Genomic DNA, 72089 nt, shown 5'->3' on the forward strand with positions numbered 1-72089 from the left:
ATGATGTGGGATTTAAGGTCACTTATTAAGTGGCGGGTCTGAGATACATACCCAAGTCTGCTTAACTCTCAGCTCAACTCAGTTAAACTCTATTCTTTAAAGGCTTCCATATTTAGGCCCAAAGGCTTATCACAAATAGCATAATAATTTAATTTATACATTGAAATATTTACTGATAATAAAAAAAAACTTTAGATTTCTATTTGAAATAAACCAAAATTAGAATATCTGTCTTTTTTAAAAATCATTTTTGTGTTTTTAGTTTTTTTAGGCATTCCTGCTTTCAGATGCACCTACCACTATTTTCATTGATCATGTACATGTATTTTTCAAGGGTGAAATCTAGTTTACACGTTGTGCAGTTGTTCTCACTGAGAAAGAAGTATATGGCTTTTTCACATGATCATATCTCCCAATTTGAGGAAACTAGAGTCAGTCAATGTGTTGAACATTAAAAAGTACATTTCAATACTCAATACTGTCTATAAATCATTTCATTCCTTCTATGCCCCTCAATATTTGACAAAACATTTTACTGTAAACAAATTTGGGGACCACTGTGTGATTATTCTCACTTGGAAAATATTCTGTTTCCCCTCCATGAAACTAGAACAGAAGGTCTGAGAGAAAGGAAATTATTAAGCATTCTACTGAGTTTTTACCCCCAACAAAAACTAAGATAGAGGTCAATGAATAAGTATGTGCAAACTGGAACTTGAATCCTCTAGGGTGACTGTAGGCTAATTAATAATTAATGCCAGAGCCATGGTGTTTGAAATGCAGATGTGATAACTGGAGGCCTGGCAGTACTGTTCAGAGGAAGCAGATTTAGATGCTATAGGGAATAGGCACTCCCTTGCCGGCTGGCTGAGAGAGCCAGCCTGGGTGCAAAGCAGGGCCTATGGTTTAGATTATATTCCCCTCAGCTGTTAATTACCTGAACCTACTTTGAAGTTGTTCTCTTTTTATCCTCTGCATGAAAAGAGATTGGTTCAGCCAAGGGACTTAGAGAAATGATCAAATACATGGGGTGGAGGGAAGGGGGTGGGAATAGAACTTCAGATATAAGAAGATAACGAAGAAAAACACACAGTAGAACATACAAGAACATACATTATTAGGAAATGTTGAATTGTGGTTCATTGTTTCAAACAAATTGTATTTCTCTCAGTTATAATAAAGTTGATTTTAAGTGAATATGTAAACTTTTTCTGAATAGGTATAACAAAGAATTTCCATCTCTATTACTATATAAAGTAGTGATTTGACAAGAGACACGTGCTTTGTAATGCCATATTTAATTTAATAAACTCACTTATACCTCTTCATATTTGAAGGTACTTACTGATAAGGGCAAAATTAATAGAATCAGCCACAAACTGCTTCTATATAACCTGTTTGTGTTCAAACCACTCATTCTCACAACACAGAAGGTGCCATTGCTCAATGAAGAAAACTATAGGATATTGGAAAACTGTGGAAATAGGCTTCAGTTGAAAGGATTCTGAAAATAAAGATGGTAGGTTTAACTGCATTAAAAAACACCCTGGTTTTCAATTATGTGCATGTATGCATGCAACTTAAAGAAGCATGGCCACTAACTATCTAGCAAGTGGATTACAGCATGCCTGGATGAAATGTAAATGCCGAGGTTTGGGGCTTTTTCCCATTTTTAAATGTTATTTTTAGTGCAACTACTCCAGGCAAAGCACCTGAGATACATGCTACTCACACATGAACAAGTTTCTCTCTTTTGGTGAAAGAGCATGCAGTCATGAAATAGCTAATTTCAACTGTGAGAAGTATCTCTGTATCTTTTTGACAGGAAAATAGCACTGAAAGCACCATCAAAGGAAAACGTGTATCTACACTGAAACTGACACCTGTGGATGCAGTATCTTCTAACTAAGGTGACATTAAATACATACAACCATATGTGTGAGTGATGAACATTCAGCTCAGACACAACATATAGACCATGCAGTGATCTAGATTTGGAGTTCTATATTATTTACTGTCCATTTCTATTTAAAGGAGCACTTCTGTGAACAAGGTCCTTAAAGTCAGGAGAAAAAACCAGGAATTTTCTCCTTAGAATCTATTGCTCAAAGTGCAAATTCCAAAATAATGTAAGACTTGCATCATTGTACATTTTAAATTTCCTTAAGCAAGTAAATAGTCATGTAACTAAGGGTCTCCTATCAAAGGCAAATCACATTGGGAATTTTTACAATTTGTCTGTGACAGAGATTTCCCAGTTGTAGGTTTCATTCTAAGAACATGTGTACAGCACTAAGATTATGTAAAAATAACAACAAAAAACAAAGCCATTTTCATGAAATTTCAATTTTGTTATACTGACAAAAGGCAGCAGGGCCAATTCACAGAAAGTAGAGTCTACTTTCATACTGATTTTTATCACCAATCAGCTGTCTCTGCAGTATTATATTGTTAGAGTCCAAGGTGTTAATGAATATGTAGCAAATTTTCCAGGCTTTAAACATAAACTTTGTATGTTGAGTTCCCTGCTACTAAGAAAAAGGAAAAAAAACAAAAAAACAAAAAAACAAGAAGTGCTTGAAAAGTGTAAGCTGAAAACCAGAGGAAAATTTTAAAAAATCAACCACTTAGATCAGCACCTAAGGTTTTCATGCCCATAGCTCTTTTCCACTATGGGCATTCATGATTATTCACCTGTGGTGGATAACACTCAATTTTACAACATAAACACAGAACAAAACACATTTCCTACCCTATAACTGCAGTCATCTTCCAAATTTGAATTCCAAACTTCTGAATCATTGTTCCTCAATAGCAAATGAAACTACATTTGAGACTGGTGACATTCAGGCTTCATTTATGCATTTTTTTGTTATATTAAAAATATGCTAACAAATCAATTGATGTATATATACTTTCTATTTTATTTTTTAACACTTCCATCAATTGGACAATTCAATTTAAGGAGAAGATATTCGAAAACATTATCTACAACTTAATTTCAGTGTGAACAAGTTTTAGTTTAGAGATATATGAACAGAGATATATAGAGCAAAATGGCATCACCACAAGCATTAAGTTCAGCTTTCCACTTCATTTCAACCTGTATGTTTACATCCTCACTGCTCTTAACCCCACATGACTATCTCGTAACACTAACAATTACCTGTTTTGTAAAGATTTACTCAATTTCTTAAAGCACATTTTTAAAAGTTTCAAAGAAAAAGTTTCAATGTAATCTATTGGCATAATCTTGCATTAATCTCAAGGTCTTAATATATTTTAGAAAGCAGTGTAAAAAATAACTGCATAACAACCAATATTTAAGTCATAGAACTTTGAAGCCATAATTTATATGCTTTTTATATTAATTTGGAACAACTAAAGCATTCTTCTGTGTCAACTCTATTTTAAATATTTTTTTTCTTCTTGATAATATGCTTTCCACAGTTCATTTTTGATCATATGTTCATATTGTAAAACTGCTTGTGACTAGAGCCTCCTAAACACGTGCACAATATTCTCTCTCCACTGCAATCTAAAATGTGGTTAGATTATCTAGCTTGTTTTGTGTCCTTTTTACCCGCAGCTACAGAGAGACTGAAATGAAGTTCTCAGCTCTTTATTAGTAAAAAGCATTGGAAAAGTGAAAAGATCTTAACAAAAATATCTTTCTGCCTCCAGTATGAGTGATGTATGTTGCATGAGCTATGCACTGCAAAGCAGAGGAAGACTTCTTTACCCTGCAAAAGGAAAAGTAAAACATTGAAAAAGGATCTTAATGAAATCATAACATTAAAATAATTTTATATTAAATCCTGCTTATTTTCTAGGTGAAGGCTGTGAAGTAAATGTGAGGAAACATTAAAAGGGAATTGAATTTGCATTCCTTATGCTACAGGCACATGTTTACATGACCTTTAAAACAGAATTAAAGCTGTATCATCAGCAGCTGTAGGCAATTCACATTACTAAGGCAATCAAATCAGAATGCTAAACTAACTATAAAACATATATTAAACTGATAGAGAATGATCTCAATTCACTAGGTTTACTTGCAATCTACTTACACACTACTAGTCATTTCAAAGCAGTTTGCAGATCCACCAAACCAGAAATACTCCAACGTGTTTGAAAGCAGAGGGTCCAGCTGTAAGTATGTAAGCTAAGAACACTTTAATATATCTTTCTCAGCAAACCTTCATCATTCATCAGAGCTAGCATATTTATGATCATTATTTACTTCCAATAATCACCTCCAAAAGTATTATGCCATGAAGACACAGTGCTCTCTGATATGTTGTACATGGCAGAGAAAATTTTTATTTCCAAACAAGTATTTGGAAGAGTTTATAAAAAATGCTTAAAGGCTACTGAAACGTTAACGACACTTCTTTCTACTCTAAACTTCATTGTATTGTTCTACAACATCCCCCACAATTTCCAGTAACTGTATTCTGATTTCCTTCCATAGCAGGTACAGATATCACACCTTTTAAAATATGGTAGGATGGATAATTAAATAGAGTTTTAAATACAGTTGTCTGGGATGAGACTTGCTCTAAAGACATGAAAAGAGAAGAGTAAATATGTTTATAATGCAAGTCATCATCTCACTAGAAGTGTTTTTAGAAAGCTTGGTCTCTTTCCATTTTTAGTAGTAAAATTTCAGGAAAAAAGCATATTATATCTTTCCCGAAGTGTTTCTATTTGTGTGTTGTGACTTATTTTCCTCCTCTTTAGAAAACTTTTCAGACTCCTCAAGAATACTGAAAACATACAGAATGTGTTTGAAAATGCAGTTCTTCTACTTTGAGGGGCAAAGAAAGGGGGGAGGACTCAAATGCTTCTTTCTGTCACCAGTGTGGGTGTTTGTATAGGACAAATTTCAGTTCTTTACAAAGCTGTCAACTAGCAGTTAAAGGAAAACCAAACTTCCACAGTTCTAAGACTCAGCTTCTGCAGAGCCGAGATCCATACACAGAGACACAGAGCTCAGATCATTTTTGAATGCAATATACACTCAAATAATGTTGTACTTCAATATGCAAAGTTCAGCCTTGTAAACTCTCTCTCTCTCTCTCTCTCTCTCTCTCTCTCTCTCTCTCACACACACACACACACACACACACACACACACACACACACACACACACACACACACACACACAGGTGTATGTGATCTATTTAAGGGGGAGTGCATCTCTAATGTTTACATCAAGCACCTGGGGAAATATTGCATTTAAAGGTAAAGATGAGAACAGATGTTATTGAATTATAGTTTAACTGCAAACAGGAACCCCAATCTCTCTCTGAAAGTGTAAGTAGTAAGAAGAGGGTAGGTGGGGGAAATGAGAGAGCCTCATTCTCACTATTATTTGAGTAAGTTAAAAGGAATATTTAGGATGTAAAAGAAAAATTTGAGTGTTGATATTTAGATTGCCCTGTGTGTTTCCTTAGAAGCCTAAGGTTTCTCTTGCCCCTGTCAATTGTTATAAACAGGAAATTTGTTCTTTTTAAAGAGGATTAGGGAGGTTTAAATCCTGCTGCCTTCAGTGTGATCTGAGTTAACATCTTAGTGCCTGGATAAAATATTTTAGGGTGACTATCACCCCCAACACATATGCACACAAGAAGAATCATGGGGTCACTGCTCTCCTAAGCACATCTCCAAGGGAGAGTGTCACTGAGGCAGAATTGTGATAATATAAAGTGTTTGGCAGTAAAGGGGCTGGGTCTTGCCTCCCAGGAAAGGGTTACCTTAATCATCTTACCTTTGTGCAGGCCTAGAGAGGGAGACATTGAACTTAGAAATGTTTAAGGGGCGCACAGGGCAAGGAACTGTGGCTATTAAGGGACAAGGGTGCTCAGCCTGGGTCTAGGGGATCCCGAAAAACTAACTGCTGGCTGGCCCCCAGGCTCACACAGCTCACACAGTTGCCTTGGCGCCGGCTCTTCTAGATCCTGGCCACCTCCCTCTACTTCCAACCTGGGAAATTCAGCCGTCTCCATCCTACCGAACCTGTTCCAAATAGAGGACGAGAGCTTGGGGAAAGCAGGACAGTGAATGCCAGGAGGCTGGCAAAATAAGTCCCTCTCACTGGCTGCTCAGTTGTCCGAACAGGACCCATTCAGCCCAAGGAATTATCCACTGAGTTATCTTAACACAGAATCTCTCATTTGAACGCCCCCACCCCTGTCCTGGCCCAATCGCCTCTTTTCAGGATGCATCTCAGAGGCTATCTCAGGTCAAGCTGCTTGGCTTCATCCAAGCATCTCAGCCAGGCTACCCCGGAGGGAGGTTAAGGATAATGTTGCTGCCCAGATCACGCTCCCTCCCACCAAGATCGTGTACAGGACTTTGGGACAGCTCTTTGATTCTCTCTGGCTCTGACTTTCTGCAGGTTGTAGCTAAGGGACTTGGGTTTGTAGCAACACCAGAAATGAGAGCGGGCTAGCTGCAGACTCGTGGTTAGGGGAGCGGACCCACCAAGAGGAAAGACCTGGTGGGGGGCTGGGTTTTTGGCTGACCGCCTGAGCACTTGTGCATTGAAAAGAGACTCCAAAAAATTTCTTGGATATAAAATGTACACACACACACACTATGGCATGTATCCACAGGCAGCTGGAAACTGAAATACCAGATCAAATAGATCTCTTCCCCAAGCAGGCAAGCCAAATTGATTCCCCCAATCGAGAATGGGGCAAAGTGCAAAAGAAGTGGCCCAAAGTTACAGAATATGTAGATTTTTAAGAGCACTCAGGAAACAAACACCCCTCCCCCCAGAACTAGCACAACAATCACAACAGAGGAAGGGCTTATATTCTTGTAAAAAATGGGTTTCCCAAATGTCCTTGCAAAGTGGACTATTCCCCAAATACTTCTCTCTCTCACATATATCAATTATATATTTATATTTGATTTATAAAACTTGATTTTAAAATACTTTTTAGTACATTTTTCTCACAATCATCAACCTGCTTACCTACTGTATCCCTCTGGGAAAAAAAATAATAGAAATTTCTGAATAATGATAGCAGGTTAAATCTGGTCGCTTGTTTATTTTCAAATATGACATAGATTCTTGCCCACCATAGGACCCACAAATAGTAACATGAGCCCCGAATACTCAGCTGATTACTTACTAAAAGTCTTTTCCTAGAAAGAGCGCATATTTTGATCTGTAATCAAGTTTCCCGTAGTCCCATTACCGCACAGGGACGCAGAATGCTAGCCATTTCAGATAAGTACTATTCACTAAGGAAGGGAGACGGAGAACAAGAGTGCAGGGAAAACACGATCTCAGTTATGAATGAAGCCAGAGCATTCTTACAATTTTGCATGTTAAAACCTTAATCCGTCCATGAAGAAGGAAGTGAATTGCAATTTGGGGCGGATCTATTAATCAAGGCAGTGATTTATAAACAGCGTCTAATGGTAAACTAGATGGACTTATTGATGCCCCGAACATAGATCTGCAGAGTTTAAAGTAATAGATCATCTCTACAAGCCGTCTGATCAATTATGCGGCTGGAAATATTTTTTCTTGTTTTTAAATGCTCCCACCACTTCTGATTTTAAGAAAAAAAGTCAAAGTAAAACTAAAAACCACCACTGCAATTTAAATTTATAAACATTCTGCTACTCCATTATAAAGAGAGACAGAGAGAGACAGAGAGGGAGACAGACACACACAGAGGTAATTCCACACGGGGTCTCTATTTTGTAGAACTGTTAACTGGATTCCTAGAAACTAGTCTCTATCTGCAGTGCAAAAAATGTGACTGGCAAATGCCCACAATGATTTCTAAACACCCTAAATCCTAGAACCGGGAAAAATGATAGCCACGTAGAATACTGCACAATAGCTCTGTCCCGGTAGAGTTCTTTCCCTGGACACTGTAAGATAGAGCAATGGCAAGGGAAGAAGTAAACTCTAAACTCGGAAGAGAAACTGAGCCGGGATCAACTCGACCTTGTCTACGCAGTGGCAGGGTGGGAGCCAGCATCCTTTCCCTCCGCAGTGAAGGTCTCTATTGTCCTTATCCTCTAACCCTCCTGTTGAGGCCCCAGCCACACAATGCCTCAGCACTTCCCCACTGACAGTGGATTTTGCTAACAAATGACTAGTGTTCTCAAAGATTGTGGTATTTGTATTAAATTTTTCATGATGAATATTTTACTTTATAAATAACCCTGTTTATGCTGCGGCATTTGCTATATGCTGTCACTCCTCCCTCTCCCCTTTTCTCTAAATATCCTTTTCTTCACGTTCAAGGAAAGCCAACAGAGATCTTTTTAAAATGAACTAATTGAGCTTGAATCGGTATTGGCTAATGTCTGCTAATGCCATCTAATTTTTTTTAATTCTCCCTCAGAATATTGAGCCCTTAACCTTCCCCCATGCAGTTTGCCAAGAAGAAGAAGAAGAAGAAGAACAACAACAACAACAACTATAAGAGCAGCTACAGTAGACTGGCGCTTTGTAGGGCAGCTGTGTCTCACGCTGAGAATGTCTCATGAGCTCAGTGTACAGACATCAGGGAAAAGGTTTCTTTCTCATTTCCTTTCAGAGGCTGTTCAATTGTTTCCCTTCCCTCATGAGCTCCCTGGTTATAAAAAGAAAATGTGTACTTGTCCCCACCAAGCCCAACGTAACTCATCCTGCTTCCAAAGTGAACTTGTGTTGAAGGTGAAGTTTCCAATTTTGAGGTCACGCCTGTGTGCCATGTCCTACCGTCTGGAGTTTCATGCTGCATTATACACATTCAAATCTGGCCGTTTGGACTTCTTTCCTTAATCCCCTCCTCAACCCCAGCCATCCCCAGCCACAGACGGTCTCCCCCTCTTCCAATTTGTGCCGCGAGAACACTTCGTAATCTACACTCAAATATAAAATCTACAAGCAGCATAATCCCCATGGCTGGGGCACTTTCTGAACCAGCCTGGGCACAGGCTGCCCAACTGCGACCACGCTTGGGGGCTTCCACAGGAACGGGCGACATGAACTACATTAATCTGCTTAATTTCTTTTGTGAGTCCTTTCTTGTTTCGAAAGGGAAGGGAGGGGGGCGTAAGGTCTGAGAAGACTCTCAGGAGTTGTTTTATATCCTTAAATATTGTGAGGGAGGAAAGCCACTGTGAACCCCCAGGTTACAAATAAATGAGTACAAGTAAATCAAGCTGATCTGACTTGCTTTTGGAAATTAACTGAATTGTCCTCTTAGAAATCAAGCAAAGTGATGAGTAGGGAGGGGTAGCGAGTTGGGGTTTGGAGGCAACCCTAGGAGGAATGAAGTTGGTGCTGTGTGCTGGCCAGGCATGGTAATCGAAACCTGTGTTGCCTTGCTGGAGATAGGTGTGCAGACTTGCTAAAATTAGTTTCTCCAATTCTAAGTCTGGATCCCCTCCAGGGCAACTTTTAGCTGCCCCAGCCTGGCAGGGTTCGACAGCTATTATTATATTCAAACCATAGCTCTGAAGGGGGTGGGGTAAATCAGATCTGAGGATCTGGTAGTGGACTTCAAGACCTCAGTGAGGAGAACACGAAGCTGTGTATTTAGCCCAGCTACCCAAGATAGCAGGTTTACCAGTGGTAACTTTTGAGTTTAAGGCAAAATGCAGTCTATGAAAAATAAGTTACAAGCTCTTTGCAACAGTAGCTTCTCATGGACTTATTTTTCTCCCATGTCCAGACAGGGTCGTATATTGAATGAGGCTCTTTTATTTTGCATGGGGCAGGGGATTTGTGACCATGGTCCCCCCTTTTATTCCTCTCTCTATGGAAACCCAGATCATGGGGAGAAATATGCAAGGCTGAATAAAGAGAAGCCACAGAAAGGAGCGCTTGAGAGCGGCATCTGTTACACTTGGGAAGTTAGACTGACAGGAGAAGGCGAAGGAAACCTCTCCAGCAGATTAGTTAGAACAGCAAGAAGATTTGACTATATGCAGATATTTTCTTCAAAAACAAAGCACCTAATGTGCAAGAGATTCTATCTCAGCTGCTAAAGGACATGATTCCACCTGAATTCAATAGGCAGTATCTATATTCATGGGAACTAATTATTAAAACGAAAGAAAGAAAGAAAGAAAAAGAAAGAAAGAAAGAAAAAAGAAAGAAAGAAAGAAAAGGAAAGGAGGAAGGAAGAAAGAAAAAGGAAAGGAAATAATGGAAAGGAAAAAGGCAACTAACATCGGTTTTTCTTCCTGACAGAAGCTATTCTTATATTAAAAGACTGCAAAGCAACGGTGTGGAAAAGCCTGTCGCTGGGTGCAGATGCCCCGTCCTCAACACCACCGCCCCCCCCAACCAGCCTCGGGGCAAAAGGTCTGAACCACTTTTCCGCGTCTGGCCTTACCTCTTCGCTCAGAGCCAGATCCGAAGCCACAGGCAAGAGGAAGGTTTTTTTTTAAGAACTCAGGCAAGTCAGAATTGGAAGAGGACCCACTTCTTCATGCAAAAGTCTTATCAATTGATAATTGCCTTAACTCCCTGAATGGCCAGGCTAAGATTAACAACTCTTTCAACCAAACGCAGCTGCAATGGTGGGGGTGGGGAACCCACCGACAACAACAACATGGCAATGATCATGATCTTTTTGCTCCTATAGTTTCTTCAATGTGTTTCCCTCTGACCTCTAAACTGACCCAACCCAGACTGGCAAATGGATCCTTGAACAGACAGTCCAACAGAGCGCCGGAAAACTTTTATTTTTGTTTAATTTTAACAAGTTATTTTTTTCTTCATGAAGCAAAAGTTCGGGCACAAATGAGATTGCATTCTTGCAAAGGAAGATACACACAGTTGGCAGTAAAGAAAGGACGTTCCTGGGCAGAAGGAGAAGAGGAGAGGAGAGGACAGGAGAGGAGAGGAGAGGAGGAGAAAGGAGAGGGGAAGGGAGGGAAGGGAAGGGAAGGGAGGGAAGGCAAGGGAAGGGGAGGGGAGGGGAGGAAAGGGAAGGGAGAGAGGAAAAAAATCAATTTCTAGGTTAAAAGCAGATGAACCTTTCCAATAGGACACCAGCAAATGAAAGCAGTTTCAATGAGGGAGAAGGGGGAGGGCAGAAGATGGCAAATGATCCTCTCTACCAATAATTACTAAGTGTTTATCCTTTTTTTAAGAGGGAGAGAAAGAAATAGATCTCAACCAGATGCCAGACTTTCCTGCATAATAGACACAGTTTATATTTACCAACATAAGCTCTTACTGCACTGTGCTCTCATAAGAAATTACTCATTTCACAGGAAATATAGGCTCTTTAGTTATATAAAGGAATGTCAGAATAAGCTCACCTTGTTTTTATTTTTTTCTCATTTTCTTGCATTTTCTTCAGATCTGTCTTCTTAGAGAAACTAATGCCTTAATGACTTTCTGGTAGCTGCAAGCCTTCTTTTATTTCTGCTAAATATATGAAAATGTATGCAAATTTAAATCAAGCTTAACCTAGGAGCTCTTGCAATATATTTAATGGAATTTTAAACCAATAAGGGAACTCTGATGCCGTCTTCTGTAAGTGCAAATATAATTATGCAACTAGGTTATCTTCAAAATTATGCAATGAAAGGTCATTTTTTAACTTCAGAGATCGTGCTAGGTATCCGATGTTGCCTTTTCCCAGCTAGAGCAAATCTAAAATCTTTGCATTTCACCCACTCTGCTTACAAGCAACGCATTTGCACGGGGCTGTGGAGCACATAGACTTGTCCTTCCCGAACTTATAAAAGCTTAGGCGGAATACAAGTCTTTGCTCTATTTTCCTTTAACCAAAATGTAAAAACAGTCCCGTCTTCCCAAACTGAAAGTAAATTCAAGCTTGATGGGAATGGGGCGGGGGTGGGGGGGGTGGGGGTTGGAGTTGGGGGAGGCGGTACTTAATGCCAAACAGCCCTCCAGTCATCTCTCTCTCTCTCTGAATTTCCAGGGCACACTAAATGCTTCCCATTTTCTTCAACATATGTGGGATTGGTGGTGGGTTGAAGAAGTGTGTGTTAAAAACAATTTTCCTAGGGGACAACACTGGGCGCAGGTAGTCATGAATATTCTCCTGTGTACCTATTGGGACTAGGTTCGCTGAGTGTCTGGGGTGAGTGCGTAGGAGGGTTACCCACTTCAGCAAGACTTGCCCCTGACAAAATTTGTGGGACCTCTGATGGGAGTTGACACGGAGCAGTAAAAAAAAAAAAAAAAAAAAAAAAACCGCAAGTCTACCAATTAACCAACTGAATTGGGAGACAAACTTCAAAATAACTGGATTTTGCCAGTATCACATTAGATTTTACAATACTTTCTCAGAATTTTCCAGTGCTTCATGCCCTAAATCAATCTTTTCAGAAGGATCTGGGCATCTCTTTCTTAGATGCTTTCTGACCTTGGTATCGAGTTTCTTATAAGTGATAAAATGAAATTAAACACATTGAAATAGCTCTTATTGGAATCATGGGCTTCAGTCTCACAGATTTAGGGTCCTATCGAAGACGTTCCTTTGCTCAAAGTTTGTAGTGGCATTTTATTTTTCACTCCCCCGCACACAACTAACCGAGAACGCCAAATTAACCTGAGGAAAATCCCTATCCGCTAAAATCTACAAGACATTTAAACTGGTTATATTGTTTTCTTAATATTCTTCTTTATTTAGGTTAATCTAAATAACCGAAAAAGAGTTCTAAAACCAGTTTGCCGCCTCACCCCTATCCCCCACCAAACACACACACACACACACACACGAACGCACATCCCTCTCATCCTTCCCCCTCCTCTACTAACATCCGCGATGTCCGAGAGCCGTAGGAGGTGGGGGGAAGGGTTAACCAAATGAGCTCCTGTCACTCAGCACTAGGCAGCCAATGGAGCCGAAAGATTGATTCACTTCCTGCTTCGGTCTCACAGAAACTCTCGAGCTTCGCCAGCCTAATTTGGAAAGCTAGCCCGGCCTCCCGTGCCGCCATTGGCCGAGTCCGTGGAAGGCCAGGCCGAGACGCGCTGCAATTGGCCTCGGCGGGTGCCGGTAACTCGCTTTCGCGGCTTTGGCTCCCCTGTACCATAGATGTCAAAGGCTGAAGCTGCTCCCTTTGCCACATTATAACTAGTAGGGGATCCTCACCGACCATGGCCACAGCTGCCTCGAATCCCTACAGCATTCTCAGTTCCAGCTCTATGGTCCATGCGGACTCTGCGGGCATGCAGCAGGGGAGTCCTTTCCGAAACCCTCAGAAACTTCTCCAAAGTGATTACTTGCAGGGAGTTCCTAGCAATGGGCATCCCCTCGGGCATCACTGGGTGACCAGTCTGAGCGATGGAGGCCCATGGTCTTCCACACTGGCCACCAGCCCCCTGGAACAGCAAGACGTGAAGCCTGGGCGCGAAGACCTACAGTTGGGCGCAATCATCCATCACCGCTCTCCGCACGTCGCCCACCACTCTCCGCACACTAACCACCCGAATGCTTGGGGGGCGAGCCCGGCTCCGAATCCGTCCATCACGTCGAGCAGCCAACCCCTTAACGTGTACTCGCAGCCGGGCTTCACGGTGAGCGGCATGCTGGAGCACGGGGGACTCACTCCACCGCCGGCCTCTGCCTCCACGCAGAGCTTACACCCAGTGCTCCGGGAACCCCCAGACCACGGCGACCTAGGTTCACACCACTGCCAGGACCACTCGGACGAGGAGACACCAACCTCGGATGAGTTGGAACAGTTCGCCAAACAGTTCAAACAAAGAAGAATCAAGTTGGGCTTCACGCAGGCTGACGTGGGGCTGGCGCTGGGCACACTGTATGGCAACGTGTTCTCTCAGACCACCATCTGCAGGTTCGAGGCCTTACAACTGAGCTTCAAGAACATGTGCAAGCTGAAGCCGCTGCTGAACAAGTGGCTGGAGGAGGCTGATTCGTCCACAGGGAGTCCGACCAGCATTGACAAGATCGCGGCGCAGGGCCGCAAGCGCAAGAAGCGAACCTCTATCGAGGTGAGTGTCAAGGGCGTACTGGAGACGCATTTCCTCAAGTGTCCCAAGCCTGCCGCGCAGGAGATTTCCTCGCTGGCAGACAGCCTCCAGTTGGAGAAAGAAGTGGTGCGTGTCTGGTTCTGTAATCGAAGACAGAAAGAGAAAAGAATGACTCCACCAGGGGATCAGCAGCCACATGAGGTTTATTCGCACACGCACACGGTGAAAACAGACACGTCCTGCCACGATCTCTGACTGCAGGAAGCGAGGAAGCAACCGGCCGCACTGGGAGCAGCGCGGATTTCTCTTTCTCTTCCACTCTCTTCCTTTTACTCCAGCTTTTTAATTGCTATTTCTCTAGCTCTCTGTCTCTCTTTCTCTCTCTTTTTTGTTGTTCGTTCTTTCTTTTCCCCCTCCCTCCACTTTTTTTTTTTTTTTAAACAGGGGATTCTAACATATTAAGAAAGAAAACACACACACGCATTCAGGCTTCTCAACGCGGATACACAGTTGCCTTAAGCGGTCCAGGCGGGGACCTCATATCCCCTGCGCCAGGCAACAGCTCCCTCCAACCTTTTCTGCTGATCAATATATATTGTTTACTTTGAGTAAGGTTTTTTGTTGTTCTTGTTTTTGTTTTGTTTTGTTTTTGGTCGCTCCTCTCTAGGAAGAGAAAGGAGTGGGGTAACTTGGGGGCGGGGTAGGGATGGGGGAGGGGGGTGGGAAGACAGATGTGTGCCTCTGAATAACCTTTCAGCGCCTTGGTTATAGCAGCTGTATTTCAGGTGAAATCTGTTTTACAATAGACTAGTTTTGCATTTTTTAAAACTTCTATAGCGTTTCTAAATGTCTGCGGTGTTTTACTATAAGCTGTACACAATATTTGTGAGACAATTTGTATCTAATCGACCACTCCATATTATTATTGCTACTATTATTCCTTCATTGAGCTGATGGTTTTTTAATTGCTTAGAAAAGGAAGAGGGGGAGAGATGCCTACTCATCCACTGATCCCCTATCCCAAATCTGTATGGAGAAGAGAGGGTACAGTGGAGAGAGTTTGTTGATGATATTGGAGATACATACATATATATGTGTATGTGTGTATATATATATATATATATATATATATATATATATATATACACATATATATAAAATTTTTTTTCTGGGGGGTAGCCGAGTGCCTAGGGTAGGCAGAATAGGCAGCCGATTCTGTTTGCAAACTAGTACGAAGGAGGAGAGGCGATTTCGAAGCTTTCTGCCCTCCTTCCCGCAACTGTGGAGCCCCCACAGGCTTCCACAGCGCATCTGGGTGCCCTGGAAGGATTCCGCAGCTGCACCGGGCGAAAGAAGTCTTCCTGAGGAGCGGAGAGTGCTCCTCGCCTCCCGAAGTCCTTAATGCCTGCACTCGGAGCTCTCCACCCGCCCCGCGCCTTGCCAGGCCGACTGCCAGCTCGATCCCACCTTGGGCTTTCTAGGCGAAGGACTTTGCCTTCACACCCGATTGCTTTAGCTGGAGACGACGACCCGACCCGGAGACGCTGGCGACAGACTGGGTCAACGCTTTCCAGTTCGTTTCACCTCCAGTTCACTGCCTGTTCCGTGAGTGAGAAACCCTCCGGGAAGGGTGGCGAGGGGGTGGTGGACCGGCGTTCTCTGCTCTGTGCAGAAGGACAATGAAATGAGTGGCAAAGGTCGCAGGGATTCTGGTCTAGCCGCGTACCACCTCCTCTCCCGTATATACGGCTGTCTCTGAGTGGGCTCATGGGGAGCCATCTCCGCGCCTCCAACAAACACAGCTGGTAGAAGCCCATGGAGAAGACTGAGCTAGCTAGCGAGCGCCCGGGTGGCTGGGTTTTTTTCCTCTTCTTCTTCTTTTTATATCTCTCTGTGTGTATGTGTCTCTGTGCGTGTGTGCGTGCGCGTGCAAACGTGTGTGTGTAGATAGCTGTGTGTATCGTCTTACTATTTACAAAAAAAAAAAAAACTACAAAAAAATCTCGCTAGTCTGTGTAGAGAACCAAAATTTATGCAGTTGCTGTGGCTTTATTGCTAGCTCTCATGTCCACATGCCAGGTCCGGAGGCTCACCTCATTCCCAAGGAGCACACATTGCTGGGCCGGACATGCACCCAAACACTCAGTCGCTGCTCGCCAGACCTGGCTGGGGGCTCCGTAAGCCCGGGCCGGCCGCCTGTCCCGACCTCCAGACGCAGCTGCGGTAGACAAAGCTTCAAACTACCTATAAGGACCTGAAAGCCTATGGCCGCTTTTTGAGGATGCGCTAGTAAGGGCTGCCAGGGCCCCGGTCCACCACACTGTGTCTCCCCCAGCTGTCGGTCGAAGAGCATGTGTTAATTCAAATCCCAGATCCTTTTTCTTTTTTTGCCAAGCTTCTTCATTCTGTTGGTAGTTGGGTTTCAGTTCTGGGATTTTTTCCCCCCACAAGGAGTTCATGTTTTACAACTGTTAGGGTTTTCTTTGTTTGTTTCAATTTTTTTTTCTTTGCAGTTAAGCGCTATGATTCAAACCTGAGTTAACCCAAATATTTCTGCCGACTTTATAATTGTACAGTTTTGTATAAAACGTTTTTGAAGTTATTAATTTAAAGAAAGATCATTTAGTTTATTCATTTAGTAACCGATGTATAATAAACGCTATTTTCATTAAGAGTTGCTTTTTCAACTATTTTATTCAAATTGCCTATTGCAGTTGCCAGCAATTATTTATTTTCAATAAATTCTGCATTGTGTTTAAAAGGAAACTCTTTCAAAGATGAGTTGGGTGTCAAAAGTAAAACAATTCGCTGTAATATTTGATGTGAACAGTTTTAGTCAAGGGGTTTATATTGACGCAATATTTTATTGTTGTAAAAGATTAAAAAGGTTTAAATAAAACATTTTTCCAAAAAAAAAAAAAATCTGTCTTCTTCTCCTGGCTTTATTGTGTGGTGTGTGAAGTGAAGCGTTTAAACAGAGGCAGGTTCCGGGTGAGCATTGCATGTGCTTTGCTTCAGGTTAGAAATCATTAGTCATTGTATTAATTTTTGATTTTCTCTCACTGACTTTTGGCCTTTCATACACTCACACAGCGTGGCTTGTTATCACACCCACGATCATGCAAAACACACCCGGAATGTTGGGGAAGGCTGATGGGGCAGGGTGTTCATTTCAGGAGGTGAAGTCATATTAACGTTCTCCAAAAGGAGTGTGTCTCACTCTAGTCCAGCAGTTAGACCCTTCTCTGGAACTGCTCCTCTTGAAACTGGGCCCAGATCTTCGCTGAGGCTTTCATCTCAACTAGCTGCAACCACCCCCCTTCCTCTTCTTCCCCATTCCCAGCTGATGCCCTTCTGGTAGGTGAGTCCCCATTCCCCTGCCCCATTCCCCTGATGAGGAATGGAAAGATGACTATATGCAACGAGAAGTGCTCTACTTCTTAAGGCTCTTCCAAGGCCCATAAACTTGGGTAAACTCTTGTCCACTTAGTGTTGCCCAATAAGGCTGAATTCTGTCCATTCCTATCTGAGTTTTGGGGGAAGAAAAATAGATTACATGGAGACATTTGGAGTAAAAGTTTGATGTATTACTCTTCTTCCCACTCCTACATACAATTTCACCTCTATTATTTTATCAAAGACCCTAAATAAAATAAGGGACAGTTACCTGTAGTGATGGCTGAGGAGTAATTTACTAAAACAGAAGCAGTTATATTTTAAAGCTTTGTATGTACACACATGCCTTAACCAACTTTTTTTGTAGATGTATTTTTAGTAACAGAAAATAAATTTAAGTATAATTTTCCAATAGTAAAACTCTCTTCAATTTATACTCTGAAGTGTTTTTTGTTAGACAGAGCAAAATTATTTAATTATTTTAAAAGGTAATGATTATCATTTTTTCAGATTGTCTAATAATTTACAGTTGCACAGTGCACCGTACACATGTGAGTGTTGTGTATGAAATATGCTACATGTTGTGTGCATAGTCATGGGCCTATCTCTCTTTATAAGTAATACTGATTTTATAGAGATGTATCTACAAGCACAAAAGCCATAGTCTTAAACCCACTGTTTCTGTTTCCATTCATATCACCTAATCTCTTTCTCTTTCAGTATCCTATGAAAAAATTTGAATTGATTAAAAAGTTATACCTTTTCTTACTAAAGCACACAGAAACCAACTAACAGTGTATTCTCCATTCTTTAATGGAACCATAAGTGGATATTTTAGGAGATACTACGTGTATAAATATATACATATAGACACCTCTCTATCAGTATTTTACTATGTATTACTGACTACATATATTTTATACATATTTATGAGACTCGTTTCCTTTACCGTCTCTTTTCTTTGTCTTAATATATAACCAAGGCCTAGTTGGCTTTTATGATGACCTCCTTATCAACCTTGTTATATCATTACCATGACATTTTCATTAAAATTCAGGGGATGTTGGTGCCTCTGCCTGGGACATTCTTTGTATGGAGGTTGTCACCACCCAATTCTCAACCAACTCCTTTGTAGGAGAAGCAGCTTTGGCCTCAGTTTCTCTCAGTCCTTCACAGCAGTATCTCTCTCTCCCATAAAAAGATTCCGTGGGCTCAAAAGGAAAAATAATACTTAACCATATTTAATGGTGTGAAAGCAAAAATAATTTTCTGTTTTTATTCAAAATATCTTTTTTAGTAAGGAGGGAGGAGAAGAAGGGGGAGAATGGAGAAGTAAAAAATGATTAGAGGTTAAAACATAGTTTTCCAAAGAAAAGAATGTATTTTTTCCACCTGTCAGATATTTTTAAAGATGTATATGGCACCTCAGAATTGTGAAAGTTATTTCTATGATTTGGTATTTAAAAATCCAAACATGTGACCCTTTCAAAAAAGTCTTGAAAGAAAGAAAAAGTAACAATGCAAAACAATACCCTGTGAATTGATACCACTCAATACTCATCCATTCTGTAAAATAAAAGGATAAAACATTTTTATACATACCCCCAGATAGTAGTTTTAAAAATAGCAATCCTCCAACTTACTCATTTGTAGATGTTAATTTTTTAAGCATTAAGAAAAATGAATATAAAATATATTTGAAATCAATTTTTTTAAGATGAAATAAAAGTATCTCCTCTTAAGAGCCCTGCTAGTGGAACATTTCAAAAATTAGAGGATTATTTAAAGAAATGCAGTCTCCAAAACAAAATCCAGTTAATTTCTGTTACCTCTAAAAAGGTGGAGACAGAAGGATCACATACAATGACCCTAGACTATTTTTCTAGTAAACAGAATCCACAAAATTAATCCCTTGTGCCTTCCAGTGAAAAATACATTAGATCACTATGCTTTCTTTCATAAATATGATTGTAGAACTTATACCTATGCACATATTATCTTACTCACTAGCTGGGACACTGGGTTCCCTTATCAAGGAAGATTTAGTATAAGATGGGTTCATCTTGGATGCTTTCCAAGGGAGCTTGTTAACTATCAAAAAGGCCTTATTATGAGGTGGCTTCACTCTCTAAGGGAATCATGGGACAACTTGCTTTTGGGTGAAACTCTACATTATTTAATATATGTGCATAGACACACTCACAACTGTAAACATGCCCCCTCTCCCCACACCCTCCCTCTATCCCTGCACTTGCACACAGACTAGATGATTTAACAGAAAGCAGACTGTGCTCAAAGACAGGAAAGAAATCAACTCATTGACCAATTCATTAAGTATGTCTTTTCATCTTTCCAGCTACACAGACTGTGCCCATACTATTCTGGTATAGCCAGTTGTAAAGAAAAAAAAATCACTATTATCAAACTTTTGTTTTTTTTCTATGTAATGTAAAAAAAAAAAAACTACTTTGAGAGATCCTCCCCCAAACTCTGACACACACACACACACACACACACACACACACACACACACACACACACGGAACTGACTGCTTGCATGCATTGTCATCTTGTAAACAATGTCTATCAGCATAGATTTTTGGCAGGAATGGGGGTCATAAATGTTTTTAATATTGATTGCTTCTTATCTTCCCAGTTATTTTTCACATACAGGAGAATCTCATTATAATGTGGCTGATTATCTCCCAGATTTGACTAGATCTGACATCAATCTTTGCTCTGCCCCCCTTTCATAGACATGGAAAAGCCTCCTATAAAAGTGAGCATGGAAAGTAATGTTAGTATCTCCCCACCAGACCAATATTAAAAAGAGATTTGTTGCACAGAATGTATATCTGGTAAAAGATTATTTCTTCCATAATACTTGCATTTTGAGCACAGAAAACCACATAGATACCCATTCTACCTGCTAAAATCACTGCTTGATGTCATATTTTTAAAGCACAGAAAATAGAGGATTATGGACCAGGGGCAGTAGCTTATTCGGCTTCAAATGGCACATGATTCAAAACTGCAGAAAAAAGTTATCTAGGTGGACATGTTGCACAGAGGTATATATTGTTTTAATGTTTTACTATTCACAGTCTACCTGTGGTGGTGTTGGTAATATTCATGTTTAATTAACATCAGTTTTTTTTTCTTTGTTCCCACAGAATTGCATGTATATACACATGTAGAAAATATAAGAATCAAAGACAGAGGTCTGTCTTGAACCTGTGGTGGCCTAGAAAAATAACAAAAAAATCCGATTTGTGATATCTATTGTCATAATCAGGGACTGTGTTCAAAATAGTGTATAATAGCCACTGTTAAGGGATAGGGGTTGACTTGCTCAACAGTAAACAGCAATTTTCTACAGATGAATTTCTTTCATCATAGGAAGAAGAGCCAAGTATGTTTAACCCAAAATTCTGAATGCTGAGCCTTGAGGGTGAGAGTAATTGAAATTCTAGATAAACATATTTTCCTTAATAACTTTCATTTTTCATGTTTTATCCTGGGAGAGAAAAGCCTAACTTCTCCAGATTTTACATTAAAAGTGAAACTAAAGTAACATTTCAAAGTAGCTCTTTCATCCACCCTGAGTCCTCCCTCCATCACTGTCCATGGATTCGTTGATGATATTGGCTCTTTAGGTGCTCCTCACTGACCTCCTTAGAGCAGAACTAAGGAGTAGTTATAGAAGGGATTGCACCCATAGTGGAAGTTCAAATCCTATACTCCCTTCTACCCCTTAGTGCTATGCTTCTGAAAGTCCTGGTTTGATGTCGTCTGTCAAATTAGAAAATGAACTAGCTTTGTTTTCAATGGATTAAAAATACTTCTACAAGTGGATAATTTCAAAATTGCTGGTTTAAAAAAATTTTATTTTTGGAGTTTTCTCTGCACATCTGATTTGCACTTTGTACTGTATTTATGCATGATTTAGAGAACTCACAAACAGAAGAATTTAAAATAAAGGCAATAATAATCTTTTCAATTTATGCACCACCTTTCCTCTGTAAAGATCCCTAGGCACTTTAGAAATGATATATACACTATACCCTGCAGCGACCAATATGCAAATCACAACAAAATGACCACTTCAGGCCACATAAAATGACCACAATCAGTTTGAGCAAAAACTCATTAATATCAATAGGAGTTCTGTGGACAATTGAAGGGCAGTATATGCCATGGGTCTCATTCATTACCGTAGGAGAGTATGAAAGTATCTGGGCTCACATTGTAAAGGAATAAAGTCTTACATTTTAAACTCGTGTCTTATAAGAGGAAAAAAAGAAATAAAATGAATTCTCATACATTTGATAATTGTTGCTTAAATTTGTCTTCAAGACTTTTGTAGAAAAATAAGCTATTCAGTAAGTGACAGACCAGTGATACTCAAAAGTAATTGTGCATTTAAATTATGTAATATTTAAAATTAAAATTGTTACACATATCTGTTAAAAATGCTTAAATAGAAGAATAGCCAATTTTAAAATCACAGTCTCTTGGCTGCTTTTAATTATACACACGTGCAAGTGCACACACACACACGCACAACATACACTCTGGAGTAACTATTTTAAAAGTAACCATTGAATGGTTTTTAAGCTAATAATCACCATGCCAGTAACTCCTCCCATACCTCCACTAACACCACCCACATATAAGTCTGTATTTTGTAAAAATGACCAAGCTGTTCAGATGAAGAGAAGTAGATTTGATAGGTCTTAAATATTGGGTTGGCCAAAATGTTCGTTCAGGTTTTTCCATAAGATGTTACGGAAAAACCCAAATGAACTTTTTGGCCAACCAAATATATTAAGGTGAAGGGGACTTTCAGGAGAGAGACCATTAATACTTAAATAGAAAGTAATTTATTTTCTGGCTCACTTTTAACCCTTTTGACAAGGAGATATATGATGTAAATGGCAACCCCTTTTTTAGTAAAAGCAGCACAAACTATATTATCATTACCTCCTGATAGTATGAAAGCATTTTTGTTTTAAATTTTCTGGAAAACACACTAAAATAATCAACCTACCTGCAAAGAAGCTGTGTATTTCCTGGAAAATATGTGTTATTTTAAACTCTTTGTGCCTGCCCTGACCCTATTCCATGCCTCTGGCTGTCAGAATTGTGCAGTGCCTGCTCAAAGCTCAATGTCAAATTAAAAAAATGACAAGAATGAGGCAGCATAATAATAGCTTAAAGCTATTCTCCACCTTTCCACATACAAACATATGAATTTCAAAACCCAGTAATTTTTTAACTGAATAAATATGTTCAGATTTTATATGTAACTGGTAGAACAGAAATAGTAACAACATCCAATTTAACAAACATATTTATTGAGTGCATACAATTTTCAAGACATTGAAAATTGGGGAGACATTGGGGAGTGAAAGGTGTGGAGTATGTACCTTGCTTTGAGGAGCTAATAATCCCTAGGGAAAATAGGAATAAGATAGAAATATACACAACTAACTGTTAATTAAATGAGAACTGGGAGTGCTGGAGATATGTATTATTTGCCAAATTGGGTGTCACTACTCTATATTTTTATTGTTCCTTCTTTGTAGTACACTTTCATACTCAAACACAGCAGTTGTTTGTGCTATTTTGATAATATTGCATATCTTCGTTGAACCCCAGTAGATGCAATTGTTAGTTGACTTATGTGTATAGACACTGAGTGTCATAGCAGTATTTGCAAATTCCTAAAATTAAATTCAGCTCTGATGAGCTTGAATTATTTTTGTAAGGAAAATTTTATACAGGGATAAAGTGCAGAAGGAAAAACACATTGCAAGCTTCTAAAACCCTCTTCCTGTCCCTCCTCTCCACACTTAAAAACCTGGGATAAATGGCAGGTAACATGAGTAATGCAAAATGCTTCCCTCCTCTTATTTTCACCTCTTCCACTATTAGAGGATTAGTCTATCCACAGTTCTGCAACTAGTAATTGTGCTTGAGTTAAGGAGTGAAAGTCTCACCAGCAGGTGCTGAGAATCATACTCCAAAATGAGTTTCTGTGTATTTGTTCTGCTCCCACTATGGATTTCATTGTATGAGATTAATGACATGGTAAAAACGATAGGCAAAGAAGAACATGGAAAATACATTTCCAGACCGGAAATTTCTGTTGGTAAGCTTAAGGGTATGGCGATTTAAACAGGGAAGGAAAAAACCCCACGAGTGTGGCAAGCACTTTTTGTAACCAAATTGTTCCCAGCTAAAAGCCAGCCTCATTGAGATTTCCTGCAGTGCCTTTTTGTTGACAAGCAATGGATGAAATAATTTCTATGAATTCAGAAACCTGTGGGAAAATGGCATTGATGTTTAAAGTGTGACTGTTTAGTTGACTTGTTAGGATAATTTTCAGAGTTGAAGGAATCTGAATCTTTAACAAAAACTCATTAAGTGTGGAATGTACACTGTCTTCTTTTTTCTTTAATGCAGTTTTCCCTCTTCCAAATGCATTCAACAAAGTGAGGCTTGTAGCACTACTTCAAAATTTCCAATTTTCTGGGGGGAAATATGGTCTGTGTAAAATACATTCCCTAGCACTGATAAAATAATCAGAGGACTAAGAAAAATTTTCCCAGTGGTCCTGCATTTGCATTCATAAGCACAGAGTAATGGGAGGCAGGAGCATGATTATCTTAGGGGAAGGGGTTAGAAACACAGTGGACAATCATATGACCATGTTCTTTTCCTACCTAAGTCTTCTAGGGCACACTGCCACTGCTGTCACTCATGCTCTTCAGGGAACAGAGATACACCTTAGGTAGAGTCATATAAGTGCAATAACAAGCAATGCTCCAAAGGGACCTTAATTGACTGATCAAATGCATTTTGAGTTTGTCAAAAACCAACCCAGATGTATTTATGTCATATTGGTGGATGAAACCGGGTTAAGGGTACACCAGTTTTTCTATATTATTCCTTACAACTTTATATACATCTACAATTATCTCCATTAAAATTTTAATTTCAAAAACCAAGGCACAATTTTAATAATTAAAAAAGCTGGTACAAATTCTATTCCTGTCATTCAGTAATTTTCATGAATCTAAAGTTTGACTTTCTGTTTTTTTTCTTTTTTTTTTTTTTTTTTTTCGGCATTGGGAGTAGCAGTGTCTGAATAAACCCAGCCTGTTCTGAGTTTTTCTTTAACTAGAATTAATCTCCTGTCTCTGGTGCTTATAGCGCCCCTAAACCCACACTGTGACTATGGAAACTCTGGTTATCCACCTGGGTTGCTTTCTGGTTTGTTTTATAGTCTTCTCCTGTAAGATGCTTGTTTACAAAGCCAGCCCCAGATCCACCCAGGGAAAGACAATGCAATTAAGTGAGTACCCAAGGGATAATCCCCTAAAAACTAGGTATGGACTTCCTGGGGAGATATGGTTTTAATGATTCAAGAGCTATTCACTAGTTGAACAAACATTTATTGAGTACCTGCCACATCCAAGAATTTTAAAATCACTACAGCTTTTAGAGATTTTTTTTTTGTACTCTGGATTTTGACCCGGTTTTGAATTCCAGGTCTGCAGCTTAACTACCTGTGGGACATTGAGCAAGTCCTTTAACTTCTGTGTTTAATTTTCTCATTTGTAAAATGGGAATGATAATAATTGCACATATCTAATAAGGCTGTAAAAATTAAAAATACAACCCATGCTAAATGCTTACCTTAGTGCCTGATACATAGGAAGTACTCATTTGATATTAGCTCTTATTGTTTGGTTCATCTCTCTTCCTTTTCCATATTCTATACTACAAGGAACATTTTAATATGGTTGGAATGTATCTAAACAGAGTGAAAAGAAAATTCCCTTTTTAGTATATACTATTGCAGTGCTTCACAGCACCTTTTCTCTCTACTGCAATGTACATGACAGTTGACACCTAAATGAGCAACAAACTCAATGGTTTTTGCCAGGATTATGTACAATTCCCTGGACATTAACTATAATGCAGGAACTTGAGAGTGATATCATCAAGACAACCTGGAATCTATTCTGATTTATTTTTTATTTATTTTTTAAAGAGGCAATAATGTTACCGTTAGTAACATTCTTTGTGACACATTTCACAATACATAAAAACACAATAACATGTTGTCACAACGACTTTGAAAATTGCTGGCACACAAAGATGTGCCAGGATTTCCTAACCTAAAGCGTAGGCAAATCGTACTACTATTCTCTTGGCTTAAGCATTTTAACCATTAATATGTCTTATCCTCATTAAGAGAATCCAAAAGTAACTCCACTATAATAATGCAGGAATTCCTAGAAAAGAGGGTTAAATATCTCCTTTGTACTCACCACCACTTAAAAAACATATTATCCTATGTCTATACCCATCACCAATTAAATCCAAGAAAGTTTCCTTGAAATTATGAAACCTTATATATTCCAGGTGAAAGAATAACTTTGACCTTTTCAGGGTTTGTGCAGTATGATTCACCATCCATTCCTATTCTTCCTGTTTACAGTCTCAGTAACCTGTAAGGATAAAGCAGTATGAGCAGCCAATCAAAATGCAGAATATTGAAAAGGTTAAAGTCTGTGTTTATGAGTCTATTAAATGTTTATAGCCTTTCACAGACTGAACTGGGCATTAAAACTAGTGTATCTCATTCTGGCAATTAATATTGCAACAAGAAAGAAGTGGGCAAAATGATTCCATTCTTAAGGCAAAATTTGTAATAAGACAATAAAATGGTATAATATGTATTACTTTGTTCCCATGACAACAACTATAAGAAAAATGTAAAATAGTACAAACCTAAACACTGATTATGGTGGAGACAGAAATTATTAAGGAATTGTAAGAAACTCATAGAGTCTAGTTTAGTCACTAGTGACAACTTACCTTTGATGCTTTGGAGAAAAGTTAGATACTTCTGCACTTCCATAAATGCATAACCATGAACCAACTGACCCCTTTATAGCCAGACTGATAATTGATCTGATTTTCTTTTGTCATGTAAGTGATATAGTTACATGTGCTATTATTTACATGTCTCTTTTATATTTGAAAAATATTATTATTTGCTTGGATAATATCTTGAAGCATCTAGAGTTTTATAACATAATTATATGTTATGTAAAAGCATGTTGTTTTTGTCTGATCATTAGGTCAGATATTAGTCCTTATTATATGTTATCCTTATCTAAATTAACTATATTTAGAATTTCTCCTTCAAGAAAAGCTAAAACATCTTATAAATCAAACAGACTACTAGATGTCAGCTGTCATCATACTGGCCTTGGTTAAAAGATATTAATCCATCTCTTTTGTTTTGAAAGTGAATTTGGTAAGATTTTTCAGTATTACTACAAACCCCAGCAAAAACAGCAATAGAACACTACTGTTACAAATGAGGTTTCTTCTGCCAGAGAGAAAGAGAAATGAAGGGACATTTTAGGTTCTCTGGAACTATGATTTCTATTATATAAAGCTAGTGAAAAATATCTATTAGCAGTTTGACCAACACCCACATTTAAAATTATATCATTTTGAGAATCATCTTTGCTATCCTCTTTCATTTTGGAAAAAAATGAGTACTGAGTATTTAACACAATTTAATCTAATGATTAATACATAATTTCAAAATATAGTATTCTAAGCTGCTTTTAAATTATGTCAATTTTTTTTTCTGTTTCCAGCAGTTTTGGAGAAAGCAACCACTCAAGTCAGAATAGAAGTTGGAAAGAAAATGAAAATTAATCTATGACTATCATAATGACTTAATTTTAACTCATAGCTGTTTTCTAGAACACCTCCAAGTTTAGAAACTTCACTCTAATAGAAAAATATTTAGTATATTGAATGAATGAATAACAAAATTTTCATACTAAAAGCCAATAGATTCCCCTGATAGTGATTACCAGTGGGGAGAGGGAAGGGGGAGGGGCAATATAGGGATATGGGATTAAGAGATACACAATACTATGTATAAAATAGATAAGCCACAAGGATATATTGTACAGCACAGGGAATTATAGCCATTATTTTATAATAGCTTTTAATGGAGCATAATCTGTAAAAATACTGAACCACTATGTGTACACCTGGAACTAACATATTGTAACTCAACAATACTTCGATTTTAAAAAAATGAAAAACATTTTTAAGAGGGTAAAATTCATGTTAGGTACTTATCTCTGGGCTTGTTTCATAATTACTCTTGGCTGCCCAAGCCCTATAGCAACCTACCAAGGCTTATCACCTAAATGTTTCTTCCCCTCTCCTCACCGCTCCATTGGAAGACCATTCCCTCACTGGATCTACTCACCATCTATGAATCAGATATCCTCTTAGTAGTGTGCCCATTTACAAGAAAGATTTCCTATATCTTTCAGCTCCTGCCTCACAAGCCCACCTGCTCTCCAATTAGAAATAGTCAGAAAAGATTCCAATTTTTCCACTTATATTTATCAGAGGGTTGTGGATTTAATTAAGTCATACTTACCTTATGTTTCTTATATAACCAACAATAATAGCTGGTGCTTATATAACACATTATGTACCATTATTTTAAGTACTTTACATATACTAACTCATTTAATCATCATAATAATCCTAAAATGTAGGAATTATTAGTTCCATTCTCATTTCACAGATACAGAAAATTATGTCAGAGAGGCTGTTGAAAATGCCTAAGGTCATATAGCTAATAAATGCTAGAGTGAGCTTCAGACTTGGACATCTGGCTCTAGAGTGAGTACTCTTAAACACTGTACTATTCTGCCTCCCTACAGTAAGTGTACCCCCACAAACTAGATGAGTTTGGTTTGAGTCTTCACCTGTCCTTGTTGATTTTTTCTTTGAGTGGTAGTATTTCCCTCATACATGCACATTATGTGAGTATGTGTGTTTCTTATAATAGGGTATCCTAAGTTTCCAGGATCAAGAAATGACATAATGAATTAAAAATTAGAAAGTTCCAGTGCTTGAGACCCATGATGACAGCCAAAGCCTAGAAGTTGGGGGTTTCCCAAAGTCTATATGTGTTATATCTATAATTTAACAAATGTAAAGCTTTCATTTGAATTTTTAGATTTGGAAGATACAAACATTACAACATTTAATAAATCATTTTTGATCCTTATAATAACTAAGTAAATACAATCTAATTTTATTTTGTTACAGAATTATTTTTATCTTGTGATGCAATGTTAAAACAATAGTTTCAGTTATCTGTCTTAGATTAAATAGTCAATACTAGACCCTGAAGTACCTTATTTCCCCAGAATCTAGAGGCATGGATGAGAAACAAAAGATATACATAATGGATGCTCAATAAGTACACTGAATGAGTGAATAACAAAAACTACCAGTAATGATTACCTACCGAGTATTAGGCAGTGTGCAACATGCCTTAGGTATATTATATCGAATCCTTTGATAACCCAAATATAAGATAAGTATCATTATCCTCATTTTACAAATTGAAAAATTGAGGTTCAGAGAGTTTAATTTATATATACAATTTATAAATTGACAGAATCATCATTCGAACTTACATTATATTCCAAAGTCTATGTGCTTTTCATGACATTATTTTGCAAAGATGGGTGAATGTCTAGATGATCAATTTTCCTCCAATCTGGATGAGCAGAAATTTTGACTAAGCTTCTTGTCTTAGTTCTGAGTTTAAAATACTTCTTAGCTCTAAATAGATATGAAAGATGAAAAGAGAAAGGGATAAAGAGGAAAATACGACAGATAAAGGGAATGAGTAGCTATATAATCCTATGTCATGCTATCCATAATTCTATCAATGCTGTATTATAATAGGTTATTTACTTATCCTTCTCTCCAACTATACTGTGAGCTGTCCCAGTTAAGGAATGTGTCTTTTATTCATCATAGTATTGCCTATCACAGGGTCTGGTACATAGTAAATTGTCGAAAAAATGTTTGTGGAATAAATGACTGCGTAAATTGGGAGAGACAAGAAGAGAAGGCAAGATAGATAAGAACAATTCTGGAGCAAGTACTTAACAGTTCACAAACTCAAATGCCTTCAGGCCAATGCAAGTTATTTAAGAGAACTATGAATGCTGGGCATTATACAGTAGTAATGGCTGAGGTGAACTTGTGAATGTATGCTCCTTCTTAGGGCATTTAATAAAAGAAAAAATTAAAACTACATATTGACTAAACAAATTGTGTTTATGGGCTGGATTTGCCTAAGGATGTACAGGGCAGTATAAGACTCTGGCCCCCAATGACTTAAATATGAATAGATATTGATGCAAAAATAACAGGTACCCATCATTTGAAGAGACTCTGAAATCATTTCCATTAAAAAATGTTTCTTGAGTGTCTATTCTGTGCAGATATTGGGCTAGGCCCTGGAAATAAAATGGTAATCTGCCCTCACAATCTACTAAAGGAGATATGCAAGCGGAACAAACAGATCTTTCCCCACAGTTTATAGTCTAGGAGACATGGAAGCCTTGCTAAAATAGTATTCAAAAGTCTATCTTTAGCATTTTCCTTTCTCTCTTTCTCCAGCTCCCCACTCTAGACTATCATTCTTCCATCATCCTCCAGCCTCATGCTCACCTCTTGCTGTCCTAAATCACTTCCTAGGCTTTCATTCTTCAGACGTGCTTCAACTTGTCTTTTACTCAAGCCCCCCCTTAATCAAACTGTTATGCATTCTCTAACCTGAATATAAAAAACGTTTGGCCATGTGAATAAAGTAATTCAGGCTAAATATACGAATGACAGCACTGTGTTAAATTTTCTGAAATCCTGAACTTTACATTTCATTTCCTCTTTTCCACAGCAATGACTTGTAAGTAGCAGCAGCTCAATAAATACTTGTATGCACTCTAAGGTCTTTAAAAACATTTCTCTCCCCTGTCCTATTTACACTTTTAAAGAAGAGCAAATGACTTGGGAGAATGGTTGAAGATATTCCATTTCCAGGAGACTGTCCTTGTGCTATTAGCATTATAATACAGTCTCTCTGAATGCTGGGGGCTATGAACAGAACAGAGTGATTCAGAATTACATGATAATCTACCCTCTGCTGATTAAAAAAATGCACAATGTGAGAGTTGTGAGTTAAGTTTTATTTGGGGCAAAATGAGGACTATAGCCAGGGAGACAGCATTTCAGATAGCTCTGAGGAAACTGCTCCAAAGAGGTAGGGGGGAAGGTCAGTATATACGTGATTTTGGTGAAGGGGGAGTACACGCAATTAAGTACGTATGTTTTGCAGATGGTTTCTGCTAGTTATGAAGGTTACTGCTATTCATGAGGAGCAGACATCAGATTTTAGTGATTTTCTAGATATGAGGAGATGCAAGAATTGGACTCATAAAATCTTCTCCTGAAAATATCTAAAGATCTGAAGACCTGTTCTGCCAAGTTTTTTCCAGAGCACAGAGTACCTCATTTCTGATCTCCACCCTGAACTCCTTTCAGGGGGTGTTGAAGAACAACAGCTGCAGCAGCTCATAATTTAATCCTTGTAGAGGTAGATGGCAAGTGCCAATTTGTAGGTGACACCTCTAATAACCCAGAAGATTTAGAAGCACTGTTTTTAATTACAAGTTGGTTGTCACATTAATCAAGACTTTAGATTAAATCAATGAAGGGCCAAGTAGCAAAGTAACTTTTGTTTCTGACACTTAAAAATTAAATTTTAAAGAAAATTTAAATTTAATTTGAGATGGTTTCTCAAGTGCTTTTTCAGTTTTCTGCTGTATATGACATTTTAAATATTTTCAAACCTTCTAAATGGCATGGAAAATAGGTTTTATTCAATATCAAATGGGGCAGGAATAGGAGGCAAGAATATACAATGGAGGAAAGACAACTTCTTCAACAAATGGCGTTGGGAAAACTGGACAGCTACAGGAAAAGGAATGAAACTGGACCATTTTCTTACACCATATAGGAAAATGAACTCAAAATGGATTAAACATTTATATGTAAGACCTGAAACCACAAAACTTCTAGAAGAAAATATAGGCACTATGCTCTTTGACATCAGTCTCAGAAACACATTTTTTGGATCTGTCACTTCAGACAAAGACAACTAAAGCAGAAATAAACAAGTCAACATCAAATTAAAAAGCTTTTGTACAGCAAAGGAAACCATGAACAAAATGAAAAGGCAACATACTAAATGGGAGGAAATATTTGCAAATGACACATCTGATAAGGGGTTAATATCCAAATTATGTAAAGAAATCATACAACTCAATATTAAAAAGTCTGATTTAAAAATGGACAAAGGACCAGAAGAGATATTTCTCCAGAGAAGATGTAAAAATGGCCACAGACACATGAGAAGATGTTCAACATCACTAATTATCAGGGAAATGCAAATCAAAACCACAATGGCATATCATCTCACACTTATCAGAATGGCTATCATCAAAAAGACAACAAATAACAAGTGTTGGTGAGGATGTGAAGAAAAGGGAAGCTTTGTGCACTATTAGTGGGAATGTACATTGGTGAAACCACTATGGAAAACAGTATGGAGGTTCCTCAAAACACTAAAAGTAAAACTACCATATGATCCAGCAATTCCACTTCTGGGTATTTGCCTGAAGAACACAAAAAGACTAATTTGAAAAGATATATGCACCACTATGTTCAATGCAGCATTGTTTACAATAGCCAAGATATGGAAACAAGCCGTGTCCACTGATAGATGAATGGATAAAGAAGATGTGATATATAAATATAAACATAAATATAAATAAATAAACTCAGCCATGAAAAAGAATGAGATCTTATCATTTGTAACAACATGGATCGGCCTAGAATATATAATGCTAAGTGAAATAAGTCAGACAAAGACAAATACCATATGATCTCAGTGATATGTGGAATCTAAAAACAAAACAAATGAATAAACAAAACAAAACAGAAAGAGACCTCAGATCCAGTGGGCAAACTGGTGGTTACCAGAGGGGAGGAAGGTGGGGGATTGGGTGAAATAAGTGAAGGGGATTAAGAAGTACAAACTTCCACTTATTAAAAAGATAAGCCCATGGGATGTAATATATACCATAAGAAATATAATCAATAACATGATAATTTTTTATGGTGACAGATGGCTATTAAACTTATCATGGTGATCATTGCATAATGCCTGATCATTTCATAATCATTTCATTTCAAGTAATCATTTCACATTAAGTGGTCGAACCACTATGTTGTACATTCAAAACTAACATAATATTGTACATCAACTATACTTCAATAAACAAAAACAAATAAAAAAATAAAAAGTAGTTAAATAAGTAAAATAAGATTTTTATTTTCTCCTTCATACTCCTTAATATCTCTCTATTGTTTTATAAAGCCATAAATCCTAGAGCAATAAACAAATATAAGGAAAGTTCCAACAGAATTAAATATTAGAGACCACCCAATCTCCTTCTTTCTCTTGCAAACTCTCATGAATTTTTCAATCTCATTTTGTATAAATAAATAAATAAATATTACTTTCAGTTTACTCATGGAACCTATGCATGATTTGGGGCAGTATATTATCCTTAAACTAATAATGGATATTGAAAGGTGTTGATTTAAGACACTGCAGTTTGTCTTATTGCATTTTAAGCATACTTTGTAGAGACAACCTCTAGTATAATGTCTTTAATTACTGGCTTTGTTTCATGTGTAGAAGTCTTATCTCAGCAAATCTCTATGTTTATTAAAAGCAGAAACAGAGGACTTCCCTGGTGGCTCAGTGTTTAAGAATCCGCCTGCCAATGCAAGGGGCATAGGTTCGAGCCCTGGTCCAGGAAGATCCCACATGCTGTGGAGCAACTAAGCCCATGTGCCACAACTACTGAAGCCCACACACCTAGAGCCTGTGCTCTGCAACAAGAGAAGCCACTGCAATGAGAAGTCCATGCACCGCAACGAAGAGTAGCCCTTGCTCACTGCAACTAAAGAAAACCCACGTGCAGCACTGAAGACCCAATGCAGCCATAAATAAGTTAATTAATTAATTAAAAAAAATAGAAACAGAGTCTATTTCATCTCAATATTTTCCAGAACACATAACGCAGTGATTAATTCAAAAAATTATAAATACATACATATAAATGTTTGTTGTTATCTGATCATGATTCCTGCCTCTTTTATTAAGTGATAAACACACAATACGTGTAAGCTACTAAGACTTAAGGTGCTAAAGAACTCTTCTTGTTTTGGGGTGTACATCTTTACTTTTGCAATTGGCTCCTTGTGTGCATAATTAGCCACATGCTAACATAATTGGCCACTTGCCTTTTTTTAGGATATTCAGTGGCAAAATGCAGGTACAATTTTGGGACTCATAACTAGTTGCAGCTGAAAAATAAATGCAAAAAAAGAAAATAGAAGCCTAATTGTGATCCCACAATAATTTGACTTGTGGTATTGTAACTCTCACAGCCATCAAATCTTCTTTAAAATTTCCCCTTAGTTCCATACACCTAAAAATTGAACTCTGTATCGCAAAGAAATATCTACACACCTGTGTTCATTGCAGCTTTATTTAGAATGGCAAAGACATGGAAACAACCTAAATATCCATCAGCAGATAAGTGGATAAAGAAAATGTGGTATATACATACAGTGGAATATTATACAGCCTTAAGAATAAGGAAATCCTGCCGTTTGCTGCAAAATTGATGTTTATCTTTAAACTCATCATGAAGTATACATTAAATATGTACAACGTTTTCTGTATGTCAATCATACCTCTATTTAACAAATGAAAGATAAAAAACTAAAGGATACCACACATTAAGAGTGACTTCTGTAAAAGAAAAAAAATCTTTCAGTAAAATAATAAAGAAATCTACTGGCATATACCATACCTAGGTTCTTGACTACTGTGGCTATGCTCAGCAGTCAATCATGGGAAGTCTTGGCTGGCTACTGTTTCAAACAATATTATGTAATAAACTGCCCCCAAAACTCAGTGAGTTACAACGCAAGCATTTATATTTCCCATTCATGAGTTTGTGACTCATTTGCCAATCTCTGACTACGACTTCGGGTTGATTGGGTTCAGATACATCATGAATTGGATTTAAGTCTGTTCCTCATTTTCCCTGTTTTTCTTCTTGGACTAGCAGCTACTCAGGAAGTATACTTCTCAAGACGTATCACTCGAGGGCAAGAGGACAAGCCAATACATGCCAGTACATTTTAAACATTCACTGACATCATTTCCAGTAAACTTTCATTGGCCAAGGCAAGTCACAAAGCCAAGTATACTTCACCCGTATTGGGAGGATACTACAAATGTACCTGGCAAAGTATGTGGATGCATAACTCTGTTAACGAGGGAGGGAAAAATCGGAACCAATAATCAAATCTATTATAGTTGGGTACATCAATATTGACTCTGCTTAATTACAGTGTCTCTGGAAGTTTCAGAAAATAACCATAAAAGGGATTGTTGAAAGAACTGGACTTTTTTTTAGTCTTCACAAGATAAAACCTGTTAGAGATGGTAGAAAAGGAATTCCTGTTTTGGGAAAAAGTTTGGATAAAGTCTCATCTAGCTCTAGGAGAGTGTATGATTATTTTAGCCATTTTCTTGCAGGGAATATTGTTTAGCAGACTGGGGAGAAGGTGGTGTGGAGTTGCTGGGACAGAGATAGCTGAGTCTTTGTTCATAGGGTAGAGTTTCTATGAGTTGTAACTGCTGCTTTGGGTTGCTTTGCTTTTAAGAGAATGGGAGCTCTCACTACTCATGTTGTTATGTATACCAAGCTCTCCTCTCAGGGTTCACTGGTTTGTTTCAAAATGGAGAAGAACATGATCTGAGTCTTCTGAGACATTTTATAGACATTCTACTTCCTATTCAATCAGAAAATTACTTGTATAATCTTGTCAGGTTATTCCCTCTCATTTCCTCATTTGCAAAACTGAGGCAGGGGGGTGCGTTGAACTATACAATCTCAAAGGAAGAAGACAAGGATGCTTGCATTTATTGAGTGCCTTCTATAAGCCTGACACTGTGTTATATGTTTCCACAGGTACTCGAAGCTCTGGGAGTTGATGCTTCTGTGATTTTACACTGTCAGTCAGCACCTGTAGGTAACAATACTAAATAGCATAACATCTTTGTGAACTACTGTTGCCGTCTAATGGCTTTTTCATAAAACTGTCCATAAAATTCACATTTGTGACATTTCTCATAACATTCCTTTCTTCATTTTCTTCTCCAAAAGGTAATAGCCACTGATTTATTCAACCATAAAATGCAGCATTATAATAGACGATCTGAAATCCTTCAAAAGAGCTCAGTTTCAATCACTTCAGAAAGATGACCCAGTGGTCAGAGAGTCAAATTACATTCTAGTCACTGAGGTTTCAAAAGACTTCAATATTAATGATAATAGCTATCATTTATTGAACATCTACTTTATGCCTGGAACTATGCTAGATGATTTATATATGTAATTTCATTTAAGCAATGGTCTCTTCTGTGTGTATTTATAGTCATGACCTCTTGGGCTGCAAGACTAAAGGCATACAATTACAAAAACATTGTATGCTGAACTTACTACTAAAGTTCAACTTGATTTAGAATATTTTTGCTTGAAATCCAAATACTTTTCAAGATTGCACATGTTCTACACAGTGCCCTCATTATATTTTCCTCATGGAATGAAATTTTATTACATTGAACTGTGTATTCCATGACTTATTAAGCACTGGAAACATTTTCTGGGAAACTAACAATGTTAGTAAGCTTGTATATTTGAGATAATTAAAGTTCAAGTTGAAGTTAGTAATTTTTTTTGGACACAAGCTCTGTGATAACATTTATTAATTATGCTATAGAATTGTCCTCATATATTGGGTCCATAGCTATTCAGAATAGTGAAATTTACTGAGTACTTATTAAGTACCAGGCAATGTTCAAAGCACATTTTATATATATTGCATATATTTACATATATCAACTCACTTTATCCTCATAAAAATTCTATAAATAGGTATTAGTATTATTATCATCATCCTTACACATAAGGAAGTGGAAACACAGAGATGCTAACTTACTTGGGGACACACATCAAGGAAGATAGGATATGAACTGAGGCAAATGGTTCTAGAATCTGCACTCAAAATCACTATGCCATGATGCTTCTGGATAGTTAGTTATGGGGGCCTAATGCACCTGCTTTAATCATATCTGATGGCATTAGTTACTTTTTTCTTGGATGGTGATCTGGGATAGCTAGACTACAGATAATGTTTTTATCTCTTTGTTAGGCAATTGGTTTTGGCCCGCAGAAACTCTATTTGGCCATAGACAGCATTCCTAACAACTGTTCAGGGCTGGCTACATAATTTTCAGTGATCAATGAAAAATGAAGATGAAAGACTCCTTGTTCAAACAGTAAGGGGAAAAGTTTTCTTAAGGACACTAACATATACATTTTTTTCTTTTACAGTCTCTCCCACAACATGACTTGATATTTTTGATTTGTTATTGAATGTCACACTCCCTTAAGCACAGGGACATTTGTAAGGAAGCGGGGAAGTGGGGGAGGCTGGGTTGCACATCAGGCGAGATTCCAAGCCCCTAGTACAAGCTCCATTGTCCCATTGGACATCACTTACAAAGCATAAATTCAAAGATAAAGGTATTAAGAATTTCAAGACAGTATCACAGAGCACTAAACCCCAAGCATGAGGCCCTTCTGAGCATGTGGCCGTGTATGACTGTGTTGATCATATAACCATGAAGCTGGCTTTGCAACTATTTCACAAAAATGTTTGAGGCCGTATTGTGTAGTCATTGAGTCAGCGTATCTGTGTTTTAATCTTGGCTCCCTAGCTTATCAGATTTATATATTACCTTGATCAAGTTATTTTTACCCATTAAAGACTGGGTTTACTCATCTGTAAGTATTGTGGTTATAAAAGAACATTCCTCATAAGACTCTGTTGACGTTTAGGTGAGACAATTCATGTTTGTACACATCGGTTTGCATTTATCATTCTATAAATGTAAGGTATGTCATTTAATTTCAAAGGGCCTTAGAACTATCTATGTCTGGTAGACACCTTTTTCCCAAGATACTTCTCCCTTTTTCCTGTAGAATGCTTTCCTTCTGGAAATTGCTACCACACTCCAACTCCTTTCATAGCAACTGAGAGTGCAGACTTGTGAGTATAATATGTATCTCCATTTCTAACCATACTTGATTAATGTAGGGTGGGCACCAAAACTAAGGCCCTTGTCAGTTCCAGGGATTCAGAGGAAATGCAGCTGGGTTTCATGAATCACTGGAACTGGAGTCTGAAACTCAATCAGGATGCTCCTCCTCTACAATCTGCTTCTTTCTGCACACATTCTTCATTTTTCTTCTTTAATTTCTGTCCCCAGTTTCTCTGAGATACCCCAGGATTCCTAATACAAACTGCTTTTTTGTCTTAATTTAGTTTGATTTGGGCTTCTGATACTTGCAATCAAAAAAGCTCTGTCTATACACAATCTCATTACAGAAATCTGATCATAAGAATGCATTTGTATTTTTTACCTTCCTCACTTGGGTATTCACTATACGGCAGATAATGCAGTTATTCAAATTCTGTTATGTGAATAAAATCCAGTTCAATAATCACCAATTACACAAAGACTTCCTGACCACACCAGTCAAAAACAACCTCTCTCTTCCCTGAACTCCTAAAGAACTCTCTCTCTTTTGTTTTACAAGCTATGGCACTTAACTCTACACTTTCTTTGTAGCTATCACTTTATATATTACAAATTTGGTTTAGCTATTTGAGTGTGCCTCACAACAACTATTGGGATGCAAACAAGGACCTATCTAGAGTTATTAGTAGTAGTAGTATTAATCACTATATTCTATGAAATCATGGCAAACTGTAAAATTTTAATTAAAATTATTGAATAAATGAATGCATTAATGAATTAATGAATAAATAAATCTTGGAGTTAGCCAGTAACATCCTCCTTATAATTCTTTGTGTTATTAGTGATAGCGATGACTAGCTTTGTTTGAAAGCTCTCTGCTTATTTCTTGTGTGAAAATATGACAGCTGCAAAGAAATCATCATCTTCAACATTCTACCAACACAATAAAGTTCACCAGTGGAAAAATTGCTCAATTGTTAGCCTAATAAAGCAGTCTTAACTTTTTATTCTTCTACAGACTTTATGCGTGAGAGAGTTTTATAACTACAGTTAATTATTCTCTTCCTATCTTGGCAAACAAAAGATTACAGCAGACAGATGTTCCTGTTTCCAGAGACCAGAATCCAATAGCAACATTAGTCAACATCTTTTGTGTTTGATTTGGTTATTAAGCCTTGATTCTAACATTATCATGCCTTAACCCATTGTTAAAGAAAAGAATGGGACATTTATACAAATCCTAAAGCGAAAGTATGTCTTTCATATAGGCCAGGAGTTCTTAACATTGGCACTACTGACATTGTGGGCTGGAAAATTCTTTGTTGTGTGGGGCGGCCCTGTGCATTGTAGGATATTTAGCAGCATTCCTGGTCTTTATCCACTAGAGGCCAGTAGCACCCTCATCCCAGCGGTGACAATCAAAAATGTCTCCAGATATTTCCAAACATTCCTTGGTGGGCAAAATTGCCCCTGTTGAGATCCACTGATACAGAGAGGATATAATTACTATACTGTCCTTTAGCTCTTAAAGCAAAATTATTTCTGACAAAATGTTCACAGCACAGAATGTTAACATTGGAAGGACTTGAAAAGCACAGAAAATAACCCTCTCATTTTACTAATGAAGAAATTAAAGTTCAGAGAATAATCTTTTTCACAATCACAGAATGAGGTCATTGACAGAGTTGTCTCATATACAGATTTCATGACCCCTATATAGGGTTTGAACCACCATAGCATGCTCACATTAGGAAATCTTGTTAACATGGTCAAAGCTTGCTACTTGGCCACTTAGATTGCCATCTAAAATTTGCTGGTTTGACTACCTCTTCTGCAGGACAGGCTGCATAATTTGTGGGTCCCAGTACAAAATTAAAATGTGGGAACTCTTATTTTAAAAGCAGAAAAATATGTTGTTAAAGCCTATTTCTTTCTCTTTCTTGACCTGTCAGTGTTTTTTATTTGACTTCTAATGTTGCAGTCCCTCAGAGATAGGGATACTTGTGGGGTAAGTGCACTACTTGGTGCATGCCCATCAGCCGCAGGGTTCTACCCTCTGCCAGCTGCTAGATCAATGTGCCATACCCTTTTGGAGAGAGGGTGGAGTCTAGCAAGGCATTTTTATTTCCTAAAATCCTACCTGCAGTGAATGAAGGACCTCCAAAAGTGACTGAACATTAGGACTTACTCCTGAGTTGGGAGGGGTCGATGGGCTAAAGGCTCACTCTCACCGAGGCCATGACACCATCAGCCCAGGGAAGGTATGGCTACCACCATGCCCTAGTCCAAGACTTACAGGGACCTCAATTCTTTCCACAGGGTCAGAGGGCAACAATGGTTGTTCGGCAGCCATGGGCACTGAGAACTCATCCTGGGGAGGCAGAGAAGCAGTGAGAGGAAGGATTACAACATGAAGCCAAGCTCCAAACTCCTGTCACATAACCCATTGTCTCTTTGGACTTTATGTACAAACACAATTCAAAGATAAAATTACTAAGCAGTTTAAGACAGTTACTTCAGAGCATTAAACCCTAAACATTGGACACCCTTCTGAGTGTGGTGTCCTGTACCACTGCACTAGTAACATGCCCATAAAGCTTTCCCTCTTCCCAGAATCAGAATGCAAAATTTACCAACACATAGCTGCCTAAAGTGACAGTTATAAGAAGAAAACTTATCAACATTATACTTCATTAAAGGAAAATGTTTATTGCTACTTTCTCATGATTATTCACTCTGTAGTCATGTTGATCTTTAAAGGCATTGAGGAGATTTTTTGAAAAACAGTTTTACTGTGTCTTTAATGATTTCTTGCAAGATTTTGAACTCTGAGAAAATACACCAAATACCACTATATATCACACACAATTATGGATGTCTTTATTTTTTCTAGCAGTAAAGGAATACTTTATATTTTATGAATTTGTAATAAGAAAAATATTTCAAACTCTGGGTCTCATGGTGAGAGCATAGGGCAGGAAATAGGAAAAGCTGTATTTTTGCCTTTTCTAATCTGGCATTTACCTCTGAACTTCAATTTACCATGGAGAAAATATAAAAAGAACAAGAAGTTTGGAAAATGTGATCATATATTCAACAATCTGTTCAGACAGCATCGTGAATCGTTTGAATGTGGTCTGCGGATGTCTCATCAACTTCCCTTCCACATTCAAATGATTCTAAGATGGTTAAGACTGCCTACAGATATGGCTGTCAACTCAGTTCAGGAAATTCTATCAATATGATTATAGCTCATCAACAAGTTAATTAACATATTATTTAGACAAGTTGAACCTAAGGAGACAGAATTGGTTTGATGACTATCTTTCCAGAGTAAGGGTGAACAATCTACCAATACAGTCTTCTACTTGCAAGTAAAACTTAGCTCAGCTGTTGAGTCTTCTTGGTTCCATAAGAGATACATAAGCACTTGATAGTGTTTACATAAGAGGCTAATAGCAGGCTACTGTAGAAACTTGGACTCCAAGTAATTGGCATGGAAAATGAATTCAACTCATTTACAGGTCTCTGAAACAGAGCCCTCTGAAAATCAGCTTGACAGTTTCATTTAATAAGTATTTGATGCCTCCAGGCAACTCCACTAGACTCACCTTTCACTTTCCTCTTGGTGTTCCTTGCAGCCAGTCTCTGCTGCCTCTTAACAGTCACTGCTCTGGTGAGGAAATGCTTTGCAGGAGCAGTAGCAGCAGCAGACACTCTAATGCATGTATGCACAAACACACAAGATATTTTTCTCTTGAAAATGAGAGAGCTTTTCTAGCCAAATTTTCAGAGCAAGGCTGCAACCAGCAAAGTTCTGTAGCAAAAAGAAGATTGTTCCTGGAACAGCAGCTTTGGAGATGAGGATCCAGCCACAGGCTGTCAGTGTCCATCATCATCAACATGAATGTCAGCTGTATGGATAGAAGTGGCCTGACACTAAGCTTTACTGTTTTTCCAGACGTCTCTAAGACTGGTTTGATTAAACAAAATCATTCATAGAATGTCAGACGTGGAAGAGTCCTATAAGATTATTAAATTTTCCATAGCGTCTTGAGAGGTACCATTAATTACCCAAGGTCATATTGGAATTCAATTCTCTAAGTCTGAAACAACCTAGAATTCCTCCTGAAGACTATTTTTTAAAAAGGCAAACTAGTGTAAAAATAGTTTAATTAAATGGGGAAAACAGTAGATTTTCATCAGCTTAGCACCCTAGCAACTTGGCGGTACCCACACAAAGTAAAGTGGAAAATTGAAGCAATTAGGTAGGTAATTCAGTTCAAAACACACTCATCTGAAATAGTCAGATAATTGAAGCAATAATTCTTTTTTGCCTCGAATTATCTTGATAGTTGTCTCAATTATCCACTTCACTGTGTGTGTGTAGACTCAGTCAACTAGAGAGATCATAATAATCACTACTTGACCTTAATGTGATCTCTTCCTTTGTAAAATAGTTACCAGTAAATGTGTACCTAAAGGCAACGTGGGAGAGGTGCAGTAAAGAGTGCCCTTTAAGTATCTCCAGAAAGAAATAGAAAATGGTGAAATGGAGTGTGTGAATTGTGTGTGTATGAAATCAATTTGAATTAAGCAGTTACACCTGTCATCAAAATCTGCCATCAGGGACTGGGCATTACCTAAGTACAAGAGAGCAAGATGGTTTTGTATGTTCTTTGATCGAAGGGATTTAATTTAGTCACAAATATATATTTTTTTCTGTTATGAACAGCCAAGGCCAATAGCTTTTTATAAGTGGTTAAAGGTATGTGACTTTTACACATCACACATGATACATTGTGGCCCATTTTCAGACAAGAACTCAGCTGCAAATAGGCAGATTAGTCATATCTAAAGAGTAAACCTCTTATCCATACAAGGATGTGGCTATTTATAAATGGATGGATGGAATCTGCTCTGCTCAATCCAGTCCCTTATGAGTTTTACTGTGCTCCCATTAAGGTAGATTTGAAAATGTAAAACAAGTATATGAAAAGTTCAATAATGTTGATCGCTTTTTAACTTTAGGGAAGGGAAAGCAATGCATAAATAGCTGGATATTTGTGTATCCTTTGGAATTCTGTGAAGAGAAGAGGGTTTGTAAATATTTGCTATTTGATGTCTCATTTTGCATTTTTAAAATCAACATTTATTATTTTTCCAAATACTATTGTGTTATCAATGTAGTATAGTAGTTGAGTGTATGGTCTCTGGAACCAGGTCGGCTGAGTTCAAATTATAATTCTTCCACTTATTAGTTATGTGAATTTGGCCAAGTGTTTTAGCCTCTCTTATGGGGGTGGGTTTCCTTTTCTATAAAATGAAGATAATGATGGTGCCTATCTCCTAGGGTGGTTGTGAAGACCAGATACATGGGAATTGATTAATATGATGCCTGCTACATAGTGAAGACCACTCTAATTATTAGCTATTATTATGATATCATTTTCTTTGGTGATATGTGTGTTTAAGGGCATAGATTGACATTAGAAGGTGGAAGTCGATACAAGTCAGAGATATTCATGGATAATTCCCTGCTGGAGCTTACCTTAGCATTAAAGAACCACCACATCGATGCAGTTGAGAAGCTCTTTTATTGGCTGATCTAACAATCTCATTCATCAGTGAGGAAAAGAGCCTAAAGAAGAGGAGTGAATTTGCTCAAAGTCACACAGTTATGAAGCAGTGGAGCTGAACCAGATGGCTGAGACCTAGAAAAGCTCAAGTCAAGTGACCATCTTGAATTTTATAAAAGAAATATGCTTTTCATTTCTGTTACCCAGCATATATAAGCATTAACCTGTATATGGTCATTTCCTCTTCCTTCTTTTTATTTAAAACTTCACAATTTTTTAAATCTTTTCTTTTTCTCCTGTAAGAGGGTTGGGAAAAGTAAAGAGGTGAAAGTTGAGAGATATTCCCTGGGGCAATCGTTTAAAAACCTGAAGGCATTTTAGAAACATTGTGGTATCCTAAGAAGTGAAGTAGGAGAGGGGGGAGATTAGATTAAGACACATACACAAATATCCGTGAATTGGAAAGTATCAATACAACAACAGTGCTAATGAGGACCAAGCCCACTAACCAAGCTACAGTAGGCTACAGAATTGGATTTCTCTATGGCCCAGTACTGTTTTCAGCTAGGCTTATATAGTTAATTCACTCTCTTCTGCCCTTGAGGTTTCCAAAATAATGCTGACCAGGAACACTTTCCAATTCCTATCTCCACCCTTCTCCCTAATCTCTCCACCTCCAGCACATGTGAAGAAAATTTAAGAGTCAGTTTAAAGAATAAGCATTTCAGGACTTCTTAGATGCTCTCCTCTTCCTTTAAATCAACACATTTTACAGTCATTAACAGTATAGCATACTTTGATTAAAAGGAAATTATGTGATGAAAGCAAGCCAACATGTACAACATCCTCTACTTATTTTCTTCCAGAGCTATAAATTTACCTAATCAATGTTTTTTCTCATATCATAGGGTCTGTCAAGGAAGGTGGTATAGAATGTTGACTAAAAGTACAGGCAACCTCTGAAGCCATACTGCCTGAGTTAAAATCCTAGCTTTGTCACTTATTTTTTTGTAACCTTGGGCAAGTTATGTTGTCCTAAAATTGCTTTCCATAAACATCTGACAGCACAGGAACTTGGAGGAAGCAGAGATTAGTGAAGGCTGGGGTGGTTAGGGAAAGCTTCTTGGAAAAGGTGAGACTAAAGTATTATCAGTATTTGGACATGTACCTCTTTTGGACAAAATTTATCAAACTACATGCTTTATTTTGTTTTATTTGTTTTTTCTTTTTACTTTCAGTTCCACTAATGGAGACACTGCCAAAATCATCTTGACAGGTCATTTCTGCTCATTTGTAAAGAGACAAATCTTCTGAAACTAAGAGGTCATATTTCCATATAAAAATGGATGAAAAACATACATATGGAAAGACTTTAATATACCTTTTAATATTTAAGTAAAATATTTCTTTTCCTCAGAGCAAAAGATATGGTGGGAGATTGGATATTGCAACCATGGTACACAAAACTGCATCAAGGAAAAGGATGCATTACACATGCCTCTAAAAAGCAAGCCACCTGATAGCCAAGGGAGGAATAAATAATGGAGAGGGCAGACCTGTTTCCCTCCCTTTCTTTTTAAATCATTAATGAAAATAAAATCAACACAGAAGGGGGTAAAAAGGAAGTGGGGAAATAGGTATCAAGAATAGAAACTAGAACGTCTGTTTAAAAGGGAAAACTACAGTCACAGAAGTCTCTGAATTCCTCTTCCTGCCAAGTAAAAGGGTCTTTTGCAAGGTGTCTTCCCCTCACACTGGAAATCTGAACGTTATCAGCATCATGTTTCTTCTTCTGCCAGTCCCTAATGATGTTATAGATGAAAATGTGATATCAAGAAAAATACCAAAATAAAGAAAAAAAGAAGAAATGTTTAGGAGTAGCAGTCTCATAGAAAATCAGGACATCTGTTCGAGATGGAAAACTCTTAATGTGAAGCCACTTTCCACTTCATACCTATTCTCCTTTGTGATTGTCATGTGTAGATGGCATGTAGAAGTGGCTCCAGGAAAATAAAAAAAGAAAGAAGAAAAGACAGAGAGAAAGGAAGGAAGGAAGGAGTAAAAGAAAAAGAAAGAAAGAAAGAAAGAAAGAAAGAAAGAAAGAAAGAAAGAAAGAAAGAAAGAAAGAAAGAAAGAAAGAAAGAAAGAAAGAAGGAAAGGAAGGGAGAAAGAAAGAAAGGAAGAGAGAAAGAAAGAAAGAAAAAAAAGAAAGAAAAGAAAAAGGAAGGAAGGAAAGAAAGAAAAGTGAAAAGAAGAAAAGAAAAGAGGTCAAATGAGAAAGAAAGAAGATAAGTGAGAGTAAGAAAGAAAAAGAAGATGAAAAAAGAGTTGCTCCTATGCAGTACACTTTATAATGAAACCAATTTCTCCTGACTTTCTAGAAAGTAACACAAGAGAAAAATTATCTTTCAACACTTCGCTTAAGAAATATTTTAAAACTTCCATGGCTTTGCAACACAGATGGACTGGAAATGAATCTGACAGGAAGGATAAAGCAGCTAAATGATCAAACATTAGTAAAGAGCCTAAAGTAATGTTCAGCCACCTGTAAATTATGTCCCACCTTCTTTTCTTTCCTTGTCTCTAGGAAAGTGGTATAGAAGAAAGAAGAGTTAGTGGGGCTAAGGATACAAATCTGAAACCAATATTAATTAATATCACTCTTCTCCCCTACTTATGTTATAAATATACTATGACTTTCCAGAGCTGTCAGGCTCTCATCTTCAGATCTTTAAAATTCATAATGAAGAATGCATGTTCATATTAGTATCTAACTCAGGTTTCTATGGCCCTAAGTCTTTCAGAAAAAAAAAAATTCAGGAAAAACAGACTCACAAACATAGATGACAGACTTGTGGTTGCCAAGGGGGAGGGGGGAGGGAGAGGGATGTACTTGGAGTTTGAGGTTAGTAGATGCAAACTATTATATTTAGAATGGATAAACAACAAGGTTCTACTGCATAGCAGTAGCAGAGAACTGTATTCAATATCCTGGGATAAATCATAGTGGAAAAGAATATAAAAATGAATGTATATATGTGTATAACTTTGCTGTACAGCAGAAATTAGCACAGCATTGTAAATCAACTATTAAAAATCAAAAAGAAAAGAAAAAAGTAATCAAGAACTTTTAATAGTTACATTGATACAAAATACTAAAAATGTCCACTTCACATATTTAGCTTTTAAGTTTGCCTTGAATGAAATGTTCCTTAATCTGAGACCCAGCTTACCAACTTGTAAGATAGGGCATCTTTCTTAGTCTCTTTAAAATATAGCTTCTTGATTACAAACTTGGACAGAGATTAACATTGGTGGTTCTGAATTATTTTCTTAAATGTATTGTCATAATGACTTACTCTCATGTAATATTTTAAATGAGAAGGTTTATAATTACATACTGAGAGAGAAAATATACAATTAAATAGTTTTGGTACAAAAAAAGACATGCAAAAGGGGCAATATCCAAATGGTAGCTCTGTTTTTTGTATCTGACCAGCCCATCTGCTTTTTGAGACAGAAGTATATCTATCACATTCATCACATTGCTCTTCCACACAGGGAATACACAGTCACACAATAAAGCCACTGATGTCTATTTATTTGAGATGCTGATTTATTGATATTTGAGCTGCTCTGATTCCTCTACCATGGGAGTATAGCTTCAGGAAAGTTGAAATAACTGGGAAACCAACAGAGCAATAAGCAGAGCAGGGCAAATTGGAAAAATGATTTGATACTGTAACTCAACCTTACCAACCCCCTGACAATAGTTTCAATTAGAAAGTATTAAATAAATATTAATTATCAGTAATGAACTGTTTGAGACCATAATGGTAAAGGTGGAAATATTAGAGAACAGGAACAAGCACAATTAAGTACTTCATGTGTTCTTGTAATGCTCTTTAATTAATGCCGCAATAACATCTGGTTAACAGTAAGTCATGGAAGGAACGGTAAGAGGAGCACTCACAGGCTTCCTACTGCAAGGGCCTTTGCTTAAATTGCAGTGGTACATCCCCACTTTACTTTTTGTGCCCATTTCTCACATCACAGCTCCACAGATTGTTCTCTGGCTGTCTGAATTCTCTCTACCAACACCAATTTACCATTATATTGTCTTTTCCCATGCACAATTCAGCTCTATTTCAAAAGTCTTCACCATTCGTTCTCCCATCCCGACCCACATAGCTTCATTTGCATCCTGTAAGGCTGGATTTTTCCAGAAGAATAGAAATTTGATTAATTTTTATTAAGATGTGTATTTTTCCATTTGTATTGAAGGATAGTTGATTTACCATATTGCATTAGTTTCAGGTATATAGCAAAGTGATACAGATATATATATACATATATATATATATGTATATATATATAATATATACATAACATGTATATAATATATATATAATCTGAAAAGCATATATTATATATATAATTTAAAAAGCATATAATATATGCTTTTCAGATTATTTTCCACTATAGATAATTACAAGATATTAAATATAGCTCCCAGTGCTATACAGTACATCTCTATTGCTTATCCTTTTTTTTTTTTTTTGCTTATCCATTTTATATAGTAGTTTGTATCTTCTAATCCCATACACTTAATTTATCCCCTCCCATTCCCCTTTGGTAACCATAAGTTTGTTTTCTATGTCTGTGAGTCTGTTTCTGCATTGTATATAGATTTATTTGTATTATTTTAGATTCCACATATAAGTGATATCATATAATATTTGTCTTTCTCTTTCTGACTTACTTCACTTAGTATAATATTCTGTAGGTCCATCCATGTTGCTGCAAATGGCAACATTTCATTCTTTTTATGGCTAATATTCCATATAGATCTCCATAGTGGCTATTTCAATTTACATTCTCACCAATAGTGTAGGAGGTTCCCCTTTTTCCATATTCTATCCAGGACTGATTATTTGTAGACATTTTGATGATAGCCATTCTGACTAGTGTGAGGTGATACCTCATTGTGAGTTTGGTTTGCGTTTCTTTAATAATTAGTGATGCTGAGCATATTTTCATGTGTCTGTTGGCCACCTGTATGTCTTCTCTGGAGAAATATCTACTTATGTCTTCTGCCTATTTTTTAAAAATATTTATTTATTTATTTATTTATTTACTTTTGTCTGTGTTGGGTCTTCTGTGAGAGTTGGGTTTTTGTGCGAGAGCTCTCTCTAGTTGCAGCAAGTGGGGGCCACTCTTCATCATGGTGCATGGGCCTCTCACTGTCACGGCCTCTCTTGTTGCAGAGCACAAGCTCCAGACATGCAGGCTCAGTAGCTGTGGCTCATGGGCCTAGTTGCTCCGTGGCATGTGGGATCTTCCCAAACCAGGGCTCGAACCCATGTCCCCCACATTGGCAGGCAGATTCTCAACCACTGCACCACCAGGGAAGTCCCTGCCTATTTTTTGTTTGGATTGTTTTCTTTTGTTTTTGTTTTTGATATTGAGTTATATGAACTGTTTTATATTTTGGATATTAACCCTTTGTCAATCGCATCATTTGCAAACATTTTCTCACATTCTGTAGATTGTCTTTTAGTTTTGTTAATGATTTTATTTTTTTGTGGAAAAGCTTTTAAGGTTGATTAGGTCCCATTTGTTTATGTTTGCTTTTATTTAGGTTGCCTTGGGAGACTGATCTAAAAATATATTGCTATGAATTATGTCCAAGAAAGTTTGCTTATGTTCTCTTTTAAAAGTTTTATGGTTTCAGGCCTTATATTTAGGTCTTAAAAACATTTTGATTTTATTTTTGTATACGATGTGAGTGTTCTAATTTCAATGATTAACGTGTATCTGTCCAACATTCCCAGCATCACTTGTTGAAGGGGCTATCTTTTCTCCATTGTATATTTTTGCCTCCTTTGTCACAGATTAATTGATCACAGGTGTGTGGGTTTATTTCTGGGCTCTCTGTTCTGTTCCATTGATCTATATGTCTAGTTTTGTGCCAATACCACACTGTTTCAATTAATGTAGCTTTGTAGTATTGTCTGAAGTCTGGAAGGGTCATGCCTCCAGCTTTATTCTTTTTTCTGAGGATTGGTTTGGCAATTCTGGGCCTTTTGTGGTTGAATATAAATTTTAGGACTACTTGTTCTGGTTCTGTGAAAAATTTCATGGGTATTTTGACAGGGATCACATTAAATCTATAGATCACTTTGGGTAATATGGCCATTTTAATTATTCTTCCAATCAAAGAGCATGGGATATCTTTACATTTCTATGAATAATCTTCAAATTCCTTTATCAATGTCTTATTGTTTTCAGTGTATAGGTTTTTCACCCTTTGATTAAGGTTATGCCTAGGTTTTTTAAATTTTTTGACACAATGTTAACAAGGATTTTTTTAACATACTTATTGGCGTATAATCGCTTTACAATGGTGTGTTAGTTTCTGCTTTATAAAAAAGTGAATCAGTTATACATATACATATGTCCCCATATCTCTTCCTTCTTGCATCTCCCTCCCTCCCACCCTCCCTATCCCACCCCTCTAGGTGGTCACAAGCACCGAGCTGATCACCCTGTGCTATGCGGCTACTTCCCACTAGCTATCTATTTTACATTTGGTAGTGTATATATGTCCATGCCACTCTCTCACTTTGTCACAGCTTACCCTTCACCCTCCCCATATCCTCAAGTCCATTATCTAGTAGGTCAGTGTCTTTATTTCCATCTTGCCACTAGGTCCTTCATGACTTTTTTTTTCCCATAGATGTCATATATATGTGTTAGCATACTGTATTTGTTTTTCTCTTTCTGACTTACTTCACTCTGTATGACAGACTCTAATTCAATCCACCTCACTACAAATAACTCAATTTCGTTTCTTTTTATGGCTGAGTAATATTCCATTGTATATATGTGCCACATCTTAGTTATCCATTCATCTGTTGATGGAAACAGGTTGCTTCCATGTTCTGGCTATTGAAAATAGAGCTGCAATGAACATTTTGGTACATGACTCTTTTTGAATTATGGTTTTCTCAGGGTATATGCCCAGTAGTGGAATTGCTGGGTCGTATGGTAATTCTATTTTTAGTTTTTTAAGGAACCTCCATACTGTTCTCCATAGTGGCTGTATCAATTTACATTCCCACCAACAGTGCAAGAGGGTTCCCTTTTCTCTACACCCTCTCCAGGATTTATTGTTTGTATATTTTTTGATGATGGCCATTCTGAATGGTGTGAGATGATATCTCATAATAGTTTTGATTTGCATTTCTCTAATGATTGATGATGCTGAGCCTTCTTTCATGTGTCTGTTGGCAATCTGTATATCTTCTTTGGAGAAATGTCTATTTAGATCTTCTGCTCATTTTTGGATTGGGTTGTTTGCTTTTTAATGTTGAGCTGCGTGTGCTGCTTGTAAATTTTGGAGATTACTCCTTTGTCAGTTGCATCATTTGCAATTATTTTCTCCCATTCTGAGGGTTGTCTTTTGGTCTGGTTTATGGTTTCCTTTGCTGTGCAAAAGCTTTTAAGTTTCATTAGGTCCCATTTGTTTATTTTTGTTTTTATTTCCATTTCTTGAGGAGCTGGGTCAAAAAGGATCTTGCTGTGATTTATGTCATAGAGTGTTCTGCCTATGTTTTCCTCTAAGAGTTTGACAGTGTCTGTCCTAACATTCAGGTCTTTAATCCATTTTGAGTTTATTTTTGTGTATGGTGTTAAGGAGTGATCTAATTTCATACTTTTATACGTACCTGTCCAGTTTTCCCAGCACCACTTATTGAAGAGGCTGTCTTTTCTCCACTGTATATGCTTGCCTGCTTTATCAAAGATAAGGTGACCATATGTGTGAGGGTTTATCTCTGGGCTTTCTATCCTGTTCCATTGATCTATATTTCTGTTTTTGTGCCAGTACCATACTGTCTTGATTACTGTAGCTTTGTAGTATAGTCTGAAGTCAGGGAGCCTGATTCCTCCAGCTCCATTTTTCGTTCTCAAGATTGCTTTGGCTATTCAGGGTTTTTGTGTTTCCATACAAATTGTGAAATTTTTTGTTCTAGTTCTGTGAAAAATGCCAGTTGTAGTTTGATAGGGATTACATTGAATCTGTAGATTGTTTTGGGTAGTAGAGTCATTTTCACAATGTTGATTCTTCCAATCCAAGAACATGGTATATCTCTCCATCTATTTGTATCATCTTTCTTTAATTTCTTTCATCAGTGTCTTATAATTTTCTGCATACAGGTATTTTGTCTCCTTAGGTAGGTTTATTCCTAGATATTTTATTCTTTTTGTTGCATTGGTAAATGGGAGTGTTTTCTTAATTTCACTTTCAGATTTTTCATCATTAGTGTATACCAATGCAAGAGATTTCTGTCCATTCATTTTGTATCCCGCTACTTTACCAAATTCATTGATTAGCTCTAGTAGTTTTCTGGTAGCATCTTTAGGATTCTCTATGTATAGTATCATGTCATCTGCAAACAGTGACAGCTTTACTTCTTCTTTTCAGATTTGGATTCCTTTTATTTCTTTTTCTTCTCTGATTGCTGTGGCCAAAACTTCCAAAACTATGTTGAATAATAGTGGTGAGAGTGGGCAACCCTGTCTTGTTCCTGATCTTAATGGAAATGGTTTCACTTTTTAACCATTGAGCATGATGTGGGCTGTGGGTTTCTCATATATGACCTTTATTATGTTGAGGAAAGTTCCCTCTTTGCCTATTTTCTGCAGGGCTTTTATCATAAATGGGTGTTGAATTTTGTCGAAAGCTTTCTCTGCATCTATTGAGATGATCATATGGTTTTTCTCCTTCAATTTGTTAATATGGTGTATCACGTTGATTGATTTGCATATATTGAAGAATCCTTGCATTCCTGGAATAAACCCCACTTGCTCATGGTGTATGATCCTTTTAATGTGCTGTTGGATTCTGTTTGCTAGTATTTTGTTGAGGATTTTTGCATCTATGTTCATCAGTGATATTGGTTTGTAGTTTTCTTTCTTTGTGTCATCTTTCTCTGGTTTTGGTATCAGGGTGATGATGGCCTTGTAGAATGAGTTGGGGAGTGTTCCTCCCTCTGCAGTATTTTGGAAGAGTTTGAGAAGGATAGGTGTTAGCTCTTCTCTAAATGTTTTATAGAATCCACCTGTGAAGCCATCTCGTCCAGAGCTTCTGTTTTTTGGAAGAATTTTAATCACAGTTTCAATTTCAGTGCTTGTGATTGGTCTGTTCATATTTTCTACATCTTCCTGGTTCAGTCTTGGCAAGTTGTGCATTCCTAAGAATTTGTCCATTTCTTCCAGGTTGTCAATTTCATTGGCGTAGAGTTGCTTGTAGTCGTATCATGATCGTTTGTGTTTCTGCAGTGTCAGTTGTTACTTCTCCTTTTTCATTTCTAATTCTATTGATTTGAGTCTTCTCCCCTTTTTTCTTGATGAGTTTGGCTAATGGTTTATCAATTGTGTTTATCTCCTCAAAGAACCAGCTTTTAGTTTTATTGATCTTTGCTATAGTTTCCTTCATTTCTTTTTCATTTATGTCTGACCTGATCTTTATGATTTCTTTCCTTCTGCTAACTTTAGAGTTTTTTTGTTCTTCTTTCTCTAATTGCTTTAGGAACAAGGTTAGTTTGTTTATTTGAGATGTTTCCTCTTTATAAGGTAGGATTGTATTGCTATAAACTTCTGTATTAGAACTGCTTTAGCTGCATCCCATAGGTTTTGGGTCATCGTGTCTCCATTATCATTTGTTTCTAGGTATTTTTTGATTTCCCCTTTGATTTCTTCAGTGATCACTTCGTTATTAAGTAGTGTATTGTTTAGCCTCCGTGTGTTTGTATTTTTTACAGATCTTTTCCTGTAATTGATATCTAGTCTCACAGCATTGTGGTCGGAAAATATACTTGATACAATTTCAATTTTCTTAAATTTGCCAGGCTTGATTTGTGACAAAAGATATGATCTATCCTAGTGAGTGTTCCATGAGCACTTGAGAAAAATGTGTATTCTGTTGTTTTTGGGTGGAATGTCCTATAAATATCAATTAAGTCTATCTTGTTTAATGTATCATTTAAAGCTTGTGTTTCCTTATTTATTTTCATTTTGGATGATCTGTCCATTGGTGAAAGTGGGGTGTTAAAGTCCCCTACTATGATTGCGTTACTGTCAATTTCCCCTTTTATGGCTGTTAGCATTTGCCTTAGGTATTGAGGTGCTCCTATGTTGGGTACATAAATATTTACAATTGTTATATCTTCTTCTTGGATCGATCCCTTGATCTTTATGTAGTGTCCTTCTGTGTCTCTTGTGATAGTCTTTATTTTAAAGTCTATTTTGTCTGATATGAGAATTGCTACTCCAGCTTTCTTTTGATTTCCATTTGCATGGAATATCTTTTTCCATCCCCTCACTTTCAGTCTGTATGTGTCCCTAGGTCTGAAGTGGGTCTCTTGTAGACAATATATATACAGGTCTTGTTTTTGTATCCATTCAGCTAGTCTGTGTCTTTTGGTGGGAGCATTTAATCCATTTACATTTAAGGTAATTATCGATATGTATGCTCCTATTCCCATTTTCTTAAATATTTTGGGTTTTTTATTATAGGTTTTCTCCTTCTCTTTTGTTTCTTGCCTAGAAAATTTCCTTTAGCATTTGTTGTAAAGCTGGTTTGGTGGTGCTGAACTCTCTCAGCTTTTGCTTGTCTGTAAAGATTTTAACTTCTCCATCAAATCTGAATGAGATTCTTGCTGGGTAGAGTAATCTTGGTTGTAGGTTTTTCTCCTTCATGACTTTAAGTATATCCTGCCACTCCCTTCTGGCTTGCAGAGTTTCTGCTGAAAGATCAGCTTTTAACCTTATGGGGATTCCCTTGTGTGTTATTTGTTGTTTTCCTTTGCTGCTTTTAATATGTTTTCTTTATATATAATTTTTGATAGTTTGATTAATATATGTCTTGGCGTGTTTCTCCTTGGATTTACCTGGTATGGGACTCTCTGTGCTTCCAGGACTTGATCAACTATTTCCTTTCCCATATTTGGGAAATTTTCAACTATAATCTCTACAAATATTTTCTCAGTCCCTTTCTTTTTCTCTTCTTCTTCTGGGACCCCATAATTTGAATGTTGGTGCGTTTAATGTTGTCCCAGAAGTCTCTGAGTCTGTCCTCAGTTCTTTTCATTCTTTTTTCTTTATTCTGCTCTGCAGTAGTTATTTCCACTATTTTATCTTCCAGATCACTTATCCGTTCTTCTGCCTCAGTTATTCCACTATTGATCCCTTCTAGAGTATTGTTAATTTCATTTATTTTGTTGTTCATCGTTGTTTGTTTTCTCTTTAGTTCTTCTAGGTCTTTGTTAAATTCTTCTTGCATTTTCTCTATTCTATTTCCAAGATTTTGGATCATCTTTACTATCATTACTCTGAATTCTTTTTCAGGTAGACTGCCTATTTCCTCTTCATTTGTTAGGTCTGGTGTGTTTTGACCTTGCTCCTTCATCTGCTGTGTGTTTTTCTGTCTTCTCATTTTGCTTATCTTACTGTGTTTGGGCTCTCCTTTTCACAGGCTGCAGGTTCGTAGTTCCCGTTGTCTTCAGTGTCTGTCCCCAGTGGCTAAGGTTGGTTCAGTGGGTTGTGTAGGCTTCCTGGTGGAGGGGACTAGTGCCTGTTTTCTGGTGGATGAGGCTGGATCTTGTCTTTCTTGTGGGCAGGTCCACGTCTGGTGGTTTGTTTGGGGATGTCTGTGGCCTTATTATGATTTTAGGCAGCCTGCTAATGGATGGGGCTGTGTTCCTGTCTTGCTAGTTGTTTGGCATAGGGCATCCAGCACTGTAGCTTGCTAGTCGTTGAGTGAAGTTGGGTCTTGGTTTTGAGGTGGAGATCTCTGGGAGATTTTTGCCATTTGGTATTACGTGGAGCTGGGAGGTCTCTTGTGGACCAGTGTCCTGAAGTTGGCTCTCCCACCTCAGAGCCAAAGCCCTGATGCCTGGCTGGAGCACCAAGAGCCTTTCATCCACACGGCATGAGTAAAAGGGAGAAAAAATAGAAAGAAAGAGAAAAAAGTAAAATAAAATAAAATAAAGTAAGATAAAGTTATTAAAATAAAAAATAAAAAATAATTATTAAAAATTTTTCTTTCACACACACACACTGTATTTTATTTTTACAAGAGATAAATAGACTGACACCAAGCATTGTACATGGATGACCACAACAAAAGCAACAATGATTGCAATTACCAAACATGAAACACACTCATACTATGTCATAATATTGACATTCAGTCCAGTAATCCTCCACTGTAACAGCTCTTTACTTTGCAGTGAAAATTGATTTGTATATTCGTTGCCTCTGAGTTCTTGTGGGATTTTTTTTTTAATTAAATTCAGACAGAAAGTCACAAAAATTATACTCATCCTCATCAGATCACTCAGTCCCATGTAATTAATTGTTTTTTTTTCATCTTGATCTTTTGTTAGCACTTTTATGAGTTCATCAGTTTTTCATCAGAGTTCTGAAAATGCTTATTCATTCAGTTCAGCAGTACAGTCAGTTACCAGAAACCTGTACTTGTCAGAGTCTTTTCCATGAATTTCTTGAAGATGAAACCCTTTTATAGGAACATATTTGCAAAATCATCAGAATACACCCAGAACTGTCTGTAAATGACAAAAGACTTAAAAATGACCACGGTGAAAGATTTGATGAAAGTTCATAATAATGCAGTTGACAAGAAAATTAGTTATTTCTGAGATATACATTTTAAAGTAATAAGTAGGATTATTACTTATAACATTATACCAGAACATATAAGATTTTTAGAAATTTCATGTAATGTCTGAAACATTTATATTAACATATTTCCATACATATTTCCATACAAATACAAATATAAGATTTTTAGAAATTTCATGTAATGTCTGAAACATTTATATTAACATATTTCCATACAAATAACCCAATGAAAGTTTAGTATTAGTTGTTTTGTTTGTTTTTTTATACTGCAGGTTCTTATTAGGCATCAATTTTATACACATCAGTGTATACATGTCAATCCCAATCGCCCAATTCAGCACACCACCATCCCCACCTCACCGCAGTTTTCCCCCCTTGGTGTCCATATGTCCATTCTCTACATCTGTGTCTCAACTTCTGCCCTGCAAACTGGCTCATCTGTACCATTTTTCTAGGTTCCACATGCATGCATTAATATATGATATTTGTTTTTCTCTTTCTGACTTACTTCACTCTGTATGACAGTCTCTAGATCCATCCACGTCTCAACAAATGACTCAATTTCGTTCCTTTTTATGGCTGAGTAATATTCCATTGTATATATGTACCACACCTTCTTTATCCATTCGTCTGTTGATGGGCATTTAGGTTGCTTCCATGACCTGGCTATTGTAAATAGTGCTGCAATGAACATTCGGGTGCATGTGTCTTTTTGAATTATGGTTTTCTCTGGGTATATGCCCAGTAGTGGGATTGCTGGGTCATATGGTAATTCTATTTTTAGTTTTTTAAGGAACCTCCATATTGTTCTCCATAGTGGCTGTATCAATTTACATTCCCACCAACAGTGCAAGAGGGTTCCCTTTTCTCCACACCCTCTCCAGCATTTGTTGTTTGTAGATTTTCTGATGATGCCCATTCTAACAGGAGTGAGGTGATACCTCATTGTAGTTTTGATTTGCATTTCTCTAATAATTAGTGATGTTGAGCATCTTTTCATGTGCTTCGTGGCCGTCTGTATGTCTTCTTTGGAGAAATGTCTATTTAGGTCTTCTGCCCATTTTTGGATTGGGGTGTTTGTTTCTTTGATATTGAGGTGAATGAGCTGTTTATATATTTTGGAGATTAATCCTTTGTCCGTTGATTCATTTGCAAATATTTTCTCCCATTCTGAGGGTTGTCTTTTCGTCTTGTTTATGGTTTCCTTTGCTGTGCAAAAGCTTTGAAGTTTCATTAGGTCCCACTTGTTTATTTTTGTTTTTATTTCCATTACTCTAGGAGGTGGATCAAAAAAGATCTTGCTGTGATTTATGTCAAAGAGTGTTCTTCCTATGTTTTCCTCTAAGAGTTTGATAGTGTCCAGTCTTACATTTAGGTCTCTAATCCATTTTGAGTTTATTTTTGTGTATGGTGTTAGGGAGTATTCTAATTTCATTCAAAATTTTTTTTGAAGTAAGGAAAAAAAAAAGAAAAAAACAAAAAAAAAACGATGGACAGAACCCTAGGACAAATGGTGAAAGCAAAGCTATACAGACAAAATCTCACACAGAAGCATGCACATACACACTCACAAAAAGAGGAAAGGGGAAAAAATAATATACCTTGCTTCCAAAGTCCACCTCCTCAATTTGGGATGATTCATTGTCTATTCAGGTATTCCACAGATGCAGGTACATCAAGTTGATTGTGGAGTTTTAATCTGCTGCTTCTGAGGCTCCTGGGAGAAATTTCCCTTTCTCTTCTTTGTTCGCACAGGTCCAGGAGTTCAGCTTTGGATTTGGCCCCACCTCTGTGCATAGGTCGCCTGAGGGCATCTGTTCTTTGCTCAGACAGGACAGAGTTGAAGGAGCAGCTGCTTTGGGGGCTCTGGCTCACTCAGGTCGGGGGGAGGGAGGTGTACAGTGTGTGGGGCTAGCCTGCGGTGGCAGAGATCGGTGTCACGGTGCACCAGCCTTATGCGCACTGTGCGTTCTCCCTGGGACATTGTCCCTGGATCACTGGACCCTGGCCGTGAAGGGCTGCACAGGCTCCTGGGATGGGTGGTGTGGATAGTGACCTGTTCTTTCACACAGGTTTCTTGGTGGTGGCAGCAGCAGCCTTAGCGTCTCATGCCCGTCTCTGGGGTCCCTGCTGATAGCCGCGGCTCACGCCCGTCTCTGGAGCTCCTTTAAGCAGTGCTCTTAATCCCCTCTCCTCGCACACCAGGAAACAAATAGGGAAGAAAAAGTCTCTTGCCTCTTAGGCAGGTCCAGACCTTTTCTCGGACTCCCTCCCGGCTAGCTGTGGTGCACTAGCCCCCTTCAGGCTGTGTTCACGCCACCAACTCCAGTCCTCTCCCTGGGATCTGACCTCTGAAGCCTGAGCCTCAGCTCCCAGCTCCCACCCGCCCCTGCGGGGGAGCAGACAAGCCTCTCGGGCTGGTGAGTGCCGGTCGGCACCGATCCTCTGTGCGGGAACCTCTCTGCTTTGCCCTCCACACCCCTGTGGCTGTGCTCTCTTCTGTTGTGCTGAAGCTTCCCCCCTCCGCTACCAGCAGTGTCCTCCCGCGAAAGGGCTTCCTAGTGTGTGGAAACCTTTCCTCATTCACAGCTCCCTCCTACTGGTGCAGGTCCCATCCCTATTCTTTTGTCTCTGTTTTTTCTTTTTTCTTTTGCCCTACCCAGGTACGTGGGGAGTTTCTTGCCTTTTGGGAGGTCTGAGGTTTTCTGCCAACGTTCAGTGGGTATTCTATAGGAGCAGTTCCACGTGTAGATGTATTTCTGATGCATCTGTGGGGAGGAAGGTGATCTCTGCATCTTACTCTTCCGCCATCTTCTCCTCTCTCTCCACGAGGATTTTTTTTAAATTTCTCTTTCTGATATTTTATTGTTAGTGTAAAAAAATACAACAGATTTCTGTATATTAATCTTGTATCCTGTTACTTTACTGAAATCATTTATTAGTTTTAATAATAGCTGTGTGGAGTCTTTTGGGTTCTCTATATAGAGTATCATGTCACCTGCAAATAGGAAAAGTTTCATCCCCTCCCTTCCAATTTGGATACCATTTATTTCATTTTCTTGTCTGATTGCTGTGGATAGGACTTCCATTCCATTTTGAATAGAAGTGGTGAGAATGGGCATCCTTGTCTTCTTCCTGAACTTAGCAGGAAGGCTTTCATCAGCTTTGAGTATTAGGTCTGCTGTGTGTTTATCATAAATGGCTTTTATTAAGTTGAGATATGTTCCCTCTATACCCACGTTGCTAAGACTTTTTATCATTAATGGATGTTGAATTTTGTCAAATGCTTTTTCTATGTGTATTGAGATGATCATGTGGTTTTTGTCTTTCCTTTTGTTAATGTGGTGTATCACAATGATTGATTTGCATGTGTAGAACCATCCCTGTGACCTGAGAATGAATCCACCTTGATCATGGTATATAATCCTTTTACTGTACTGATGGATTTTGTTTCCTAATATGTTGTTGAGGATTTTTGCTTCTACCTTCATCAAAGATATTGGCTTATAATTTTTTGTAGTGTCTTTGGTTTTGGTATCAGGTTGATGGTGGCTTCATAGAATGATTTTGGGAGTGTTCACTCTTCTTAAGTCTTTTGGAATAAATTGAGAAGGATAGGTGCAAGTTCTTTATATGTTTGGTAGAATTCCCCAGTGAATCCATGTAGTCTGGGACTTTTGGTGGCAAACAGTTTTTTTTTTTTTAATTACAGGTTTTATTTCACTTCTAGTGATCATTCTCTTCAAATTATCTGTTTCTTCTTGACTCAATTTTGGCAGGTTGTATATTTCTAGAAACTTGTAGATTTCTTCCAAGTTCTCTAATTTGTTGACATGTAAGTGTTCATAGCGTTGACTTATGATTTTTTTTTGTATTTCTGTTGTATCAGTTTTTATTTCTTCTCTTTCATTTCTTATTTTATTCATTTGTTTCCTCTCTCTTTTCTTCTTGGTGAGCCTGGCTGGAAGTTTGTCAATTTTTTATATCTCTTCCAAAAACCACCTCTTAGTTTTATTGATCTTTTCTATTTTGTACCTCTATTTTATTTATTTCCTCTCTGATATTTATTATTTCCTCTTCTGCCTACTTTGGGTTTTGTTTGTTCTTCTTTTTCTAATTCTTTTAAGTGGTAGGTTAGGCTTTTTTATTTGAGGTTTTTCTTTTTTCTTGAAGAAGGCCTGTATTACTATGAACTTCCTCTCAGAAACGCTTTTGCTGTATCCCATAGATTTTGTAAGGTTTTGTTTTCATTGTTGTTTGTCTCAAGGTATTTTCTGATTTCTTCTTTGATTTCATTGTTGACCCATTTGCTTTTTAGTAGCATGTTGTTTAGTCTCCATGTGTTCTTTTTTTCCTGGGTTTTCTTTTTCTGGTTGATTTCTAGTTTCTTACCATTGTAGTCAGAAAATAAGCTTGAAATAATTTCTATCCTCTTAAATTGGTTGAGGCATTTTTGGTGAACTAGTATGTGGTCTATCCTAGAGAACATTCCATATGTGCCTGAAAATAATGTGTATTCTGTTTTTGTTTTTGCTTTTTGTTTTGGATATATTGTCCTGTAGATATCAAGTAATTCTAACTTGTCTATTGTGTCATTGGGACCTCTATTGCATTATTGATTTTCTGTCTGGAAGATCTGTCCATCGATGTTAGTGGTGTGTTAAAGTCTATTACTATTATTGTATTATTGTCCATTTATCCATTTATATCTGTTAGTATTTGTTTTATATATTTATGGGCTTTTATAGTGGGTGCATATGTGTTAAAATGTGTAATAGTCTCTTCTTGTATTGATCCCTTTATCATTATATAGTGTCCTTCTTTGTCTTTCTTTATGGGCTTTGTTTTAAAGCCTATTTTGTTTGGTATGAGTGTTGCTATCCCCACTTTCTTGTCATTTCCATTTGCATGAAATATCTTTTTCATCTCTTTACTTTCAATCTGTGTTTATCTTTTGCCCTGAAGTCAGTCTCTTGTAGGCAGCATAATGTAGGTTCTTGTTTTTTCCTCCAATCTGCCACTCTATATCTTTTGATCAGAGCATTTAGTCCATTGACTTAAAATAACTATTGATTAGTGTGTATTTATTGGCATGTTAAACCTTGTTTTCCAGTTGATTTTGTAGGGTTTTTTTTTGTTGTTGTTGTTGTTCCTTTCTTCTTCTTTTTATTTTTCCTTTTGTGGTATGATTTTTTTTCTTCTTTTTTTAATGCTTGAGTTCCTTTCTTTTTGGTTTGTGGTTACCCTGGTCTTCAAGTATGTTAAACCATAACTAAACTAACTTGCTTTAAACTGATAGTCATATAAGTTCAAACACATTCTAAAAGATCTGCACATTTTTACTTCCCTCCCCCACATTTGGTGATTTTGATATCCTATTTTATGTCTTTATGTCTATCCTTTTCTTGTTGATTATATTTATAATTGCTTTTACTGAAACTTTTTTATTGTTTTTTAATCTATGTACTGGTTTATTTAAGTGCTCTTCAATTCTTTTATATATTTGCCTTTCCTATTGTGATTGTTCCTTTCCTGTAGATTCTTGTTTCTTTCTATTTAGAGACTACCTTCAATATTTCTTTTAGAGTAGGGTTAGTATTGCTGTATTCTTTTAGTTTTTGCTTGTCTGAGAAATTATTTATTTCTCCTTCTATTCTAAATGATGATCTTGCTGGGTAGAGTATCCTACATTGCAGGTTTTTCCCTTTCAAGACTCCCTTCTGGACACTCCCTTCTGGCCTGCAAAGTTTCTGCAGAGAAGTCATCCAATAGCCTTATGGGGGTTCCCTTATAACTGACACTTTATTTTTGTCTTGCCAAGTTTAGAATCTTCTCTGTATCTTTAAATTTTACCATTTTTATTATGATGTGTTTTGATGTTTGTCTGTTTGGGTTCAGCTTGTTTGGGACCCTTTGTGATTCCTGTACCTGGGTACCTGGTACCTGGTGTCTGGTATCCTTCTTTAGGTTTGGGAATGAATTTTTCAGCCATAATTTTTTCAAATACATTTCTGAGTGCCTTCTTTCTTCTTCTGAAACCCCTTTTATGCATAGGTGTCATGATTCATATTATCCCATAGATTAATATATGTTGCTTTCTTTTTTATTTATTTATTTAATTTTTTCATTTGTCTTTCCATCTGCTGTTCTATTTGAATGATTTCCATTATTCTATCTTTCAGGTCACTTATTTGTTCTCCTGCATTATTTAGTCAGCTATTCATTGCTTCTAGATTGGTTTTTATCTCGGCAATTGATTGTCTAATTTTGATTTGTTCATCTTTATATTTTCTAGTTCCTTGTTACAGTGATCTGCATTTCTATCAATAATCTTTCTTAATACCTTTGGTGTTTTTATTACCTCCTTTTTGAACTTGGGGTCTAGTAGACTGGTGAGCTATTTGTCATTTTTTTGTTTTTTTTTTAATCTCAGGGGATTTCTTTTGTTCTTTAAATTGAGAGTAGTCCCTCTGCTTTTTAATTTACTTAATTTTCTCTGTCTCTTTGAAGTTAGGAGAAACAGTTATCTACTGTGGTCTTGAAGGGATGTTTTTATGTGAGAACATCTCTGTGTAGACTGTGTGAGTCCCATATTTTTGGTATGAGGGCTGATTTTGGTATGGTTGCCAGCCATGTCTTTCTTCAGAAAGTGCTGACCACTATCCCCTTGATGGGACGTGTGGTTGGTGTTGTGGTGTCCAGAGCCTGAGCTGAATGTTGGGTAGGGTATCCTCTTTGCTTCATGGTTGTTACAGCCCTGGCAGGGGAGAGGTCTGCTTCCCAGTTGCTGGAGTATGTGCCCTGAGGGTCTGAATTGATGTCTCCATTGCCCTTGAGTGCATGCTCTGTACCAAAGGAAGTAACTGCTGAAGCAATTGAGGCCCATGTGTTCACAGCATATCTATGCACTGCTCACTCAGGCATCTGCAGTTCTACCCATGAGCAGCCCACAGTCATGTCCTTTTCTCTGTCGTGTTTCTCCAAGACCTAACGTTAGACTGTGGTGCAGAGTGGGCTGGTGGCAGGTACAACTGTGATGTAGCTGCAGGAATTGAGGTAGTTGTGCTGTCTCCTGGGACCTGGGCTGTCCCTGTGGCAGACCTCTCCCAGGACCTGTCCACCCCAGATCCAGCTTCAAGTTGCGGTATGGACTGAGCAGAGCCAGAGGGCTCCCACTGGGAAATGAATCACTGCATACTCCTCCCCAGTGGCTGTCCACCAAAAACATACATTTCTGTGGCCCCACCCCGCTGTGTGCCCCAACAAAGTCCACCACAGCTGGACCCGCCCCTTCCGTGCATGCTGAAAATAGGCTCTGAGGTTCAGCCCAGGCCAACTAGGCTGTGTCAGTGCAGCTATACTGAGTCCTCTTCCAGGTCCTGTTCACTGGAGATTCAGCACCTACCCACTTCACATACTAGTAGCCCCACCCAGTGTGTACTTGGGACTGGGAAGTGCAGTGAGGCAGTAGCTGCCAGTGGTGGTCTCTCTCCACCCTGATTTCTATCAAGCCAGAACATGTGCACTCCTCTTGAGCAGAGTCCAGGGCCCTCCAGCCCCTCTATTCATCCCAGCAGACCCCCCAGCATGCAAAGTTGTTCCCCTGTGTGGACCTTTCCTTCTTCACTGATCCCTCCCAGGTGTACTGATCCCATCCTGAGGCCTTTTTTAAACTTGGTTTTCTGTGATAATTGTTTCACCTATAGATGTATTTTTTTATGTGTTTGTGAGGGAAGGGGTGCTCCACATCCTGCTACTCCACCATCTTCATCCTCCTCCGTGTTTTTTTTTATTTTAAAGGATAACTGACAGATCCAAATTAATTATGTTTCATTAATCTCCAATTGTCTACACACTCACACTTGCAAATTTGCCTTTTGTATTTTATGACTGTTTCATCATCTTCGTATACCAGAAGAATAGGGCTCAATATATTGGTAACTATTTTTGGAAAAGTGCTTTCCTTAGGTCACATATTTATCTTTTTTTATAGCACTGGGTACGAGAACTATGTAGTGTTTCTTGCTACCAGAGGTAAATTCTATAACCCTATAATAAGATCAATATTTTTGCTTTTGAGTCAGGTCAAGAAATGCCTGATTCTTCCTGCATAACATTCTATTGAGGATTGTGTTATAATGAAGCTTTTGTCTCCTGTCAAGGAGACAAAAAGGACATCATTCTAAGGCACATGTGCAGCAAGGATCTGAGGAGCCTGTATACTTCATTTTGTATTGTGCAAAAGATAATTTTCATAAAAATTATCTAATCCTAGGCTTCCCAAATAACAGTATGTGGAATAGCTACATCAGAGTCACATGGGTAATTAGTTGCAAAGTCAGATTCTTATTCTTCCATACCGATCTATTAAATAAGAATCTCTGAGGATGGGCCTTAGCAAACATTTAAAGAGGATAGGTAACTTTCTCAAAATGTCCCAGAAAATGAGTGGAGACAAGATTCAAATTCAGATCCGGTTGACTGCAAAGCTTACACTACTAACCTTATTATAGTGTCAGCAGAAATGATTGCCACAAGCTAAATTAAGTGGGGCAGGCCTGAGTTGAAATTGAAACTGTGCACCTCAGATTGGGACTTGAACCCATGTGCCAGGACTCGAACCCAGCCAAAACCCAGATTGGGACTCGAACCCAGCCAAAACCCAGATTGAGACTTGAACACATGTGACTGGGACTCGAACCTGGCCAAAACTCAGATTGGGACTTGAACCCACGTAGCCAGGACTCGAACCTAGCCAGAACCCACAGTCTTCCAACTGAGATCACACACCTGGTTTCAGGACTTAATGAATCTCAGGTTCTTGATGGCTCATCACAGAAAGAATTCAGTGAGAGACAAAGTGAAAGGTAAGAAGTGGATTTATTTAGAGAGAAACACACTCCACAGAGTGTGAGCCATCTCAGAAGGTGAGAAAGGCACCAGGGTATGAGGTTGTCAGTTTTTATAAGAGTGGGTAAATTCATAGGCTCATGAATGGGAGTATTCCAGCTATTTTAGGAAGAGGCAGGGATTTCCCGGAATAGGGCCACTGCCCCCTTTTTATCCTTATTAAGGTCAGTCTTGGAACTTTCATGGCAACTGTGGGTGTGTCATTTAGCTTGCTGATGTGAGCTTGCTGATGCTGAGGCTCAAGGTCTAGTGGAAAAAGTCAATTTGTCTGCCATCTTGGATCCATTTTGTTCTAATCAGTTTATGTCATGTCCTTGGGCTATGTCATTCTTTCAAAAGTTGTGCCATGCCTCCTTCCCTCCTGTTTCAAAATGACAGGGAAAAAAATCAGTCCTAGTCCGAAACATTACTTCACTACTAGAGGAAGTGAGAAGATGTACTGGCAGATATTTTTAATTGGATGATTGTACTTTCTTTTTGAGAAAAATCATATTTTGAGTTGCCTGTAAAAATAAGGGTCAGATTAACCGAATAGTAGTTTTAGCCATGTAACCACAAAACAAAGGACATTTTATACTACTACATAATGTTCAAGGCTCAGTAAAAGATAAAAATTGGGGGTTCCAAGTTCAAATTTCAAGGGAAAATATACCATTAAATTTACTAAAATATAATTTTTTTTATTTTCTTCTGTGGTCTCTCTTTGGACTTGTTTAGGTGTTTTTTATCTGCTACTTGTTGTTGTTATGAGTAAAGAAAAATTTATGTTTAAATTATTAGCATAAATTATACCATTCATTTTTGTATTGTGCAAGGCAGTTTAAATAGAGATATAAATTTTATGTGGAATCATATATATTACTCAGTTATTATTTTATATCTTGTACAGACATATGTATTTTTTTCTTAACAGAGCAGTGGAAATACTGCACAAAACTAACTTAAATGCTTTGATTTGACTTTCTGATAGGCATACATTCTACCAACACTCTCTATTTCGGGCTTCCTGATGCATAAGAAAGGACTGAAAAGATAAGGATCTATGGATTGCCCTATCTTTCCATTTTAAACTATGTCATCATTTTCAGTAAGTGTGGTTGGCTAATACAAGGAAATAACATGAGTAAGAAAGAATATAAGGTTCCATGGTTGTTCTTGTTTCATAGAACATCATTTCCTTCTTTCTGTGTTTGAAGCAAGTTCTGGTGTGAAAGGAAAGTGTGGTCCTTAGGGTCTGTCTGTGGCCAAGTTTACTCATTCATAGTAATGTAGCTCACTTACCTTATACTTTCCTTGAGAATTACTGACCTCCCACACATTGTGGGTCCTCCAGAATTCTGTACTCATGAGGTACCACAATAGCTATATGCAAAAGGGTTGGCAAGAAACAGTAAACACACATATTGTGCGTATTTCTTCTGCTCACAAATATGCTCTATTGTCTTATTAAACGTCACTTAGAAAACACAATTCTGAGATAAAATTATTAAGTCACTGATAGCAGACCTTTAAATGAACTCTAGGATCCTTCTGTGCATGGAGCCCTGTGCAATTGCATAGGTTGCACACCCATGATGCAAACTGTGTGTATGTATGAAACCATGAGAAATAACTTTCTCTTAGAAGAATTTGGGGTTAGAGCTCTTTATGGCTTTATCATTAGTTTCACAACTTCTATGCTGGACAAATGACAGAAGAATAAATTAAATATAGATTAATCTCCAAATTCAGGAAATAAAGGATCTAGTCATTCTACAAATATTTGTACCTACTTTTCGTAAATATGCTCTATGCTACAAATTATAGGGAGACACAGAGATATAACATTCTTCCCTCAAGATGCTTATAGTTTAATGGGTCTGCCAGACCTCTTTAAAGCATATTGGATACAAAACAGAACAAACTGAATGTTATCCTAGAGATGTGAAACCACCAAATAATATTTATTACAAGAATAAATAAATAAATTCTGTATTTGTGGATTGGAATAGCTTCATAGAAGAGGTGCAATATTTGAGGTAACATTAAAGGATTTGGATAAACTGAGTCAATGGAAGGCATTCTGAGTCAACAGAAGAGGATGAATAAAGGGACATCATGTGGTGGAAAATGGAACATCAATCTATGTGACAAGAGGTATGTAGTGCAGTGGAGCATGCTAGTCAGCTCAGACTGCCATAATAAAATACTGTAGACAGGCAACTTAAATGACAGATTTGTTTTCTCACAGTTCTGGAGGCTGTGAAGTCCAGATGAATGTGCCAGGTAATTCAGTTCCTAGTGAGAGCTGTCTTCTTGACTAGAGAGGGAGAAAGTGAACAACATTTCTGGTGTCTCTTCTCATAAGTGCACTAATCCCATCATGAGAGTCCCACATTTATGACCTCATTTAACCCTAATTACCTCCAAAAGATCCCCATCTCTATATCGTCACTTGGGGCATAGGGCTTCAACATATGAATTTTGTAGGAACACAAATATTCAGTCCATAATGCTTCATTCTTTAGCCTCTTAAATTTCAGGTCCTTGTCATATGCAAAAGACATGAATTCCATTTCAACAGCCCAGAAAGTCTTAACTGATTCCAGCATCATATCTAAAGTCTAAAGCCCAAAGTCTCATTCAAGCCTTATACAAACCGTGGGTGAGAGTAGAGGGGTGATTCATCCTTACTTAAAATTTCTCTTCACCAGGACGGCTTCAAGGTGGCAGAAGAGTAAGATGTGGAGATCACCTTCCTCCCCACAAATACATCAGAAATACCTCTACATGTGGAACAACTCCTACAGAACACCTACTGAATGCTGGCAGAAGACCTCAGACCTCCCAAAAGGCAAGAAACTCCCCACGTACCTGGGTAGGGCAAAAGAAAAAGAAAAAACAGAGACAAAAGAATAAGGATGGGACCTGCACCAGTGGGAGGGAGCTGTGAATGAGGGAAGGTTTCCACACACTAGGAAGCCCCTTCGCGGGCAGAGACTGCGGGTGATGGATGGGGGAAGCTTCGGAGCCATGGAGGAGAGCACAGCAACAGGGGTGCAGAGATCAAAGCGGAGAGATTCCCGCACAGACGATCGGTGTCCACCAGCACTAACCAGCCAGAGAGGCTAGTCTGCTCCTCCGCCAGGGCAGGCGGTGGCTGGGAGTTGAGGCTGGGGATTCGGAGCTCAGATCCCAGGGAGAGGACTGGGGTTGGCTGCGTGAACACAGCCTGAAGGGGCTCGTGCGCCACAGCTAGCCGGAAGGGAGTCTGGGAAAAAGTCTGGAGTTGCCGAAGAGGCAAGAGACTTTTTCTTGCCTCTTTGTTTCCTGGTACGCGAGGAGAGGGGATTAAGAGCGCCACCTAAAGGAGCTCCAGAGACAGGCATGAGCCCCAGCTATCAGTGCCGACCCCAGAGACAAGCACGAGATGCTAAGGCTGCTGCTGCAGCCACCAAAATCCCTGTGTGCAAGCACAGGTCACTCTCCACACCTCCCCTCCCGGGAGCCTGTGCAGCCCGCCACTTCCAGGGTCCCGTGATCCAGGGACAACTTCCCCAGGAGAACACACAGCGTGCCTCAGGCTGGAACAAAATCATGTCTGCCTCTGCTGCCGCAGGCTCGCCCCACACTCCATACCCTTCCCACCCCTGACCTGAGTGAGCCAGAGCCCCCGAATCAGCTGCTCCTTTAACCCTGTCCTGTCTGAGGGAAGAAGAGATGCCCTCAGGTGACCTACACGCAGAGGTGGGTCCAAATCGAAAGCTGAACACCAGGAGCTGTGTGAACAAAGAAGAGAAAGGGAAATTTCTCCCAGCAGCCTCAGGAGCAGCGGATTAAATCTCCACAATCAACTTGATGTACCCTGCATCTGTGGAATACGTGAATAGACAACGAATCATCCCAAATTGAGGAGGTGGACTTTGGGAGAAAAAAATATATATAAATATTTTTTTTTCCCTTTTTCTCTTTTTGTGAGTGTGTATGTGTATGCTTCTGTGTGTGATTTTGTCTGTATAGCTTTGTTTTACAATTTGACCTAACATCCTGTCTGTCTGTTATTTTGTTTGTTTTTTTGTTTTTACTATAGTTTTTAGCACTTGTTACCACTGCTGGATTTGTTTTTTGGCTACGTTGTTCTCTTTTTTCTTTCTTTCTTCTTTTTTTTATTACTTAGAAAAATTATTTTAATAATTATTTTTATGTTAAAAACTTTATATTCTTTATTTTAATTTAATTTGCCTTCTTCTATCTTTCTTTTTCTCTCTTTTATTTTGAGCTGTGTGGATGACAGGCTCATGGTGCTCCAACCAGGCATCACGACTGTGCCTCTGAGGTGGGAGAGCCAAGTTCAGGACACTGGTCCACAAGAGACTTCCCAGCTCCACGTAATATCAAATGGTGAAACTCTCCCAGAGATCTCCATCTCAATGCCAAGACCGAGCTCCACTCAATGACCAGCAAGCTACAGTGCTGGACACTATATACCAAACAACCAGCAAGACAGGAACATAACCACATCCTTTTGCAGAGAGGCTACCTAAAATCACAATAAGGCCACAGACACCCCAAAACACACCACCAGATGTGGACCTGCCTACTAGAAAGACAAGATCCAGCCTCATCCACCAGAACACAGGCACCAGTCCCCTCCACCAGGAAGCCTACACAACCCACTGAACCAACCTTAGCCACTGGGGACAGACACCAAAAACAACTGGAACTACGAAACTGAAGCCTGTGAAAAGGAGACCCCAAACACAGTAAGTTAACCAAAATGAGAAGACAAAGAAACAAACAGCAGATGAAGGAGCAAGGAAAAAACCCACAAGGCCTAATAAATGAAGAAGAAATAGGCAGTTTACCTGAAAAAGAATTCAGGATAATGTTAGTAAAGATGATCCAAAATCTTGGAAATAGAATGGAGAAAATAGAAGAAATGTTTAACAAAGACCTAGAATAACTAACGAGCAAAGAAACAGTGATGAACAACACAATAAATGAAATTAAAAATTCTCTAGAAGGGATCAATAGAAGAATAACTGAGGTAGAAGAACGGAAAAGTGACCTGGAAGATAAAATAGTGGAAATAACTACTGCAGAGCAGAATAAAGGAAAAAGAATGAAAAGAATTGAGGAACATCTCAGAGACCTCTGGGACAACATTAAATGCACCAACATTCGAATTATAGGGGTCCAAGAAGAAGAAGAGAAAAAGAAAGGGACTGAGAAAATATTTGAAGTGATTATAGTTGAAACTTCCCTAATATGGGAAAGAAAATAGTTAATCCAGCCCAGTAAGCACAGAGAGTCCCATACAGGATAAATCCAAGGAGAAACACACTAAGATACATATTAATCAAACTATCAAAAATTAAATATAAAGAAAACATATTAAAAACAGCAAGGGAAAAACAACAAATAACACACAAGGGAATCCCCATAAGGTGAACAGCTGAACTTTCAGCAGAATCTCTGCAAGCCAGAAGAGAGTGGAAGGATATACTTAAAGTGATGAAGGAGAAAAACCTACAGCCAAGACTACTCTACCCAGCAAGGATCATATTTAGATTTGGCAGAGAAATTAAAAGCTTTGCAGATGAGCAAAAGGTAAGAGAATGCAACACCACCAAACCACCTTTACAACAAATGGTATAAGAACTTCTCTAAGCAGGAAACAGAAGAGAAGGAAAAGATCTACAATAGCAAACCCAAAACAATTAAGAAAATGATAATAGGAACATACATATGGATAATTACCTTAAGTGTAAATGGATTAAATGCTCCAACCAAAAGACATGGACTGGCTGAAAGGATACAAAAACTAGACCCATATATATGCTGTCTACAAGAGACCCACTTCAGACCAAGGGACACATACAGATTGAAAGTGAAGGTATGGAAAATGATATTCCGTGCAAATGGAAATCAAGAGAAAGTTGGAGTAGCAATTCTTGTATCAGAAAAAATAGACTTTAAAACAAAGACTATTACAAGAGACAAAGAAAGACACTACATGATGATCAAGGGATCAATCCAAGAAGAAGATATAACAATTGTAAATATTTATCCACCCAACATAGGAGCACCTCAATACATAAGGCAAATGCTAACAGCCATAAAAGAGGAAATCAACAGTAACACAATCATAGTAGAGGACTTTAACACCCCACTTTCACCAATAGACAGATCATGCAAAATGAAAATAAATAAGGAAACACAAGCTTTAAATGATACATTAAACAAGATGGACTTAATTGATATTTATAGAACATTCCATCAAGAAACAACAGACTACACATTCTTCTCAAGTGCTCATGGAACATTCTCCAGGATGGATCATATCATGGGTCAAATATCAAGCCTTGGTAAATTTAAGAAAACTGAAATTGTATCAAGTATCTTTTCCGACCACAATGCTATGAGACTAGATATCAATTACAGGAAAAAATCTGCAAAAAATACAAACACTTGGAGGCTAAACAATACACTACTCTAATAACCAAGAGCTCACTGATGGAATCAAAGAGGAAATAAAAAATACATAGAAATATATGACAATGAAAACACGATGATCCAATACCTATGGGATGCAGCAAAAACAGTTCTAAGAGGGAAGTTTATAGCAATACAATCCTACCTTAAGAAACAAGAAACATCCCAAATAAACAACCTAGCCTTACTCCTAAAACAATTAGAGAAAGAAGAACAAAATACCCGAAAGTTAGCAGAAGGAAAGAAATCATAAAGATCAGATCAGAAATAAATGAAAAAGAAATGAAGGAAATGATAGCAAAGGTCAATAAAACTACAAGCTGGTTCTTTGAGAAGATAAACAAAATTGATAAACCATTAGCCAGACTCATCAAGAAAAAAAGGGAGAAGACTCAAATCAATAGAATTAGAAATGGAAAAGGGGAAGTAACAACTGACACTGCAGAAATACAAAGGATCATGAGAGATTACTACAAGCAACTACATGCCAATAAAATGTACAACCTGGAAGAAGTGGACAAATTCTTAGAAATGCAAAACCTTCTGAGAATAAACCAGAAAGAAATAGAAAATATGAGCAGACCAATCACAAGCACTGAAATTGAAACTGTGATTAAAAATCTTGCAACAAAATAAAAGCCCAAGACCAGATGGCTTCACAGGCGAATACTATCAACATTTAGAGAAGAGCTAACACCTATCCTTCTCAAAGTCTTCCAAAATATAGCAGAGGTAGGAACACCCCCAAACTCATTCTATGAGGCCACCATCACCCTGATACTAAAACCAGACAAATATGTCACAAAGAAAGAACACTATAGGCCAATATCACTGATTAACTTAGATGCAAAAATCCTCAACAAAATAATAGGAAACAGAATCCAACAGCACGTTAAA

The 72089-nt window shown here is 37.8% G+C and overlaps 1 protein-coding gene across 1 annotated transcript; it reads left to right on the forward strand.

Moving 5' to 3' along the window:
- The first annotated feature begins 11882 nt into the window (after positions 1 to 11882).
- Positions 11883 to 46125, forward strand: POU3F4 (POU class 3 homeobox 4). The gene has a single exon (XM_082447433.1). It carries the CDS (start codon positions 13110 to 13112, stop codon positions 14199 to 14201), a length of 1092 nt encoding a protein of 363 aa, XP_082303559.1. The 5' UTR covers positions 11883 to 13109; the 3' UTR covers positions 14202 to 46125.
- Positions 46126 to 72089: the final 25964 nt, after the last annotated feature.

The sequence above is a fragment of the Balaenoptera physalus genome (assembly GCF_965194825.1).
Source record: "Balaenoptera physalus genome assembly, chromosome: X".
Classification (NCBI taxonomy): Eukaryota; Metazoa; Chordata; class Mammalia; order Artiodactyla; family Balaenopteridae; genus Balaenoptera; species Balaenoptera physalus.

What these genes read in the sequence shown, in the direction of transcription:
- POU3F4 (XM_082447433.1), top strand. Translation starts at nt 13,110, where the DNA reads ATGGCCACAGCTGCCTCGAATCCCTACAGCATTCTCAGTTCCAGCTCT.